The 64,356-nt window shown below is 42.4% G+C and overlaps 2 protein-coding genes across 4 annotated transcripts in view; both read right to left on the reverse strand.

Moving 5' to 3' along the window:
- Window positions 1–25,195: 25,195 nt before the first annotated feature.
- Window positions 25,196–40,329, reverse strand: klf15 (Kruppel like factor 15). Its single transcript, XM_072697185.1, has 3 exons — window positions 40,193–40,329; window positions 36,176–37,416; window positions 25,196–27,050 (listed from the first exon to the last, which is right to left on the reverse strand). The coding sequence occupies exons 2-3, from the start codon at window positions 37,339–37,341 to the stop codon at window positions 26,882–26,884; spliced, it is 1,335 nt and encodes a 444-aa protein (XP_072553286.1). The 5' UTR covers window positions 37,342–37,416; window positions 40,193–40,329; the 3' UTR covers window positions 25,196–26,881.
- Window positions 40,330–62,513: 22,184 nt separating this feature from the next.
- cpne9 (copine family member IX) overlaps window positions 62,514–64,356 on the reverse strand; it is a 65,062-nt gene continuing 63,219 nt past the window's right edge. For all 3 annotated transcript variants that reach the window (XM_072696567.1, XM_072696568.1, XM_072696566.1), the window contains one exon: window positions 62,514–64,356. This exon is cut by the window's right edge and continues 2,425 nt beyond it. The gene's annotated coding sequence lies outside the window, so the exon portion shown is untranslated.

Consider the following 64,356-nt stretch of genomic DNA (forward strand, 5'->3'; position numbering starts at 1 on the left):
GATAATGAGACAGTATTTCAAAATAATAAGACAGTATGCCAAGATAATGAGACAGTATCCCAAAATAATAAGACAGTATATCAAGATAATAAGATAGTATCTCAAAATAATAAGACAGTATATCAAGATAATAAGATAGTATCTCAAAATAATGAGACAGTATATCAAGATAATAAGATAGTATCTCAAAATAATGAGACTGTATTTCAAACTTCTCAAAAGAATGAGATAGTAATGATACAGTACTGTTACATAATTTCTAAAAATGACTATAATAATCACTCTATAATGACTATTTCAAAATAATATAGTATCTCAAATTGACCTAGTATGTCATAAAATAAAAGGATCTCAAATGAATGAGTCTCACTATGATCTTATAAGGACATAGTATCTCAACACAACGACTTAGTCACTCGAAATAATGGGACAGTATCTCAAAATTAGATATCTCATTTATAAAATGAGATAATATCTCAATATAATAATACAAAATGAATTATTATCTCAGAGTAATGAGATAAAATTATGAAATAATGAATTTCTCAGAATAATGTCATAGAAAAAAAGAATCAGATAGTGTCTTAAAATAATGAGGTAGTGTATGTTAATGATGTGTATATAATAATAATAATAATGATGTTAAAGCAATTGGCTTAATGTCGAAAAAAATAAATAAATGAGGTATCTGTAATTGATATGAGGTAATCCATAATTACAGGACGCACAGGAACCTGTGGAGCGAAGGTGGGGTGGATGGGTTTATGTTGTTCGGGAGGTTCTCAGAGGTTAAATGAGCAGATCAGAAGGTAAACGCCACTTAGAGAAGATTACTGCTTAAGCAGGACGAATAGATAGAGATCATTAGTGTCTAAGCCCCATTTTACAGAACCTCAGATCAAGTAATACATGTTCCATTTATTTTTGATTTGACGTTTAATCAGTCTTTTAAATGATCTTTCCTTTATTCTGCTCTGATCATCACTTTTTGTTCCAGTGCTGGTATGCTGACTCCGTGCCAGCAACACAAACACACACCAGCCTTAGGCCCACTTCATCAATCTTGGGAATCTAGCCATGACAGGCTGCTGAAATGTGCCAAGTCTGATGAGTTCTGAAAGAGTCGGTAAACTGGGTTACAATCAAAACACGGCAGCACATTTCCAGCGTCGCCTTTTGTCCACATTCTATTCTGGGGATGAAGAGGGGCCGCTGTCGTGCAGCTCGCTGGAGGAGGCACAATCCGGGGAGCAAATGCGGTGTGTGCTGCGCTGCGGCTGCACTGATAGCATGAAGTGCTTACTGACTGATCATCAACAAATCATCAGGAGTGGAGTCGCAGAAATGGGAACTGGGCATTGCACAGTTTACAGAATCAGGGTGATGCTCCACTGCCTAACAGGGAGGATGGCGTTAATTAGTGCTAATGTTATGGCCGGTCGGTGTACAGGCCCATTGAAGTTTACTGTATTCCTCATATTCTTCAGGATGAAGCTCCAGAAGGATCATATGGCATCTGCACAGAACTCAACGAGCTTCACAACACTGTTAACATCTGCATTTCCAAACACTTTGGCCGGCTGAAATGAGATGATGCTTAATTACAGATGAGTGAGCTGTTCCACAGAGTGGTGCGAGTTGGAAGCTCTCGTATTTTCAGTGGTGCTGTTAAAGAGGGCCATTGTATGATGTTACACAACACTGGGTAATTTCCTGCAGGCACACTGGCACCCTCGCAGCACTCGGGGCCATGTCTCTGGGGTGGGGGTGCATGTCCTGATTAGCTCCTTAGCGGGTTGCCCCTGGGAGTCAATACAGAATTTTAGTGCCAGGCCAATTTTGTCAAATCTCCAGGCCTATGACAGTAATACAGTGTTCAGGCCTCCTCTAAAGCTTCCCCCCAACAAACACAACACCTATGCTCAGCCCAGAAGAAAACTGTATTGTGCTTTGATGTCTCAATGATGTCTCAAAAGTCTAAATTTGCTTTGGCCAAAGTTCTACCAGGAGACTCTTATGCTACGTCACCTAATATCCCAACCAATTGCCAGCTTCCACCTGTCTTAGCATGCAACTTCCATGCCTCTCTGCTGCTTTTAGATGGAGATTGGCTTGCCTTTCCCCTCCTTCCTCTCCACCGCCTCCAGGTTGGTCCTGCCTGGTTGCCTAGGGGGTTGGCTCCGCCCCTGCCATCCATGTACGGCAGGATCTGAGAGGGTCAAGGTGATACAAGACCTGGGCCGACAACCAGGCTAATGGCAAACTATAACAAGGCCTACGCCAAAGACTTTAACTTACATTGGTTAACTTGATTGGCCTCCAGAGTCTTCCTGGTGGAAAAAGCATTAGCCAAAAATGAGCTAAGCATTAGCTTCCTTGTCTCGTTTCAATCTCTTTCAAAAGTCCATATTTCTTCTTTTAGAATAAACAGGAATTACTCAACGAAAAGGCTGCAAATTCTTCCTTTTCTCTGGGACGGTCTTTACCATATGCTAGCTAACTAGCTTCTATTAAATTTAACTGCTGGACATGAAAGCAAATAATTACAGTCAAAAGATGGAGTTTTAACAACTTATATTATCTTGATGATCATTTTATCAAAACCAGGCCTGTCTGGAAGCTATGGACTTAACATTATTGCTAGGTCATCTGCTGTTGGGAGCTAGCTTTGTTCAGCTGCGGTCAGCCCCTCGGTATCGCAGCCTCCCCCAGGGCGATTCCAAGCCGCCGTCCACACGCTCCGAGAATGACTTTTGTTGTGTTTCCGTTCTGGTTTTGATTCATGAATTCGGTTCTTGTTCATATACGTTCATGTATGTTCGGTTCAGTGTCTTGATTCAGTTCAGTGTTTGATTCAGGCTCATCACGTCATGTTTAGTTAATGCGTTTCACCTGAGACTGGGGGTACTTAAGGGGCTTCGACGCTCAGTTCGACGCCGAGAATTAAATGGTTTGGAAACTTGAGGTAGCCGTCTCTGACCACGGTGTGTTTAGGTTAGCCTCGGCTCGACTTCCTTGTTTGCGAGCGAGCAAGCCACCCGGCGGTTTGCTTGCTATCTGCCAAGTTATGCCCACGACTCTCGCTCCAGCTAGGCGACCCTTTGCCATGCAGCAGTTCCAGGTTGGGTCGGCCTAGCCACTCTTGCCACATAGCTAGTTCCCCAGCTAAACCCCCCGGTCTCAGGTCTGTTTGTTTTCACCTTCTTGTTGCCATGTTCTGGTTTAGTTGATCACTGTTTTTACGTTTATTCCCTTTAGCTGCTGCATATTTTGTCTCACTTGCCCCCTGTCTTGTTTTGTTAAATAAACTACTTGCATTGGACCCATCTTTGCGAGTGTTCATCCCTCTGTGTCTGGCCCAACCCGCCATGACAGCTGCTATGTTGGTCTGGCTTTGGTCCTCTATTTTTAGAGGATGACCTCTGTGCCTCTCTGTTCCCATCCCAACATTTCCCATCATGTTCTATATATTTTTTTGTAAATTTGTATTTGTAATTTTAACAACAATCTATCATGTCAGTTTGTTGAACCGTTCCTAAGTTATAGAGCCTGAAAGTCCACCAATTTCCAGTGAGAGGCTTTTCCCTGTGAGAAGGAAGTTCATTAGAAGCCTTCAACCTTCTGTTATGTTCTAGTATCCTGTTCTACTGCCAGCACATCCTGGACAGCCTGACTTCTGTTAGAGACTGAAGGCATTTTTGCCACAATTCAATCCATATGACTCCACTGTCCCAGCCTTGGAAGCTCCTCAGCAATTCAAAAAAGCATTTGACGGACCACAGAGTTCTAAAGCTGTGTCTAGAAATGGGAGTAGAAGAGCCTGTAATGTGCTTCTGGGACGGTGTTCTCCACACTGCTGAATGACTGGATGGAAAATCTACTTTATTATTGTATAATAACTGTGTTTTTTGGGATTGTTTTCCAAGAGCATTGCTCTAGTAACCGTTTATGGGTAATTATGCTTAATTTCCAGTGTGCAGTAGGTCAGTTTAGCTTCACTGTTTCATGGACAAATGGATTTATTTACATGCACAACGGCCACTTGACTTTTTTGATATCGTCTCGTATTAAGCATGAAGCATAGCAAATATAATACTAGTGTCATAACACACTTCCACTTTCATTATGAAATTATGAAGCATAATTTGGGTCCTATATCATTGGGTCCTATAGCCTTAGAAGAGGGGTGGGGAACTCTAGTCCTCATATCTCCAACCCTGCCTTAAAACCTCCAACAGCCTCAAAGTCTAAATTCTGGGAGGATCCTTAAACCATATCTTTACAAACATCTATCTGTTCATCTTCCGATCTGCTTCTCTTCCTGGTCAGGGTTGCAGTGGGTCCAGAACCTGAAATCAGTCCCGGAAATCATTGGGCGCAAGGCAGCAAAACCAGACCATCACAGGGTACCACACACCCCCATTCACTCACACCTAGAGGCAATTCAGCATAGCCAGTTCAGCTATTGGTATGTGTTTGGGAGGTTGGAGGAAACTGGAGAACCTGGAGGAAAACCACACAGACACAAAGACATTTCTGCATTCTGCATTTAGCAGACGCTCTGCATGGCCTACTCAGAAAATAGCCTTAGCTAGTTTGTATAGGATAGAGTCCAAAAGATCCCTCAAGCTGGATGCTGCCAAATATAATAGTCAGTGTGGAGACGTGGATACACACAATACTCAACGTACACTGCACTTTGCCTGGATGTCAAACTAATCAAGTACATCATGAGTGCCAGATAAGTGCTGATTGAAGTACTCTTGGAAGAGGTGGTGTTTAGTCTTCAGGCGTTTGAAGACAGCAAGCGACTCTGCCGTTCAGACACCCGGGGGACGTTCATTCCACCATGTAGATGCCAGGACAGAGAAACTGTCTGGATGCTTGTCTTCTGTGCTGGTGGGTCAAGCCGAGACTTACTTAAAGCTGGAAGAGCTCTTGGTACTGACTGGGTTTTGCTTTAACCTCCTATGCATAGTGGCTGCAGCAACTGAATTACACAAAATATACACTGAGGCTATCTTCACTGCTTGGGTGAGTGGGTAGGCAATAATTCCTTGAATCACCATATTTTGAATTGGAAGAATGTTAGAAGTTGTTTACCACAGCTACTCAAAAACATTGAAACCCCTAACCCACCATTAAACGGCCTTACTGTAACAAAACCTCATTTATTATTTTAATGTTTTGGAGAGCGTCCTAATTGTATTCTAGGCACCTAAACAGTATATCCACCCTCAATATCAGCTGGACTCCCACCCTTCCTTTTTAAGGTGCATTCAAAAGAGGCAGGGCTTAGTGAGGAGCAGGAAGGACAGGAAGAACTGAGCCAATCAGAGATCCAATCACTTTTCTTCTTCATATGTAACCACAGCGACCAGTGGAAGCATCCGGATGGGGAAGGTAGTCACCCACCGCCACATAACAGTGGGCAAGCCGACTAGATCCTCATCAGAGTTCATAATCAATGGTGGTGTGAGCTACAGACGCAGCAGAACTGAATTTCCAGCCACAAGGGGGCGTACCGCAAAAGTGTCAGTTATTAGCATAACATAGCTTTTATTAGACAAATCATATTTAACGTAATATACAGGGAGTATATCTAGGGTGTATTGTGTGTAGGCCAAAAATTCACATTCATCAAAAATGTATAATTCTATATATAATATTTTATAATATTTGACCAGCCAAAATGTATATAAACATTCATCAAAAATATATAATAGTATATTCTATTATAAAAATATATTAAATATAAAAATCACATTAATCCAAAAATATAATATATTCTATTATAAAAATATACAATACTTAAAAATATAATATATTCTATAATATCTGGCCAGCCAAAATTCCCATTATAACAGAAACATGCATAGTATAGTATATATAAAAATGTACTATATATATATAAAAAATGCATTACTCAAAAATATATAATATTAATAGAATATATAATATTTGACCAGCCAAAAATTCCCATAATAGCAGAAACACCCATGAATAGCCTAGTATAGTCATTTCTAACACGCACAGTTGAGAACATAGTAATCACTGGTATATTCTATATAGTGAATATAGTGTCAAAGGCTTTCGGACTATTATATAATATTCAGTGTCTCGAAATGTGAGGATGGTCACACTGCGATCACATGGCAACAAAAAAAATAAAGTGCAGTCCAAATTGTGTCACACTTATCTGCTGTTCGAAAATCACTCACGTCACAGCTACCTGAAAATCCCTCTGTCCACATTCACAGAAACAAATATTGACCAAGAGTCACATTCACCAACGTCACTGTTGGAGGAAGGTCAGTGACACAAAGGCCAGTGGGCAAGCTGACTAGATCTTGGAGCGCGCACACAAACACACACATACACACACACACACACACTTTCTGTCTGGATTTTGGTCTGTGTACAGCAGCGTCTGCGATATATGTTCCTTTCTTCTGAATTAGTTGCTATTCTGCACTACTCTGTCCCACACACAGCTCCTAAAAGTAGCAAAATGCTAATTAGCTAACATTAGCATTCGGTACAGATTGCAGAATGACAACTAAAGTATCTATCAGTGTTTCTCACTCCTGGTTCTGCAGAGAGAGAGAGAGAGAGAGAGAGAGAGAGAGAGAGAGAGAGAGAGAGAGAGAGTCCTGCAGAACTGCATCAGCTCACCAGTCAGTCAGCAAGGCATTCACACACTGGTGGGTTCAATGCAACAAGCAAAACCATGCACAATCAGTACATCTCCAAACTGCTAGCAAACATTGCTAACAGTGACAAAAAAGCTAGTGGAAAGGACTTGGACCCACATACACTTTAGGTCCGAATATGGTGGACACCCCTTCTAATGAATGCACTCGGCTACTTTAAGTTGCACTAGTCTCTGATCAGCATGCACCTATTGGCACCATGCTGTGTAATGCCAGGCGTGGGCTAGAGGGGTATAAAGCCCCCCAGCATTGAGCTGTGGAGCAGTGGAACTAACTGTGCTCTCTGGAATGACGGTAGTTCTCCATCCAGTACTTTTGGGATAAATTGGGGATGATGAGGTGGGGTGGTGATCAACCAACATCCTGACCTCACTAAAGCTCTTGTCATCGACTGCAATCAAATCCTCACAGCAATGCTCCTCCAGAATCTAGTAGAAAGCCATCTGCCCTGGACTGTAGAGACAGTCACTCCAACAGAAGCAGAATAACCTTGAATTCAAAATGAAGGAGCAGGTGTCCCAATACTTTTGTCCATACAATGTAGGTAAAGTTAGGTTAGTGTGAGTGTTGACCTCATGCAAGAACTGTTTGATCTTTTTTCAGTTTGTGACACCGTGGTGCTTTTATCAGAATCACAGTCTGCTGAGGTCGACTGGCACTGGAGAACATGGGGACTGTCAACATGGGAGGGTCAAAGGGCATGGAGACTAGCATTGTATAGCTACATCGTCTGTGGGTGTTTGCTAAGAGTGGTACTGTATCTCTCGGAGCTGTGGGCTCTCATACAGATCCATTTTAATACAGAATGTTTGACGCCTGTTCTTACTCACGTTGTAAATCATTAGAAATGAAATTCCATGAGAACTTGGGCTGTAGGCCGTTCCAAGATCCTGACTGACTGAGATGAAGTGAAGACTGAGTCCAAATAAAGGTCAAGCGTGAAAGCCATGACCAAGGGGAGCAAGACCAAATCAAAACCCAGTCCAAATGAGAGTGAGAGAGTGAAGACCAAGTCCAAATGAGTATGAGAGAGTAAAGACCAAGATCAAATGGGAGTGAGACAGAGTGAAAACCGAGCTCAATTAAGAGTTCAAATGAGAGTGAGAGAGTAAAGACAGAGTCCAAATGAGAGTGAGAGAGTGAAGACTGAGCTCAAATGAGAGTGAGACAGAGTGAAGACTGAGCTCAAATGAGAGTGAGACAGAGTGAAGACTGAGCTCAAATGAGAGTGAGACAGAGTGAAGACTGAGCTCAAATGAGAGTGAGACAGAGTAAAGACACAGTCCAAATGAGAGTGAGACAGAGTCCAAAGGAGAAAGACACAGAGTGGAGGCAGAGTTCAAATAAGAGTGAGACAGAGTAAAGACAGCTTAAATGAGTGTGAGACAGAATGAAGACAGAGTTCAAATGAGTGAGACAGAGTGAAGACTGAGCTCAAATGAGAGTGAGACAGAGTGAAGACTGAGCTCAAATGAGAGTGAGACAGAGTGAAGACTGAGCTCAAATGAGAGTGAGACAGAGTGAAGACCGACTTCAAATGAGAGTGAGAGAGTGAAGACCGACTTCAAATGAGAGTGAGAGAGTGAAGACCGACTTCAAATGAGAGTGAGAGAGTGAAGACCGAGAGAGAGTGAAGACTGAGCTCAAATGAAAGTGAATGCTGCTTCACTCCCAACTCTCAGTCGTTGCTCGCGATTACAAACAGCACCTGTTTTAATGTCGGACTGAACGACTGCATGTAAATAAAAGGGGTGAGGCGTCGGGCAGCGCAGAGGCTCTGAATGTTTACTTTTTCCCCAAAAAACAAGAAAAACGACAGAAAATATTTGAACATTTTAAATAAAATATTCTATTAATGAAGAAAGTTGAACAGTTTAATTCTGTCATAAAACATAAAAAGATGTTTGTGACAGAACAAAGGAATTCACTTCCAGTCCTGTTCTGTCCAGTTCATACACACTGACCCATTCATTTTCTCAGTTAATGCTAATTTCCCCCAATAAGTTTTGCTAGTCTGGATCATATCACATTTACCAGTTTAAGTACAGTGGGGGAAAAAGTATTTAGTCAGTCAGCAATTGTGCAAGTTCTCCCACTTAAAAAGATGAGAGAGGCCTGTAATTGACATCATAGGTAGACTCAACTATGAGAGACAAAATGAGAAAAAAGATTCTGAAAATCACATTGTCTGATTTTTAAAGAATTTATTTGTAAATAATGGTGGAAAATAAGTATTTGGTCACCTACAAACAAGCAAGATTTCTGGCTGTCACAGACCTGTAACTTCTTTAAGAGGCTTCTCTGTCCTCCACTCATTACCTGTATTAATGGCACCTGTTTGAACTCGTTAACTCTATGGTGAAGACCACAGAGCTGTCGAAGGACACCAGAAACAAAATTGTAGACCTGCACCAGGCTGGGAAGACTGAATCTGCAATAGGCAAGCAGCTTGGTGTGAAGAAATCTACTGTGCGGAGCAATAATCAGAAAATGGGAGACCTACAAGACCACTGCTAATCTCCCTCGATCAGGGGCTCCACGCAAGATCTCAGCCCGTGGGGTCAAAATGATCACAAGAACGGTGAGCAAAAATCCCAGAACCACACGGGGGGACCTAGTGAATGACCTGCAGAAAGCTGGGACCAACGTTACAAAGGCTACCGTCAGTAACACACTACGCCGCCAGGGACTCAGATCTTGCAGTGCCAGACGTGTTCCCCTGCTTAAGCCAGTACATATCTGGTGCGTCTGAAGTTTGCTAGAGAGCATTTGGATGTTCTGGAAGAGTATTGGGAGAATGTCTTATGGTCAGATGAAACCAAAGTAGAACTGTTTGGTACAAACACAACTCGCTGTGTTTGGAGGAGAGTGAATGCTGAGTTGCTTCCAAAGAACACCATACCAACTGTGAAGCATGGGGGTGGCAACATCATGCTTTGGGGCTGTTTCTCTGCAAAGGGACTAAGACGACTGGTCCGTGTACATGAAAGAATGAAGGGGGCCGTGTATTGTGAGATTTTGAGTGCAAACCTCCTTCCATCAGCAAGGGCATTGAAGATGAAACGTGGCTGGGTCTTTCAGCATGACAATGATCCCAAGCACACTACCAGGGCAACAAAGGAGTGGCTTCGTAAGAAGCATTTCAAGGTCCTGGTCTCCAGATCTCAACCCCATAGAAAACCTTTGGAGGGAGTTGAAAGTCCGTGTTGCCCGCCAACAGCCCCAAAACATCACTGCTCTAGAGGAGATCTGCATGGACGAATGGGCCAACATACCAGCAACGGTGTGTGCCAACCTTGTGAAGACTTACAGAAAACGTTTGACCTCTGTCATTGCCAACAAAGGATATATAACAAAGTATTGAGATGAACTTTTGTTATTGACCAAATACTTATTTTCCACCATTATTTGCAAATAAATTCTTTAAAAATCAGACAATGTGATTTTCAGATATTTCCCCCCCACTGTATGCTACTGGGCTTTACATTTTTACACTAGCAGTAGTCAATCAAGGATTACTTACATACTCTCCTTTGCTCCCATTTTATTTCCTTTCATGCCCAGCAAAGGGCCAAAACTCACCTTTGGCTGCCCTTAAATAATGCCTGAGCAGATTGAGGCATGCCCAGTAGGCCCACTCTGGATCATACCATGTAAGGGGGGAGGCTTGTGCTATGGCTTGTGCTATGGCTTGTGCTATGGCTTGTGCTATGGCTTGTGCTATGGCTTGTGCTATGGCTTGTGCACTGCAGTTTGCCATCACTCCCTTTTTAATACTACCCACTTTTGGGGCACAACTACCCTCACCGGTAAGCAAGGTGTGACAATGTTCTAATGATTTTTTTAGGGCCCCCATCAGTCCCAGGCCCTTAGAATCACCCTAACCCCCCCTTATACGGGACCTCTTCAACAGAAAGTACTGAACCTCAGCTCTGTTCACCCCAAAAGTCCAAACCTTGTCTACTTAGAAAAGTTGACTTAATGAGAGCTAGGGCTGTGCACTACCTTTGTCGAGTCTAAGACAAGTCCGAGCCCTCAGATCGAGTGAAGAGCGAGTCCAAATGAGAGCAGTCAGTGGATAGTGAGGAGTCAGGTTATGAAGAACCATCGCGAGCTTCACTCCATGCAGTTTGATTAACATCAGGTCAGCTGGAAATGCGTACCTGTGTGCAGTGTGGACCAGATGACTATGCCATTCTTATGGAAGTCTGGGACTTTGCATAATTATGAGCTCCTGAATGCTGAAACAACACTCTACAGGAACCCACATACTGTACATTGTTGCATAACGGGCCTGTGGTTTTCCCTCCACCTCCAGCCAGACCAAAGGACCTAAAATATGTCTATATTCTGGGCCTCGTCCATGTAATGTTTGCTTGTCACATGACCATCAGCAAATTTTTTTATAGGTTTAAAAATATCTTAACCGCAGTGTTTGTGAGTTTATGCAAACAAGCCTGGAGGCCTGGTCTGTTAATAATCTGCCTGGAGAAGGGGATTATTTGCTGAGACTCACACATTTCTCACACATGGGAAAGGCGTTCAGACCTTGGCATGAAACCATTCTTCAAAATATAATGAAAGACATGCAGCATGGAAGCATGGCGGAAAATATGTGGCCCTATTGGACTCGTCTGCTCCGTTCGTGATGTTTCATATTGGGATTCATGCTTTATTGCATGTCAGCATCTGCAGTTTGGGAACCTGATGATTTCTGTCAGAGAGCTGAAATTACATACTTATTGAAGCTGTAGAGGGATAGTTGTGGGCGAGCATGGAATGTTTTACAAAGAATAAGTGTTAATTGATGCAATACTTGGCAACGGCAGAGTTCCTCAGGGCAAATTTTATGAGTTCAAGGAACTGGTTCTGCAAGTGCTAGAATCTGCTCGATGTAGAGCTGGGTTCATAGCTGAGAACTGGTGTTTTTTTACATGCATATCGTTGCATGTCAGATGAAAACCGTACTTAAAAAGGTAGGTACTTTAGCCTATGTAAAATAAGGCACTCATTCCAAGTCATTTAGAGCATTTCTATTGGTCGATTCATCCAAAATTACCAACACAGTGTACGGAAAAGCAGCTACAGGGTTCAAACTATGGAGAAAAATGAGGATACATGTTTTTAATTGGACAGCAGCGAAATCAGATCTCTTGATGTTTGTGGAGTGGACAGAGGTCTGTAAAGGTCTGTCCAGCTCGTGCCAATAAGGAATAACAATGCCTGCGAATTGGCCACTTCTGGTGCGGTTAGTGTGTACCTGTTACATGGGGCCTGTTTAACAGCGTTTTTGGTGATCGGATCATATTCGGATGTCACTCGTCTGCATGAAAAGCCAGGTGGAAACACCCTCCCCTCACCAAAGACGCTCTGTGATCGGATTAGGATCGGATCAGTCAAAGCACATTCGGAGGTGGTCGGAGACGGATTTCGTACGCATTGAATACAGGCCTAAACGGAATGATCGGATTCCGTCAGACAAGCGGAAATACGGCTAAACATTAATATGAGTCACTGCAGAGCTTGGCTTTCCTCTATCTCTCTTGTGTGTGTGTGTGTGCATTCACACTCGTGCTGACCGGTAGATTACAGCACTATTACAGAGTTTGTTTCCTTAGGGTTTAAATAGTTCATCACATTTTCTGATCGAGCCCTTACAGGAATGCGAGAACCATCTATTGATTCCACTGTGTTGTAGAAGAACCCCCACCGTTCCTCTAGACGGTTCACGGTCTCCCAGAGCAGGACAGTTCTGATGAGAAACTACAGAAAAGTAAAATGGAAGTGATGTATGTATTGGTGTGTTTTATGCTGGAAAGTAAAATCCGATCTCATCTGATCACACTGGAGACGAATTTAAATGACAAGTTTAAACAGAATCTGGTCAGAGTGGATGGATCCAGATACTATTCGGAAAGAAACCGCATTAAAAGTCAGGTGTAAACACCCTCCCCCCACCAAAGATGCTCTGTGATCGGATTAGGATTGGATCAATCAAAGCACACTCAAAGTTGGTCAGAAACGGTTCTCACATTTAATATAAGTGTAAAGTGAATACGTTTTCCATGATCGGATTCTGTCAGACAAGCAGAAATACCTCTAAACATGTTTTTTAGCAGGAAAGTAAAATCCGATCTCGTTTGATCACACTGGAGACACTTTTAATGACAAGTGTAAACAGAATCCAGTAAGAGTGCATCCAGATACTATCCAGAAACAAACCACATTAAAAGCCAGGTGTAAACACCCTTCCCCCACCAAAGACGCTCTGTGATTGGATAAGGATCGGATCAGTCAAAGCACAATCGGAGGTGGTCAGAAACGGATCTCGTTTCTCACATTTAATTCAAGTGTAAAGGGAATACGTTTCTGTGATCAGATTCCATCAGACAATCAGACTTTTTTAGTGGGAAAGTAAAATCCGATCTCGTCTGATTACACTGGAGATGCATTTAATAACAAGTGTGAACAGAATCCAGTCAGAGTGGATCTAGATACTATCCAGAAACAAACCACATGAAAAGTCATGTGTAAACAGGCCCATAGTGTAGAACTACTTCCTGCAGGAGATTGGAGAAAGTGGAGGTTGCATTCAGCTCATTCAGCTAATCTGAATCCGTCTGAGTAATCTGCAGAAGACCAGTAAGAACTTGGACTTGGATGAATGTGGTGTGATCCTTTAGGGCTGGAGCTACAGTCAGCAGGAAGCTAGATTTTCAGGAGCAAGCTTGGTGACCACTGATGTCCTACAACCATGATACTGAACTAACGCGAGGAACTTTGTACACCGTTCGCACTCACTGGCTGCGTGGCTGTCCTCGCCAAACACTGCAATGAAGACAGACGTCTTTCATCAGAACATGGCTCAGCTCTCTCCAAACACAGATGAGGAGAAATTGGCCCGTGAGGTGGAGAACAGAGCTAGATGACCCTCAGTGTAGAAATGCAGCTTGAGTGGTTTTTCTTCAGCAGGTTTATTTTTTGTCCTCATGGTCTGAACATCTCATATACTTTAGGACTATCAGAACTGTGGTCTAATCTTAATAACATTGAGTTCATCATGGCTCATGGCCCAATGAAAACTGCCTTGAGGGCAGACATGAGGGTAAGGCCCACATCTCCAAGGTTAATTGACCCACACATGATGATATGCTATATGGACAAAAGTATTGGGACACCTGCTGCTTCATTGTTTCTTCTGAAATCAAGGATACTAAAAAGAGTTGATTCTGCTTTTGTTGGAGTGCCTGTCTCTACTGTCCAGGGAAGAAGAAGGCTTTCTGCTAGATTTTGAAGGCGCATGGCTGTGCGGATTTGATTGCATGCAGCAACAAAAGTGTTAGTGAACCCAGGTTGTTGAAGTCAATCTGGGTGAAGTCTTGTTAAAACAACTGGGGGAAAAAAATAAGCTATGGGTTCTGAGTGGCTCAGTCACTGGGGATCGCGAGTTTGAATCCTAAGCTTTGCCGCTTTGCCAACAGCGGCTGGTGGGTAGGTGGCGCTATCTCCCCTCATCACTCTAAAAGATGTTAGCCGCTACAGGCCTTTGTTAGCTGGTGTGGGGGAGCTTTCCTCAGAGCGTGTCGGCTGCCTAGCTTAAAAAGAGGTGGTGGGTGGCTTCACATGTATCAGAGGAGTTAGCCCTCCTAGTGTCTGGAGCATTGCTGGGGCTAGGGGGAGCTGATTGGCAGTACCCAACTGGGAGAAAAGAGGGAAAAATTGGACAAACAAATAAAAAAAGAAAGAGTAAAGCCTTTTTTATGGCTTGAATGATTCCATGTAGGTCACTGAGACCGTCTGATAACAATGTGCCATTTACTTCCAGCCAGATAATGTTGGCGTTGGCTCTTGTCAGGGCACTCTAAATGATCTGCGTTAATGAACGCTGGTGACACCATGTTGTGCAATGTTATTCAGTGTCCTCACCGATTCACCACACTGGACTAATGCATAATGCAAGCCATCGCCATCTATTTCTAACATCCATGCGAATGATGGAAACACACACATGCACGGAAGGTGGTAAGCCTTTCGCAGTAACCTTTGGCAATGTATGGTGCCAACGTTTGTCCCCCTCCCCTCTCCAACTGTCACTCCACACTTTCTAATGATAGCCAGCTAGTCACTCTGCCTGGCTGCTGTTTCCTCCATGAGTGTTTGACTTGTAGCAGAGCTTATTAGCTTGGCTTTCAAGTTCACAAACCTTCACAGCAACCTCAAGCTATACACCAATCAGCCATAACATTAGCACCACCTGCCGAATATTGAATATTAAGTAGGTCCCCCTTGTGCCGCAACAACAGATCTGACCAGATCGACTGAAGGTGTCCTGCTGTGGTATCTGGCACCAAGACTAACGTTAGCAGCACATCCTTTAAGTCCTGTAAGTTGTGAGGTGGGGGCTCCCAGGATCCCTTTTGGTAGGTACTGACCACTGCATACCAGAACACATGTTTTGGGGATGTTCTGACCAGTCGTCCAGCCATCACAGTTTGGCTTGACCACTTTTCCTGCTTTCATCACCTTCCAGAACCGACTGATCGCTTGTTGCCTAATATGCAGATTTCAAGCCTTTGACAGATGCCACTGTAGATGAAGACAATCAATGTTTTTCACTTTACCTGTTTGGTACTAATGTTATGGCATGTTATGATCAGTGTACATCTATACGTACTGTAACAGCTGAGGTTTTCAGGTTCTGAGCATCGCTTCTTGTATTCTTTTCACACAACAATCTGTCATCTGTCCTTTTCAAATGTGGCTGAAAAAACAAAGCCTAGCAGCGAACAAATGCTCCTTTGTGCTCAGAGTCGTTCCCACCAGGGAGTTTAATGGGTGCCGGCGTCAGTGGCCAGAGCAAACCTATCTGTCAAGTTTGTTTCCTTCAGTGCCTCCGTGTTTCCTTCTGTGAGTGAGTTTGACTTTAATGCTGAAAACAGAAGTTAACCAAGAAGGCAACCTCTCAGTAGAGGGCTTTCTGTCCACCAAGTGTATGCAAATTTTGAAAATGCAAAAAAACAAAAACATAGGTCTCTCAGTGGCCCAGCAGTCTAATGCATTGCCACTATGGCACGAGCCATGGCACTTTGCCATCAGCAGCCGGAGTCGGAGAGTGCACAATTGGCCGTGCTTTCTCCAGGTGGGTAGATGGCGCTCTTTTCCCCTTGACACTTTTAATAAGTGTTGGCCAGCACAGGAGTCTGTTAGCTGGTGCGGCGGAGCTGGGGACCCGGTGCTTTCCCCTCGAGCATGTATCGGGGGAGACATGTGTGAAGTCCTTATCCTACTAGTTTCGGGAGCATTGCTTTTGCTAGAGGAAGCTACAAACAGGTGGGTTTATTACCAAATTGGGAGAAAAAGGGATGAATCCAAAAGAAAATTTTTTTTTGGCTTCATTTGCATAAAAAAAATGTCACAGACACGCCCACACATGGCTGGCCAACTGATCCGGTATGGCAAAAACAAGCTTAAGTGGACACATTACACTGTACCATTAGTCTACTAACAGAGTTTACAATGCAACTGATGTACTATAGTGGTTACCTGGAGATAGATCAGCTGTACCTTCCTCCAGGTTTTACCTCCAACCCAAACCTAACATCTTGTTCAGCAAATCAAGAGGATCTGTAGGAAGGAATTGGATGAATTGGGTGAAGTCCATTAAGGCTCACAGTGCAACTGGTGTATTATTATACTATGTATACTAAAGTTGGAGCTTGAGTCTGCAGGGTAGCTAAAGTTAACAGAAAAGTATTAGGAATGTCAGCATCAATGTCCAGAGCGAACCAATCCATTAAGTTTGGTTCCTTCAGCGTCTCCATGTAGCTTTCTGCAAGTGAATTTTCTCTCAAGATGTTCACCAACACTCAAAATGTGAAGTTGCACACAGTTGTATTTCTTGGCATCTAATATTGCCATAAACAGCACTGGCAGTTTAATCACACTACTCGTATTTCCCCTGCTCTTGGGCCTTGTAATGTGAACGGCCTAGGGTTACCTTCACACCGATGGCTCATGCAACCCCTCTGGCCATCCACAACCCATCCTCTAAAAATGAACCTGTGTAGTTTCTGGCACACTGGCTTGCCAAGTTCCAGGGCCAGCAGATCAAGCTCCATTGAGCCACATGTAACTTTCCCAATAGTGGCCTAGACACTCTTGCTGCAGTTGGGCTTCAAGCCCAAACCTTAACCCCTAGCTTAAACTGAATTTCTGTAATCCACTGCCAGAGCAACCGTTCCCTCAGGAAAGCCTAGATATCAAAGATGATTCCAAGTCTTTCAAGCCGAATAGCAAGAGGTAATGGACCACAGAACGTTGGGGAAACCTTTGGGATGGTTTGGAGTTCCAACCAGGACTCCTACATGTGACCTGATCTTCATGATCTTCTGAATCAGGACTGCCCAACCTGCCAAATTCTTAGCGATGTACACTCCAACTAAAGTGTAGGCCCAACTTAACATGCATGGCTCTAGTAGTCACATATTCTTAACTTTGTAGATTAAGAGGATCAGTGGTATTAGATTAGGCCCAAAACTGAATTCTGCAAAGTGAGTAGATCACTTTTGGAGCAGGGTTGAGCAACCAGTTCTAAGCAACACCCATGTTGGTTTTATGTTACCATCTATTTGTCAATCATGTGGCTTAAACAATCAAGGCCACTGGTGGAAAAACGTGTGCAAGACTCCAGGCAGAGATGTATAGTAAGGAATAGTACTTTACTACTGTATTTAAGTACTAAAATACAGTATTATGGTTTTCTCCAATTTCCACTTTTACTTCACTGCATATTTTGGATGAGTTTAATACTTTTACTCCATTACATTGTTTATGTGCTGCATCGTTACTGGTTACAATTACAAAAATGGTACAAATCATTTCAAAGCCACATTATCACCTCCAGAGCCCTAGATGGAGCTGTCACCGGGTTTGAAGAAGCCGTCTCAACATTGAGCAGAACAAGTGATCAAGCCATGATCGTGAATGCTACCGTTCTTCCTTTCACCCCGCTGCTGCAGTGAGGACACTAACGCTAGAGCTTTATTTACATTTACATTTACATTTACTGCTTTAGCAGACGCTCCTCTCCAGAGCGACTTACAAAAGTGCTTCCCTGTTTACTCAAGAAGAACCTCAGCTAGTTTAAATAGTCTAAAAATTCAAAGATACCTCTAATCTTAGACTCTACTAAACACAAGTCAATAAGAAGACCATAATACTCTACTCTTCACCCAAGTACTCTCAGAAGAGGATGGTCTTCAGTCTGGGTTTGAAGACAGTGAGCGTTGGGCTCTCTGAGCTGTTCGGACACCCAGGGGAAGTTCATTCCACCACTTCGGTGCAAGTCTGGACGCTCGTCTTCCGTGGATCTTAAAGGATGGCGGGTCGAGCCGAGCCGTACTTGAAGCTGGAAGGGTGCTCTTGGTGCAGGTCGGCTTATTTCCAGATGGAAGAACCACCAGAAGAAACACCATCTTCACAACCTTCAACTTCCAGTGATGGTGGCACTAATCACTTTTATACATAAGAAATACTCGTATGTGTCCGAAAGGCCTGAGATCTTTCAGCTCAGGGGTTTGAGCTGCTCTCTTCACTGGTTTTCCAGATGAACTGAAGACTCATGTTCATGAACTCTGTCTTCTACAGTCCTGTCCTTCTACTACAGCCAGAGGAACTGAGACCGTCCTTAAGTCTGAGTATTTATAATAATGTAAACACTGATACTCAAACTTTTGACTGCTTTCTGTAAAAACTACTTTTAATATCTAAAAAAGTTGGCACATCCATGTCCGACCATAACAAGGCAATAATCTTTAGCAAGACATGCTATGTTTTTTTGTTTTTTTACTAGCTTTAGCAGCACATCTCCCATCCATAAGCCTCCTGATTAACGTGTTACGCTCTACAGTTAAGAGCAGCGCAGTTTAACTAGCTGAAGCTAGCTGATTAGCAGATGTCCAAAGGCTGGCATGCCAATAGAATATAAACAATAATACTCAAACTTTTGACTGCTTTCTGTAAGAATAACAGAACACGGTACTGTACTTTTACTTTCAGTACTTAAGTAGTACATTTTAGAATAAACTAAACATGTACAAACATGTTGAATACTTTAGCACTTCCACTTAAGTCTGGGCTTAAAGCCACTTCTACTTCTACTCAAGTCACTTTTTGACAGAGCACTTGCACTTTTACTCAAGTCTGGGTCTCCAGTACTTTGTACATGTCTGACTCTAGGACAATAACCTCTTGAGAAGATCAAATCAATCATTTCAGCCGGTTCAAAGATAAGTAGCGGAGCTCCACATCATACTGCAACCAGCCAGCAGAGGCGCTAGACCTGTGGTGGCTTCACTTTTGAGAGACGTTGCGCTGCCCCTGTTTTCTGAAATTCTGTTCAATGCAACATCAGAACATCATCAGAACAGATTTCGGAGAGCCACAAAAGAAAAGCCGAAACTTCTGAAGACTTTGGATTCCATCAGTTTACAGACATGTCGTTTATAAATGGTGGAAATGAATCACTGTTGATGTTCTCTGTAGAAGTGGGTTTCCTACAAAAGACAGTGCAAGGGTCAACCACAGAACCCACGAAAAATTCTAGGGGGACACCTAAGCATCTGTGAGCTGTAATTTTTCTGTACTCTGTGTTTATGAGTCTACCATAAGAATGTAAATTACTACAGAGGAAAATAACTTGACCACCTTATTGCTACCATTCCTTCCTCATAATCTTTCTTCAAACCTCTGGACTCAACCTGTTATATTGAAGCACAAAGGCGCCAGAAACAAAGGTCTTGAAGATCAGTGGGGCGGAATAAGGTGGAAAGAGAGCTCCCCTGTTTCTGTAGGTGCAGGTCCATGATTGGCCACCAGGGAAGCTCTCTAGCCCCCTTATTTCGCCATACCCACCTTCAAGACTTTGCCTTATCTTGCCTTCGTCTTAGAATTTCACCACCTAGCTTTCACCACAGCTATCACTGACCTGTACACACAAAATACACTATATGTCCAAATGTTTGTGGACACCAGTTCGAAGGAGCGCATTCAGCAACTTTATGTTATGTTACTGATACAAATGTGCAAATGTACACGCACAGCTCATCTGGTCCCTGTAGAGAAGCATTGCCAATAGAATAGGACATTCAGGAAGAAGCAGATAAACATTAAGCAGATAAACATCTATTGGCAGCATTCCTAATGCCAGGCGTGGGCTAGAGGGGTAAACAGCCCCCCAGCATTGAGCTGTGGAGCAGTGGAAGAATTGTGTTCTCTGGAATGATGGATGGTTGGTGCTCCATCCAATACTTTAGGGATGAGCTGGGGAATTGTTGATGATGAGGTGGGGTGGTGATCATCCAACATCCTGACTTCACTAAGGCTCTTGTCACTGAATGCAATCAATGCTCACAGCAATGCTCCTCTAAAATCTAGTAGAAACCCTTTTCTCTTCCCTAGACAGTAGAAAGAGTTACTCCAACATAAGCAGGAGAAATTCTTTTTGAATACCCTTGATTTCAGAAGAAACAATGAATGAATGAGCAGGTGTCTCAATACTTTTGTCAATGTAGGCTAGTGTAGTGAAATAAATGGGTGCGGTATGGTCATGAATTTTGATTGGTTGGCCCAATTTGTATTTGAATACTGTCTAATAACCTCTAAATTCTTTGAAGAAGTACAACTTTTTTTTTAGATATAGCCAAAGCAGAATTGATAAACCTGCAGCCCCCTTAACACATGTTTTACTCCCAGTAAAACCCAGTCTGAAAACCAGTGGTTTAAACCGCTGCTAAATTATATTTCTCACATCCATGTCCGACCATAACAAGGCAATAATATTTAGCAAGACATGCTACCCCAGGCTAAGTATCAACCTCACTGAATTGCCTTTGTGTTCAATGTTTTTTTTACTAGCTTTAGCAGCACATCTCCCATCCATAAGCCTCCTGATTAACGTGTTACGCTCTACAGTTAAGAGCAGCGTAGTTTAACTAACTGAAGCTAGCTGATTAGCAGATGTCCAAAGGCAGGCATGTTTTGGGAAGAGCCTGGAGGGTGGAAGGCGGTCCAGCTGCCAGACTGTCCAGATGATGGTCATTACGGCCAACTGCATCCTGATCTAGTCTCCCTAACCCTCTCATCTCCATGGCAGAAACATGTGCTTGTAATGGAAAGCTTCATAAATCAGCAGTCGGCCACAGCGCCCAGCAGTGTGACTTTCCCACACATGCTTTCTCTTGCTCTCGCTCTCGCTCTCTCTCTTTTCTAACCAACTGTGACTCAGCACATTCAGCATGATCGGATAGCAAAGGATGCAAGATTTAATCATTACATTATTTTTCAAAAAATTACAAAAAAAAACAAAAAAAAAGAAGCTGTTTCCGACTGCTGATTTGTGGAGCTTTTAATCGCAAGCACATACAACTGCTATGGATGTGTGTGTGTATATATATATATATATATATATATATATATATATATATATATATATATATATATATATATATATATATATATATATATATATATATATATATATATATATATATATACATACTTGGGGCAGTGGTGGCTCAGCGGTCAGAGCGCCGGGCTATTAATAACAGGGTTGTGGGTTTGATTCCCGGGCTCGGCAAGCTGCCACTGTTGGGCCCTTGAGCAAGGCCCTTTACCCTCTCTGCTCCCCGGGCGCTGGAGTTGGCTGCCCACCGCTCTGGGTGTGTGGGTACTCACTGCCCCTAGTGCACTAGTGTATGTGTGTTCACTACCACAGATGGGTTAAATGCAGAGGACACATTTCGCTGTACACTGACAAATACATGCACCTTTACCTTTTTACTAATATCTGAACTTTGAGAGCATTCAGAAATCACTATGGTGAAATAACCTCGACTGCCAATCACAGCTCTCATGTCTCGGCTGGCTCTCCACTAGTCTTTCACAGTGCTGTTGGGATGCTGTTGTCATTCATAGTCTGCAGATTCAGGAAACTCAGCTTTGTTTGATGAAACGCCTGGAAGAAAACTATTGCCAGTCACATAGAAATGCAAATTTATGGAAAAAATGAAGTGTTCTCATATATATATATATATATATGTACAGGTTACCCTGGTCTACAGTAATGCGTCAGTCTGTGTTCTTCTTGCTGTCGGAGGTGTGGCACAACAGATAACACAGATAGCACCAGTACCTACCAGTGAGCGAGCTACCATACCATGTGGGAGACTGTTTTTTTTTTATACCCGGTCTGGGTGACTGTGCTGCGCTACACCAATAAGAGTCCTTGGGCAAGACTCCTAACACTACACTGGCCCACCTATGTAATATAAGTAACCTTGTAAGTCTCAGCTGAATGCCGTAAATGTAATGTAAATAGGAGGTCTATTCTTGATACACCTTGCCTGAGCATCCTTTAGAGTCATTTATATATCTGTTAAAAAAGTGGGATTAACCCATCATGCTGAAATAAGGGTCTGATGAAGAAAAATCTCTTTTCCAGTTTATTTATAAATGCATTTCATGGCGAACAAGGGAAAAATATATATATATTATACTTTTATTTTATATATATATATATATATATATATATTGAATAGCTTTTATGTACACTTTGTTTACATTTACTGGGGAGACTAACAGAACCCTATCTGACCCCATTCTTCTCATTCACATACATTCATTGGTGGCTATTTATGGAAGCATTATCCCAAAGGATTCATACTAATGGGAAGGAATGCATCACCATCAGTACACGGCCTCAGGTCTGTCAGATGAACAGGAGGTGTAAACTGACTGTGAAACAACTGAAGAATGCTACATATTTTTTTCCTGCGGCAACTGTGATCTAGCGAAAGATGAGCAATACACCACATGGGCAAAAGTATTGGGACACCTGCCCAATCATCCATTGCTCATTCATTCATTGTATTCATTCAACTGTCTCTGCTGTCCAGGGAAGAAGGTTTTCTACTAGACTTTTGAGGAGCACTGCTGTAAGGATTTGATTGCAATCAGCGACAAGAGTGCTAGTGAGGTCAAGATGTCCCCAACTCCCCATCTCATCCCTCAACTTCCCAGCTCATCCCAAAAGTACTGAATGGAGTGCCATCCATCATTCCAGAGAACACAGTTCCTCCACTGCTCCACAGCCCAAGGCCTCTCTAGCCCACGCCTGGCATTAGGAGGCATGGTGCCAATAGGTTTATGTTTAGCTACTTCAGGGAGTCCTATTCTATTGCCAATACTTTTCTACAGGGACTAGACAACTGTGTGTGTATGTGTGTGTGTGCAAAAGTATTTGCATTTGCACATCTGTGTCAGCAATGGGTGCAACTTGAAGAAGCTGAAGGGGTTAGAAGGGGTGTCCAAGCGTCTTCAAACACCCAGCCCTTGTGGTTAGCATAGGCTATTCAGTGCACTTGTGGTTAGCACACCTAAGTGAGCTCCATGCTAATGCAGCTTATTACATTTAGAAACACAGGCGTCTGGGCTGCTATCATCTACTCCTTTCATGGGTTTGGGTTAAATAGTGGAAGACTCTCCTTACTCTCTTAAATTAAAGGTGTTTCCAATGTTTTTTGAGTGATGCCATAAGTGTGAAGCACCTTATTAGGCCTGAATAATCTTTAGACACCTCTCTACTACAAACATGGATCTTTATTGGAACCAAAAATGTTTCTTCTACAGCATCAATCAAACATCCAATGGTGTGGCTAGGGTTTCCATCCTGTTTTTGAAAATAGAAAAGCTAGTAATGACGTATCGGGAACGGACATCACCTATTTAGCTCTATGTTGTCCCTGTTTGCTGTGTTAGTGTTCAGGGAATGACCGGTGGACAACAGGGGCCATAGTCCAGCACAGTTTGCTGATTTCCATGCTCTAACACACCGACTGAACCTGGCAATTAACAGGCGGGTTGAAACAAGTGTGCCTGAATACTGTGCAGGAATCCAGCCCTACAGGACTGGAATTGCCCACCTCTGCAGCAGCACAGTGACCCTTTTGCAAGGAAGGCCTGGCTATCTGTAATGGTTCGGGCAGGGTGAGACCCTTTACCATGAGCGCTGCTGCAGTTCTGTAACTTCTGCACTATTTAAGATGGAAATTACTGCCTTTAAGGATGCGCTGTATGTTGTGGGAAGACTAATCAGTTGAGTTTTCCGACGAAGAAGCTGAATTAAAGCTCATCGTTGCGTCATGTTAAAAGCTGGATGTCTGGATCTCAAGGGTGGGGTCGTCCTTCCAGGGTTACATGAGCCACCGCCCACCTGTGAAGGCTACAGCCATGCACAGAGGTCTGTCCAGACGAATGAGAGCTAATAAAGGTCAGAATCCCTCCATTATATGTGATTTGTGGAACACATTGTGGGATGGCATTTTCAGGATCTGCATCAAACAGTAGTTGATTGACATACTGGTTAATTCACATTTTCTTATTCCAACATTTTGGTGGAAACTTTTGGAAACTTTCAGTGCTAATCTACCTTCAACTGTTTGGGGACACCTTGCCCAACTTTAAAAATGATATTTTGATTTTTCCATTTGATTTAACATTCTACAGTACCATGTTTGAGTTCCGTCCTTGGTATGAAGCAGGTTCGGCCTAAATAATGAATGGACACACTGTCTTAAGAAACGACTTCGTGTGGTAACAAGCAATTGAACCGGAATCAAATAATGGCTCATTCAAATAGTTATTTGAGTTGAATCCACCAAGTTCAATGGCTTGTTACTATATGAAGTCGGTATCTTTATCACAGATTGACGCTCTTTTGGCCCAAATGTGGTTTAAATACCTGCCATATTTGAGTGCTGTTGAGTGCTGACACCACAACAAGGGAATCAAATGCTTTGGCATCGAGCCCAAGATTGCACTGTCACTAATATGAACAAACTATTTGCATGTTGGATGTGATTTTCCGTCAAACCTGCTTGATGCGCTGTATGGACAAAGGTATTGGGACACCTGCTCATTCATCATTTCTTCTGGCATCAAGGGTTTTTTTAAAGAGTTTATCCTGCTTTTGTTGAAGTGACTGTATCTACTGTTCAGGTAAGAAGGCTGTCTACTAGATTGAGGAGGAGCACTTAGTGACAAGTATTGGATGGAGCGCCGTCATTTTCACTGCCCCACAGCTCAATGCAAACCCCTCTAGCCCATGCCTGGACCTAGGCATGGTGCCAGAAGGTTCATGTTTATCTGCTTCTTTACTGGCAGTACTTCTCTACAGGGACTAGACAAGCTGTGTGTGTGTGTGTGTGTGTGTGTGCCAGCCTGTTTTTAGCAATAGGTGCAACTTAAAGTAGCTAAATGCATTCATTAGAAGGGGTGTCCACAAACTTTTATATATATGGTGTATTTTAACTGAGAAAATACATAACCTGTCATATGTGACTACTGACTACCATTAGTACCCCCGGATATCTGTGCAACCCACATACTGACAGTCTGTCAATCTTTTAATTAAACTCCACTTCTGATGTGTGTATGTCTCTATATCAGGGTTTATTTTGGCACACAGGCTGCATTTTCAAAGGCAGCTGTGAAATTCTCTCCACCCCACTTCATCAAGCTGTACAAGTAACGCTGTGTAAAACATCGATTTGCTCAAAACAAGGAGCTCTCGTGTCAAGGCGGCATTCGCTGGCTGCTTCGCACATTCCTCGTCCGCAGATATGGTCAGCATATCATATCGATAGTCCAGCTGTGACCATGAGTGGAGTTCCCATTGAGAATGTCCTGCTTGAACTCTCCAGGTGTGTCCCAGCCCACATTTCACCCCAGCGGGTGAAGAGCTCTGACCAGGCCATGTCCAGAAGAACCGCTCCTCACGGTGATATGGAGCAGGTTGCGGGTGAGGTTGAGCAGATTAGCACCTTAGATATCCGTGACGCGTTATTGGCACAACAGCAAGAACAACAGTCCGGGATCAGAGACGAATCTGAGGTCAGAGATGAAGCGCTCCAGTCAGGGTAGCGTGGATTGGTGTTGTTGTCCCACGGACGGCGAATACTTCCAAGTGCAAGGCTGCTCGGATGGTTATACTGTGCAACGACAGCTCAATGACAACTCAATGACAATGCATAGACCTTCCGTACAGAAAGGATAAGGATCTAATGATCGTACTGACCGACACACTGACCGACACAGATCATTTTCCCCTTGTTTTCTTTTCCGAACACCACAAACAGTTCCAACATTTTAACAACCTTAAGTGCCTTAAAGAATAGCTTGGCCCCCTAAACAACAGACCTGAAATAAAGGCTCAACAGATATTTTTCACAGTTCTTGATAGTCCAATAGCTTCGCTTTCAGAGAATCCAAAACTCAGATCAAGGACGGAAAATAAAACCTAGAAAACAGATGATTCTGATCAAACAAACACCAGTTTTCCAAATATTGTTGAAAATAAACGTCTGCAATACTGATCAGAAGGCCAGCTGGTTCACATCTTAGCCGTTGGACAACGGTGGCTGCTGCACTGAAGCTCATCACAGTTCCACGAGCAACCAAAGGTGGGTGAAGTAGCTCCACATTTTTTTTTGTTTATTATCTGCTAATAGCTTATATATCGGCACAGTCCTGACTATATAATCAGTAGTTCAAATGAACCCAGGTGTATTTTTGTGTGTGTTTTGGGTTTTTTTGGTTTTGCAGAACTACACCTTGGCAAAACAGGAGGAGGCATGGTGATAATGGTAATAGATAAGGAATGTTGATGCTTTTAGAGCTAGGCAGAGACATCAACCAACAATTTATACCTCGAAGTAGAAAAAATACTTTGCATAAAACAACATAATCATGGCATTTGTTCATAAAAGGTCCATAGAAAACTATCACAAACCCCCTACAAAAATACAATCTACATGAAGCTTAGGACATCGGTGAAGATGTTGTGTCAAGTAACAGTTCTGCTCACGTTCCTCGTCAGTTCCTCTCTCCCTTCCACAATAAATTAGCACAGTACCACAACTCAGCGCCTCTCTCCTCCTGCTCACATTGTTCTTCCCAGCATCTCGACCAACGAGGCTCTCTGTAGCTTCATGGTGTTTCCTTCCTTACAGATTCCTTCTCTCTCTCTCGGTCTCTTTCTCTCTATATCGCTCTCTCTCTTTCGTGCTCCAGCCCGCTCCCCTAGCCCCTGGTGTTGGGGGGGTTATGTGGGGTCAGTATGAAGAGCGTGTCGTCCTGCTGTTTCGTGGAAAGCGATGGACTTTGATGTGTTTGGACAGGTGATCGCTGCGGGCGAATTTCTTCTCACAGACAGGACACTGGTATGGCTTCACTCCAGAGTGAGAGCGTCTGTGGCGCGACAGCTCATCCGACCGCGAGAACCTGCCAGGATGACACACACACACACACACACACACACACACACACACACACACACACACACACACACACACACACACACATCAGTCACTCAGCATGTACCATCCCAATTCGGTTTTATTACTAAGCTCTCAGATCCGTTTTTACTGCAGTCATTTCGCACCAATCAGTGTGAACACTTTAACAGACCCATTTCAATATACTGCAGCCTGAGCAGGAAATATGATCTAAGCTATAACAATATTCATATGACTTAATTAACATTAATGTTTAATTAGCATTTCAATCACTAGCAATATAAAACTTCCAAAAGATCCGTTTCCTAGCCTGAGATTAAGCCTAAACTTAAAAACCTAAACCTAGACTAAGCTTTTTGCTAATAGCTTGGTTAAAGAACCACTAGTACAGCTCTTTAGTCCAGGACTAGGATTGATCCAGAACTACACTCTTAAAAACTGAAGGTGCTTCAAATGGTTAAAGAACCATGTTTGTATCAGAAATATGGGAGTCTGAAGAACCTTTTAAAGACTTAAAAGGCTCTTTATCGATTGCAAGGATCTTTGAGCGATGCCATAAAAAGTTATTTTTCAACTTAAAGGTTCTTTGAGGTACGCCACAGAAGAATCGCTTTTGGTTCCATAAAGAACGGTGCTTGTAACAGAGATATGTGAGCATAAAGAACCTCTTCTTAATGTAAACGTTCTTCATCACTTGCAAGGATCTTTAAGCGATGCCAGAAAGGGAAGGTTGCTGCCAGTGAAGAACCACTCTTGGTTCTATAAAGAACCATGTTTGTGATAGAGATATGTAAGTGTGAGGAACCTTTTGAAACAGACCTAAAGAACCTTTCACTTCATGTAAAGGTTATTTATCAACCGAAAGGTTCTTTGACCAATGCCACTGAAGGTTCTTTATTAATGTGAAGGTTCTCCCAGCGATGCTAGAAAAGAACCACTTGGGTTGCATAAAGAACCAGGTTTGTAATGGTGATATGCGAGTGTGAAGAACCTCCTACAGGCCTAAAGAGCCTTTCATTTGACGTCAAGGTTCATCATCAAACAAAAGGTTCTTTGACCAATGCCACAGAAGGTTCTTTATCAATTTGAAGGTTCTCCCAGCAATGCCAGAAAAGAAGCACTTTTGGTTCCTAAAGAAACCATGTTTGTCATAGAGATATTTATGAGTGGAACCTCATAAAAGGCCTTTATCATTTTAAAGGATTGCTTCACTTATATATCTCTATAACAAACAAGGTTCTTCATAGAACCAAAAGTGGCATCACTCAAAGAGTTTTAGGTTTACGTCTAGGCTTAATCCAAAGAGTTGTAGGAATCTGAACAATGTAGCAAACCAGCCCAAGCACGAGACCCAACTACATTTGGACCGTTTGTATTGGTTCGTTCATTGTGAAATGTTCAGACAGGGTAAAAGCCAGCGTTCATGTTGCAGTGGTGTAAAACGGAGATAAACACCATGTAAAGGGCCTTTAAAAAACAGTGAAAGGTAGAAAGATCAGAAATCAGACACAGCTGAGGCCTGAGGAACGCTATCTGGCTGTTACTGCAGCTCCGGTATCTGTCATCTGCTCAAAGTGGCATTGGCTGACCGATCCCTGACATTGAGCATATGCAGTGTCATTTGAACTTGTCAGGCATTCACTCTCTCTTTACCAGGAAGCACTAGAGGCCAGAAGCCTCAGCCTGGCCTTAAAAGCTTCAGTAGCTGACCCAGATCACTGGTGCATGGACCTTTAAAACATGGTCAGTACTGTCTGAGAAGAGCTGCCTAGTTTACTTGCTTTTAAATAAAAAAAATGATCAAAAATTGCAAATTAAATACAACAAATAATTTCACAGTAGCTATATATCATATGGACAAAAGTATTGGGACAGCTGCTCATTCATTGTTTCTTCCAAAATCAAGGGTATTAAAAAGAGCTGATCCTGCTTCTGTTGGAGTGACTGTTTCTATTGTCCAGAGAAGAAGACTTTCTCCTAGATTTTGAAGGAACATTGCTGTGAGGAAATGATTGCATACAGTGACAAGAGCATTAGTGAGGTCAGGATGTTGGATGGTCACCACCCCATCTCATTATCCTCAACTCACCAACTCATCCCAAAAGTACTAGATGGAGCACCAACCATCCATCATTCCAGAGAGCACAGTTATTCCACTGCTCCACAGCTCAATGCTGGGGGGCTTTATACCCCCTCTAGCCCACGCCTGGCATTAGACAACATGATGCCAATAGGTTCATGCTTCTCTGCTCCAGAGAGTCCTATTCTATTGACAAGGGGTGTCTGTAATCATTTGAAAATATAGTGTATCATATACTATGTACTATATTATAATGCTCCTGTTAATATTGATCTGGTGTAGTCACTAGTAAATGGACATTTCCATTTAGGTCTATGAATTTTACTCCTTGGATAACCCCATGACTGACTGTCAAGGGTCGGGTTCGACACACCGGGCAGCAAGTGATCAATCAATTATTGAAGGTGGAAGCAGGACAAAAACGGGTAAGCATAAGAATCTCAGCCACCTTCTACCAAAAGTGTCCAAGGAAAGACAACCAGTGAACTGGCGACAGGGTCATGGGCACCTTAGGCTCACTGATACACATGGAGGCCCCCCCTTACAACTTACAGGACTAACGTCTTGGTGCCAGGTACCACAGGACACCTTCAGATTTCTTGTGGAGTCCATGCCTCAATGAGGCAGAGTTGTTTTAGTGGCACAAGGTGGGGGGTGGGGGGGGGGGGGGGGTACCCAATATTAGGCAGATAATGGTACAATAACTGTCATGCCTGAATCCGTAAATGTGTAGAATTCCATCCTGCCTTATGTCCACAGTGGTAAATAGCGGTTCTCCTCATGGGCCCTGATGTTCTAGATCAGCTCATCTGGTGTGCGAATGATTGGCAAGTTTATGCAATTCTTAAAGACGCCACACTATAGCTGGAGGGTTGTGTGTGAGCTTGGGTTGGAACCCAGAGTGTCATGTCATGGCCAACTTTCTCAGCCTCTGTCCCAGGTTCACTTTAGCTTTCAGGCACAGTATTATCTCCCTCAGACATATTGGAAACATGTGTAAAGGAGTTTTGTAGGGTTATAAAAGCTGCTGTCCTCCCTCTCTCCACCTTTTCACTCTCTCTATGGCTTTCCCAACAAGCTAAGACAAGAACAGTGCTGTTGCTGGCGGCGTACAGGGACACTCCTGCGTGTTAAAGAGACTGTCTGCAGGGGACAAAGTGAAATGTGTGAATCTGAGTCTGGCTTCCAGGTGGTGGCAACAGGCGTGCAGTAACAAACCAATAATGAAGCATGTTGAAAACATCATATTTATGTTCCCACTGTTGTGACAAAACATCATATCTCCAAAATGATAAGTTAAGGTATGATACTATGAGTAGGTCAATCAGTTTTTCATGAACTGCATTTAAAAAATGCTTGGCAGAAAATGTCAACAGACACCCAACTGCAACTTTACAGGAGGCGGAAACACCTACTTAACTTTTCCAATGGAAGTCAAAATCTAAATATTTTATTCGGTCATTTTGGAGCATTTCTGTTGGTCCATTCTTAATGAAATTGTGACATAATCTAAAGGACACCAGCCAGATTTACATTCTGTCAAAAAATGGAAACCAGCAAAAATTAAAATACAAGGTTTTTACATGACATACGTGACAATATGTATATTTTAGTCTTTTTTAAAATTTGATTTACATTCATACATGTCTAACTTTATCTCCCACTTCCAACTTTAATAAAGGCTTAGACCTCACTGAGCACACTGACCTAACTAGGATATCTAAGTACTTCACTTTTCCCCAAAGCAGCTTTTCTCTATATTCAGAACCTTGGGATAGGGTTATCTGAGTTTCTTAAAACCTGCTCACTCCCAACCCTATTGATAAGGATATTGGAGAAAGATGTCTTGATATATTGGAATATTGGAGAATTTCTGTTAAATGTTATGCTAAAAAAATGACTGGATATGTTTTAGAATATTTTGTTCCAGTGAAATAAATAAAATCTAAAATCCTGCAGCAATATGCAAATGTATGCATATGTAATTTGATAACATATCATTTGCATATGTAAATGTACTTTTAAAAGAATAATTATACATATCTTTTTTAACATACAAAATAAAAATGTCAGTAATCAAATGACAAGGATTCATTGTGAAATCAGTTATTCAAAACAGTGGTAAAAGTGCTGGGTTATTAACCACAGGGTTGTGGGTTTGATACCCAGGCCTGCTAAGCTGCCACTCAGGCCCTTGAGCAAGTCCCTTAACCATCTCTGTTCCTTAAAAATATTAAAATAACTTAATAAAAATTATTTTTTTTCAATTAGCTCAAAGTTTGTCTATTGTAGTGATTATTTAAAGGGATATTTAAAGGTCACAGGTTTGTGGGTTCAAAGCCCATTTCTGCCACCCTGTCACTGTTGGGCCTTTACGGCTGACCCTGCGCTCTGACCCCAGCTTACCACCATAATTATGGTGCTTAATTCTTCAAATAAAAAAAAAAATTAAAAGTGTCTCACCTTCATGATAATGACAAAAAAAGGGAGAACTACCCCCTGCCCGTTACGGTGTGGTAGGAGTGTGTCACGCATGGATTAATGTGTGTATGCAGGTAGACCCCCTGTCTCGCACACTGTCTAGTGCAGTTCCAGCAAGCTCTTTAACACCAGCTGTAATCCAAGCACTCACACAGTACTGTGCACAGAGTATCTTACATGACTTGTGGCTTTAACACTGCATTATCAGCTGCATTTCCACTGCACTTAATATCCTCTTCATATCCGGCAAGCTTTCGGCTTCCAGGCCTAACCGCAAAGGACAGCGGAGACCCAGTTCATTATGTTAATACAACACACACTAAGGTGTTTGTATTGTCAACTGCGTGTGTGATGGAATATTTTCCATCTGAACGTGACATGCTTCTATGCTGGTGTGTGCTACTGCCAGTGCAATCAGCAGACCTGCAAACGACTTGTTCTGCAGGTTTGAGGGAATACTGCTCGAGTGAGGAGTATAGCAGGCGAAACCACATGTACAAACATGTACGACTATGTCACTTCATAACTTCGGCATTTCTGATACAGGCTGATACACTGGCGATGGACCTGTCAGCATTCAGTGCTTGAAAGGGTCGCAGCAGCGTCGGTGGCGAGTATCTTAATTAAAGGATTCTTTGCTTTGAGGAATACCAAAGGAATGCTGAAAATGCTTGCGGAAAACTGCAGAGCAGCCGGAGAGCGAGGCATTGTCTCTCTCTTCTCTCTGTGCCTCCAGCTCCTAAAAGAGCAAGTATGTGAATCCTGAAGTCTTGGACCAATTTGGTCGAGTTCAAACATCATTTCTCAGATATTTCTTGCGCGCTTTAACAGACTTTGGCCTGCATTAGTTTCCCCCTTGGCGAAGCGGGCCTCTGCTTTATTCTTCCCCCCTATTCTTCTTACTGTAAACAGTGGTTAATCTGGTATGGTGGAGTCACTTGTGTTGGCGCTGAGGTCAATGGGGCCAACATGAGAAGATCAGATTACGCTTTTCTAGATTAGAAACTGCTGCATGTTCAAATGCACTGATTGGTGAATATATTGTGGAACCGTGGTGATGAGTATTATCACTTTACTGGTAAAGATTGTTGAGTTTTATTCTCCAGTTTAGTCTGCAGTTGTTGGTGGGTTGGTGTCAAGCACAACTGTGTTGAATTACAGTCAGATTGGCCCAGAATTCAGTGAGAATACAGTCTGATTCAGGAAGATTTTTGTCAGCCTACAGTCGGATTGGGACTAAATTCTGTTGAGGCATAGTGAAAATTTGGTTTAATTTCTTACAACCAGACTGAGAGTTTTGTTGTGCTACAGTCGGATTAAGGCTGATTGTTGTTACAATACAGTAGAATTGGGCCAGTTGTTGGGGATAGAGTTGGATTCAGACAGAATGTTGCTGGGCTCATATCAGCACTGGGACACTATTTTGTGAGAATACAGTTGGATTCAGACAGAATTTGATTGGGCTAAAACCAGACTGGCACACAATTTTGTGAGAATACAGTCGGACTGAGACATAATTTTGTTGTAATACAGTCTGATTCGGGAAGAGTTTTGTGCTACAGTCTGGGTGGGACAGAAATGTTATTGGTCTATACTGGGTCTGACTGGGACAGAGTTTCGTTGAGCTGCAGTCATATTAAGACAGAACTTTGTTGGGCTACAATCAGACTAGAACAGAACTATGTCTGGCTTCAGTCAGATTGGGGAAGAATTCAGTGAGAATACAGTCTGATTCAGGAAGATTTTTGTCAGCCTACAGTCGGATTGGGACTAAAGTCTGTTGAGGCACAGTGAGGCTAGAACAGAATTTTGTCAAATTTTTACAATTAGACTGTACAATTAGAATGTTTTGTTGGGCTCCAGTCAGACTGGGCCACAATTTTGTGAGGATAAAGTTGGATTCAAACAGACATTTGTTTGGCTACAATCAGACTGGGACAGAACTATTTTTGGCTACAGTCAGATAGGGCCAGAATTCTGTGAGAATACAGTCTGATTCAGGGTGAATTTAGTCAAACTACAGTCAGACTGGGGCAGAATTTCATTGGGATTCATTCTGATTCAGACAGATTTTTTATTGGGCTACAATCAGATCTTTATCAAACTACAGTTCAGTTCGGACATAATTCTGTGGGCCCACAGGCAAACTGGACCAGACTTTTGTATGATTACAATCATATCAGACATAATGTTGTTTCAGACCGAATTTTGATAGCCTAAAGTTGGGCTTGGATTAGAAATTTCTAGTACCCAGGAGGCCTCGGTCAGACAGACCGACATCCTACTGAAGACCAAGCCCTGGCAGAGAACACTAAACTGCTGTTCAGTAGCAAGGCCCAGCCACGGCAGCGATAAGCACCGTGCCAATCTTATCACATTAGACTAGAGGCCTTCCCTGGGGCAATGCTGGGCTATTGTTTGTTCTTGAATAATAACTGTGTAACAGAGGCTACATGCGTTGGCATGAAGAACCAAAAAGAGAGTATTGCTTGACTTGAGACCAGACAAGCTGGGGTGGATCATTGACGACCCTGTTGACTCAGTGAGGGACTTAGAACCTGAGCATAGCTCGAATTTGGGACATGTGTCAGAGAACTATGGCTCTCAAGCATTTGAAGTGACGTTAAGTCCTGAGTATAGACGTTTGGGACGAAGTAAGTAGCTATTTAGTTTTTGACGCAGTTTTGTGACTGGTGTGACTGGTCTTATAATCAGTGTGCTTAGATCAGACCATTCATTTGTAAATGAGGTCATTAACTTTAAGATTAGCACCAAACAAATCTCTGTGTCTGAAAAGCCCAATCCAGCTCATACTGCCATGCCTTTATAACATGCTGACAGACAGACACTGTTATACCAGCAGACTTCATTAGGGGAGAGTTTGAGAATTTGCTAGTCAAACCCTGCTATAGCTGCGTAAGGCTCTACATAAACTGAGAGCAAACAACAGTGGCGACAACGACCAAAGTCTGACATCTCGTCAAAGGCTTTATCTAATCTCCAAACAGCACAGATAACACAAAACGAGACCTAATTCAAAGGGCAAACCACATATACATATACTGTCTATTACAGATTATGCTCAATTTACAGGACTGCTCATCCCTTAGGCCTTAACAGAGGATCCTGAATTTGCCCTCAGTCATAAGTCAAAATGTCAGCATTATTTTTTTCTACTGCTGTTGCACACTTGCAGCGTTAGCATAAACCAATGACCCTCATCTAAAATTCACATTGTGACTTTGTGACTCAGACATTTGCTATTTAAATACATATTGGGCCTTTAATGCACCCTGCTGACCCCTGTTTGAAGTTCATTCATGAATGGTCAACAGAGACAGTGATCTGCCTCACTGCTTTCGCAATGGTCAGTCACTTATCAGCTCAGGAGCCCCTAACCAAGCACTCCAACCTTGACAGTTAACCTAGGTCCATAGAACAGCATTGTGTTTCACTAAGGCTGCATAATATGAACAATATACGGCTCTACAAATAGTGTGTATTACTATCTACAGCAATCTAATAAGATTTATGATCTTTATAAGATTTCTATAAACCTTTTTGAATGTGAATCTGTCAGTTGTTCTTTACACTGTGTCAAAATTTCTTGATGAATCGACCAATAGAAACGCTCAAAAGGATATTTTGTTGGAGTAATAGCTATCTCTACCATCCAGGGAAGCATTTCTACTTGATTTTGGAGAAGCACTGCTGTGAAAATCCGATTGCATTCAGAGACAAGACCATCAGTGAGGTCAGAATGTTGGATGTTCACCACCCCACCTCATCCCCAATGCCCGGCCCATCCCATTCTATTACTGGAGTCTTCTGGGTGTCCAAGGGCTGACATTGCAGTAATGATTAACAACAACTTACTGTGCTGTGCTAATAATAAGCTAATCAGTTCAAGCCAAAAATGAGGGTGGTAGTAACCTAGACACTTTCAAACACCATGAACCCAGGCTTACAAAGCATGCATCAGCATGCCCGCACAGAGTAATTATGTCTTGTAATTTAGAGCTGTTTTGGCCATTTTGCTGTACGTTGGATTCAAATAGCAGGATCATGCATCTATGTGTAATTACACTGTTAAATATGTAATGACATAATGACGATTTTTGTTGTAAGGGTCTGCACTTTTAAATAGTCTCTGCCCTCCAACCCCTACCAAAACAGGACCGTGCACATCACTTGAACTCCAAACATGATAAAATTTCTCATCTACTGTCAGTCAAATGTGGTACTGATTGGATGTTTTCCAGGTGTAAATGGTGCTTCATTACTTAAGAGCAATCATTTGAAGCACCTTTATTTTGAAAAGTGTAGGATTCTTCAATTCCAGTTCTGGAGGCCTGTTCTGCAATACTGCTGGACACCAGACCAGCCAAGCCCAAAACTGAAGAAACCTGATAAACATTCTAGGTGACTTTTAGACTTTTAGGCAATGATTATGATCTTCTTGTATCCTGATATTACAGTGTCAGCTGTGCAGGTGCAATAACAGACACAACCGGTATGACAGGTTGTGTCATCTGTCCCCCAAAACTTACCTCCATACACAGCCTGGCCAGGTGCAGGCGAAGGGCTTCTCGCCTGTGTGTCTCCTCAGATGGGCCTTCAAATGGCTGCTCTTGGTGTACATCTTGGCACAGCCTGGAAAAGTGCACTTGTGCATTTTGATGAGATCAGCCACTGAGCTCTTCTGGAATTTCGAACCCCCGACTAGAAGTTCCGCGCCCTGGCCTCCAGCTGACCTGCTCTCCACAAGATCTGCAGGTTTGGCCGCAATGGGGACGGGGGCTATGCGGACAAACTTTGTGGATGTGCTGCTAAGGCTAGCGGTTGGCATGACCTGAGGGACCAGAGCGTATGTCTGGCCTTGGATGTTGACGAGCAGCTGGGCGATTTTGATGTCCGAGGCAGATGGCGGAGTTGTGGGCGCTGCGTTTGGACCTGGCTCTTGCTTGATCTGAAGGGGCTGGATCTGCAGGATGACAGGCACCCCTGAATTCTCCACTACCAATGCTTTCTCAGAGGATTCCTCTTTTTTCACCCCATTTTCAGCGTTCGTGGGGGGTGCCGGTGAGGACTGGGCACTTTTAGGCTGAAGGTTGGCTGTTACGCTGAAAACAGGCACCGTTTGGTCTAAGCTTTGCACCTGCATTTCCGGCGAAGCTGCTTGGTCACTAGTCGATGTCCCATCACTTGCCTTTTCCTTCAAGGCTACGACTTCCATGTTCTCCTCCAGAAACTCCTCGATCTCCTCCAGCGTGGGCTGAAACAGCAGCCCCGCATGGTCCTCCAGATCTCCAGGAAATATGGGGAACTCAAAGCATTCCTCTTTGGTGGCACGTTCCTTACGAGATTCCCATGCCAGGCCCATGGGCAGAACTGGAGGGACCATGGCAGACGTTTTGGCTGTGGGGGCAGATGTTTGGCTTAGGGTAGCCTGAGAGAGCAGGTAGTCCAGGAGGCCATCTTGGCTCTCACCACTGGAGCTGGAGCTGCTACAGCTGGAGCCAAACACCTGGGACTCAGGACTGGAGCAAGAACGGGAACTGGACGAGTCGCTCAGTTCATCCTCTGAGAAAGGAGATGGCAGAACCTGGTAAACCCCCTCGTCCGTCACCATATCCGTCCGGTGGTGGTGGTGGGCTGTCACAGAGTGACTATAAGCAAGGAAAGAGTCTTCATTCACTAGTGAGCGATCCACCATTCCTGGTCACCGCCTGTCTGGAAAAGCGCCGTCCCTCACTTGACTGCCTGTTATGAATGAATCAGCTCCTCAATTCTTTATGGGGGGGAAAAGAGAATGATATTAGAACCTGGAGTATTTATTTTTTCATTCTAGATAATACATGGAACAGGTTCGACTTACACACAGTGAGCAGTTCATTGTAAAACTGCCCATATGGCAGCCAGAATAGGTGATAAAATCTGTTATTGCACTGTTGCAAGCATATGCGTGGGGTATAGTTTACTAGGATAACCAAAGATAGCAGTGTGTATACACAAATAGTCCCTGAGTGCTAGGCATGATAGAAAGCAGATGCGAAATTGGAAACTAGGACAACTGCCAAAACAGGTCATAAAATGACGATATTTTGTGGGAGCACTACTTAATCAAAGAAACCAGTATCTGACGGCTTTTATATTGAAATTGGATGCTTATCATTATGTAATCCTTCATATAAAGCACATTTTTCTTGCTTATCAACCACAACATCTGCTACATGAAAAGTCAGTCAGGGGAACCTGTTTTCTGTTCTGGAAACAGTAACAAGAGATGAGAGATGTGTCCTAGCCTACTCCTATAATGTATTTAATGTATTTGACTGCTGTCACACATGGAAGTTTACTGTTAGGTCTTCTGGGAATGATGTCACACCCAAGTCCCAGTCAGCATTCCAGTCAGATGATCGGACACTATTACAAAACATTGCCAAAAACAGTTCGCTAAAGACGTCAGAGTTTACCAGTGTTTTATAGAGAATCTAACCAAAAAAGTCCCAGCTCATCGATGTTAGCACTGTCCCAGGTTAGCATTGTTATCAATAACCAGTTCATAACTAAGCCTGACGCAGCATTTTTTGGAAACCCGCTGGAACGCTTGGAACACTCCAAGGCTTATTACACACTAAGGCCTAATATTCACTAAAGTAACCACAGGGACTCTGAACAAACTGGTGGGGCTATTCTCTGGTAATAGAAGTTTGTAGTAACACTTTCAGCCTTTGCGGTCCTAGGCTTTTTAAGGGGTTATCAAGCCCCATTAAATAGACTGTATAACACTACTGCTTTTACTACTGTTGATGTGCAGAGCAGCCATCTTGGATTTTAAACTCGGGGTTGGTGAGGCCCTCTCGACTGTCCAAGAAGGAAACTGACTTGTGGGGGCGTTTCGGTTGAAATTTCCTCAGAAACTTAGAAATTCTCACATCCCAGTTCCAATGTCCAATGCAGCTCAAATCAAGGCGATTTTAGTAGGCCATTTTTCTTGGTTTCTTTTTACCCCTTTGCTACATATCTTAGCAATGTTTCAGAACGCTTCACAGCCTGCGAAGAACTTTAAACCATAGTCTAACACACAGGTAGATGTTTCTTATACTAGTGATGTTTTAAAACAATGTCAATTTGGTACTGAACTGTATTGCAGCATATTGCTGAATTGTGAATAACATGCTAGTTTGAGGCGAATGTCAGATAGAGTCACTATAAACACAATGAGACTAAACTTTTATGTCAAATATCATACTCTTATCATATTAAATGCTCAATTATGCCACTTATTATGTCACAGTTTTAGCCATTTCTTGTTTTATGGTATTAAAAAAATCTAAATGCTGCTCTATCGAAGCGAGACCCCAACACTGCAAATGCAAATCGTGCATTTTCTCAATCAAACCGACTAAAAAAGACCTTTTTAATCACAATTATTGCAAATGTGGTTCATATTTCTCTGAGATTAACTAGCTACATTTAACTTGGCTACTGAAGGCCTCTGAGACCCAGTCATGCTGTTGAGGCCATCTGCCCTGCACATTTTAAGGTGCCTTCTAGGTGCTCTTCTAGGAAGGCTGTGTACTGGATGTTGGAACATTGCTGTGAGGATTTGATTGCAGGGGGCCACGCACTCTGTTCGCTACTGGTTGACCAACTGGTCAAGCAGCTTGACCAGTATAACCAAGTTGGTTGACCAGTATGACCAGCATGACTGAGGTGCTTGACCAGTATGGCCAGTATGACCAATCTGGTTGACCTTCATGACCAAGGTGCTTGACTAGTATGACCAAGCTGGTTAACCAACTGGTCAAGCAGCATGACCAAGGTGCTTGACCAGCATGACCAGCGTGACCAAACAGTTTGAGCAACATACCCAAGGTGCTTGATCAGCATAACCAAGGTGGTTGACCAGCTAGTCCAAGCTTCTTGACTAGCATGACCAGCATGGCCAAACTGGCCAATCAGCACAAGCAAGGTGCTTGACCAAGCTAGTAGACCAGTAAGACCAGCATGACCAAAGTTCTTGACTAGTATGATCAAGCAGCTTGACCAGTATAACCAAGGTGTTTTTTTTTTGTTTTTTTTGAGGTGCCTTCTAGGCTGCCTGGCTCTCGCACCTACATTTCACTCATCATCTCAATCTCAACACCTTCATTAGCTCACATGGAGAAGTTTGAAAGTTGGATACAGCAATCAGGGGAGCATTTCAAGAGCAAGAGAAGAGATTTTGGAACACTGGTCCTGAAGGGGAATGAGGGAGTTGAGACGAGCGCCCTCTGCTGCTTTCTTCTCGCCATGACCGAGAGCAAACTTCTAAAGCAGTGTCAACATGTGTCTGTGAGTGCGATCATGCAGCTCTTTGCACATAGTAAAATCCCCGTTGCCACATTTGTATGCATATACATGCAGGACTTCATGCAATTCTGCAGGTGTGCATGCAATTCTGCAAGACTGTAGGTGTGCAATCACACCGAGCATATGACTGCAGCCTGTTCTGCACAGATTAACTTCACAGCTGAAGAGAAAAAAAATAAATAATAATAACCACATGTACTCAGACCCACCGTGTCTGTTGTTTTGGCTCCGAAGCTGAAGAAGGGGTCCTGTCCTCTCGTCCAAATTTGTCTCAGCGTGTAAAGTGACGTGGCTTTGCCCTTGAGACAAGCTTCTCATTGCAAAGCCGCGCGAGGCTGCTCATAGCTCCACCGCGTGCAGCAGCATTACTACAGTGCTGTCACATGACTGGCCTTATAACAGGCAGGGCTGGGGAAGGCTCGCCTGCTTTTCCGGCCGGGATTGGTTGGTGCCTGCTGAGGGGGGCTGGACTCTCCGACTGAGCCACATGCGAGCACTGCCTGCAGTAGAAGGCATTTGGGATTTTGCCTGGCACGAGCTCTGCCAAACATGTCAGTGCAGAACAATTTCATGCTGGTCCAGCATACACACACACACACACACACACACACACACACACTCCAGAAGTTTGTAGACACGTGCTCTCCCAATGTTCCTCAAGGGTATTAATAGAGAGTTTGTTCCCCCACATGTTCAGAGCTCTTCTAGGAAGGTTCTGGTCGCTACTGGTTGACCAACTGGTCAAGCAGCTTGACCAGTATAACCAAGGTGGTTGACCAGTATGATCAGCATGACTGAGGTGCTTGACCAGTATGGCCAGCATGACCAATCTGGTTGACCTTCATGACCAAGGTGCTTGACTAGTATGACCAAGCTGGTTAACCAACTGGTCAAGCAGCATGACCAAGGTGCTTGACCAGTATAACCAAGCTGGTTGACCAGCATGACCAGCGTGACCAAACAGGTCAAGCAATATACCCGAGGTGCTTGATCAGCATAACCAAGGTGGTTGACCAGCTAGTCCAAGCTTCTTGACTAGCATGACCAGCATGGCCAAACTGGCCAATCAGCACAAGCAAGGTGCTTGACCAAGCTAGTAGACCAGTAAGACCAGCATGACCAAAGTTCTTAACTAGTATGATCAAGCTGGTTGACCAACTGGTCAAGCAGTTTGACCAGTATAACCAAGGTGGTTGACCAGTATGACCAGCATGACTGAGGTGCTTGACCAGTATGACCAATTTGGTTGACCTTCATGACCAAGGTGCTTGACTAGTATGACCAAGCTGGTTAACCAACTGGTCAAGCAGCATGACCAAGGTGGTTGGCCAGTATGGCCAGCATATGACCAAGATGCTTGAGCAGTAAGACCAGCATGACCAAACTGGTCAATTGTCATGCTCAGGTTGTTTGTGCTCATAGACCAGCTAAACCATCAAACTTCAAACTTGGTTGATTGATTTTGGATGGTCAGTTCTGCCACTTTAACTAAGCTCCATACAATACTTGACCTCACTGATGCTCATTGGATGGAGCTCCAACCATTATTTCAGAGAACACAGCTCCTCCACTGCTCCACAGCTCAACGCTGGGGGGCTTTATACCCCTCCACTAGCCCACGCCTGGCATTAAGCAGCATGGTGCCTTTAGGCTCATATTTATCTGCTCCAGAGAGTCCTATTCTATTGGCAGTACTTCTCTACAGGGACTAGACCAGCTGTGTGTATTTCTGCACATCTGTAACAGCAATAGGTGCAACTTAACATAGCTAAATGCATTTATTAGAAGGGGTGTCCACAAACATTTGGACATATAGTGTATGCAGAGCCATTGGAGCTTCAATTACAGCTCAAAGCTCAACTTCCCTTGGATGTCCCTCGCTGTCTTCAAACACTCGCGTTGTAATTGACCTGAGACACGTCTGTATCTCTGTAATACGTGTGTTTTGTCCAGGTATCAGAAAGTCTCTGTAGTTAGGTGTCAGCACTGACTTCTGTTTCTGGCAGTATCTTAGTTCAAAGGTGTCTTTAGTGCCTGTTTGCTCTAAGTAGGGATATATTTTCTAAGTGGACAACAAAGCACTTTTGGAAAGCTGTCTAGATAAGAGCATTTGCTAAATGGCTTAAACGTACTGGGTTCAAATTCTCCTTCCATCACCACTCTCCAGACTGTTCAGTTTTATAGTAAACTAGTGTAATGTAGTGAATAGGGATTACTGAAAGTTACTGAATGGACCAATCATGAGATGAATTCGTGGAGCCAAATATCAAAGCCAAAATAAGAGAGCATGCTGGGATCGAAGCAACACCGACCTAATGGATGACCTCATTTCTTATGTACTACGACTACTTGACTAATGTTGAGGACTGAAGCCAGATGTCTCCGGATCCTCCACAGACTTGCTTGCGAAATTTCGACCAGCAGTAGTCACTGTATAACATCTTATAAATCCCTGTAAGATTTATGAGATGTTATAACTAGAACTGTCATGTTATGGCGTTAATTAGGCCGCTGTGTAACAGATGGGGTGTGTGTGTTGGACTGCAGAGTAAGACAGCTAAAGGGAGTTTATAGAGCAAGAGTCCAGATTCAGAGCCCATGTATAATGTGTCCATTTGCACCAGTGTTGGGTATTGGTTATTATGCAAAAGCACATTTTTCATATATCTTCTGTTGACTCTCGACACCTTACTGCACTGAAAACAAGAAGAAAAGGGCCAAGTAAAATAAACAAGGTTAAAAATCTATCAAGAAATTATAATAATATTAAAAAATTATAGAAATGTATAGAAAAACAGTTTAGCAGGATGTAAAAAGTCCTCAGCAGATCTGTTAGTGAGTTTGGTACTGCCAATTAACCCACCCATTTGTAGCTCCCTCCCTACATCAGCACACCACCCTTAGCCCCGCCTTGTCATTAGTGTTCCCACCTGTGCCTCCTCTGTTGCCCTGCCCTCTTGTTAGTCTCAGGTGTTGCATGTTGGTCTTTGTATGGGTACTCCCTTTGTTCCAGTGTTTGTTTGTCTGGTCTTGTTCATGTTCATGTGCCTTCATGGCAGTTCACAGTTTGTTGGCTTGGCCTGTTTAGCCTTTGTCTGGTTCTTTAGCTTGTTAACCTGCAATTCAGTCCGATTCCTCCTCCAATGCGACATTGCCAAGGAAGCACCGGGTCTACAGCTCTACTGCACCAGCTAACAGATGCCTGTGCCGGCCAATATCTCTTAAGAGTGATGATGGGGGAGAGCACCATCTACCCACCCACTGCCAATTGTACTCTCTCAGACTTCCGGCATTGGTAGCAAAGGCCGAAGTGGTATTGTATTAGACCGCCAAGCACCACCTGTCCTGCTTAGCGCTGTTCCCAAACTAGGCTGTGATGTTCCTTGTGAGCATGTTTTCAATGGTGCAGGTGTAGAAGTTCTACAGCAACCAATTGGAGGGCAGTCTGAAGTCCCTCTGAAGCATCTGAGGTTATAGAGACGCTGACGGGCCCTCTTCAGCCTGGAAGTTGATGTGGCAGGACCATAACAGGTCCTCTGAGATGTGAACTCCAAGGTTCACAGGCTCCTTTGCAGACCCATTGATCCAGATTAAAACTGATCAAACCCTGGCCCTCAAAGCCTTCAACTATTGACAGCTGAAGATCTGATCTGAACAGCTGTTATTATGGTCAATCATGAGCAAAAGTTCCTGTGTTAAGTAGTGGTGTCCCTTCAGCTGGTTGTGAGGTCCTTAAGTCACCAACGCTCCAGCAAGAGTGATTTATTACCAGAGTATGTCAGATATTTAGTATCTACCTGTTTGTTAACATGTGTGATGAATAGCAGTCCAGCTGGCCGTCAACGTCAATAGACGATGTTATCTGGTTGAACGTAGGTCATGATGCCGGGTGAAAAACATTCAATGTCAGGACAACCAACGTCAGTTTAAAGTGGAATAGTGACGACAGCTGACGTTGATACTTTTATTGGTTTCAAGTGGTGATGTTAAGCAAGCAAAATCCAACGTCTTCCAAATGTCACACCCTTTATAATGTAATGCCAATGTTATATTGATGTAAAATACCAACATTTACATGTATGGTGACTAAAACTCAAAGCCTGCTAAGCTTTATAATGTTAATGTCTAGACAATGTGAAGTCCTGGTGTTAGGTAATCAAACTTTAACATCTGTACAATGTTATAGCTTGTGGTCAAACCAATGTTGGTTTTTGAGAGATATGTGACTTTGATTTCCAAATAAAAAATTTACATCTGTACAATTTTGTAGCGTAATGTCAACCCAATGTTGCTTTTTGGCGGATATGTGACTTTGATTACAACCAGAGTTCAACATCTACAACGTTGGAGCTTGATGTCAACTGAATGGTAGTTTCTGACAGTTATGTAAGTTTGATTACATCAGAATTCAATGTCTGTACAATGTTGGATGTCAACCCAGTATTGTTTTTTATGGATATGTGACTTTGATTGCAACTAAAAATCCACATCTGTACAATGTTGGAGCTTGATGTCGACCCAATGTTGGTTTTTATGGATGTGTGACTTTGTATAGATGTTGAATTTTGGTTGGAACGCAATGTCTGAGCTTGACATCAACCCAATGTTGGTTTTTGAGGAATATGTGACTTTGAATACAACCAGAACCAACAACATTGGAGTGTAATGTCAACTCGATGTTGATTTTATGGATATGTGACGTTGAGCCAACCAAAGTTCAACATCTATACAATGTCTGAGCTTGACATCAACCCAATGTTGATGTTTGAGGAATATGTGACTTTATTTACATCCAATTTTACGTCTGTACAACATTGGATTCCGATGTCAACCCAGTGTTGTTTTTTGACAAATATATGACTGATTACAACTGAAATTCAACATCTGCACAATGTTGGAGTCTGATGTCAACCAAATGTTGTTTTTTGACAAATATATGACTTTGATTACAACCTAAATTTAACGTCTGTACAATATTGGAGTCTGATGTCAACCCACTGTTAGTTTTTGACAAATATGACTTTGATTACAACCAAAATTTAACATCTGTACAACGTTGGAGCCTGATGTCAACCAAATGTTGTTCTTTGACAAATATATGACTTTAATTACAACCAGAATTCAACATCTGCACAATGTTGGAGCTTCATGTAACATTTACAGCATTTAGCTGCTACTTAAGTGTCACTAAAGTGGGTCAATGTAGAGTTAGGAATCTTGCCCAAGGACTCTTACTGGTGTAGCACAGCATCACCACCCATACCAGGAATCCCAGTTATCTATAAGGTGTGGAAGCTCACAGACAGGTGATGTTATTGATTGCATCACACCAACTACTAACTACTGATGTCAACCCAGTCTTGTTTTTTGATGAACTTTGATTTCTGACCAAAATTCAGGGTCTGCATTGGAGCTTAATGTCGATCTAATGTTGGGTTTTGATGGATATGTGACTTCAATGTCCAACCAAAATCTATTGTCTGTACAACATTGGATTTTGAAGTAAACTTGAGTTTAATTTCGTACTAAAATTCAACACCGGCCTCCAAAATCTTTCTGACGTCAAACCGATGCCCGGCACCTGCTGAGAGAGTGAAAGCTTGCATAGCCGTGAGTTAGAAGAACCACTAATGTGCTAAGAACTGCAAAGTCTTTAAGTGTTTAAGTTGTCCACAGTGATTTAGCGACGCAGCCTCTCGACAAGAAATCTGAAAGACAGCTTCAGTTTTGAGTCCAGCTCATAATCGATGTACAATTAGGATCCACAGAATTTAGTGCCCAGCTCCTGGAGATCAACTGTTCTCCAGACTTTCCACAGCAGCTCTCCCAAACCAGATCCATTTTATCATAAGGAATTTAGAAGAGCCAAGTGGGTTTGGTCAGTGTTGGAACCAGTCTGAGTCTCCAGGCTAATGTACCACGGCAATAAAATTTGAGTGAAAGGAGAAGCATGTTTCAGAAACCAATCGAACGACCACAGAGAGCCTGATTTACTGTGCTCTCCCCTTTCTTCGTGTGCGGTAGGCCTGCACACACATAACCTCCACTCTGTCCTGCACTGAATACAGATGTCACTGTTTAACCCTATCAAATCGTACATCTCCCTGGCGACATTCAGATATTTCGCCGATGGCCCATTTGAACTGGTTGTACTCTGCTACCAGAGGAGTTACGAGGCATGCATATTCACAATAGTCATAGTAAAATGGTTCAGCATGGAACTGAAGCTTTTCTGTGACCTTATAAAAGATGCACCGTGCTGTCTTTATTGTTGGATACACTGTGGGGTGTGTACACATTCAGAGTGCACCGCAGATCCATGAGTGCTTATTATTTTGTCGTAGTCTTTCTTATCAGGGTGGCACGGTGGTGCAGCAGGTTGTGTGTGCGCCGCACACCTCCAGGGGCTTGGAGTTCCATGTGGGCGTCCTCCCAAAAATACACAATAATGCTAGGCTAAATTGGCCCTACAGTCTCACTACACAAAATAATGGCTACAAAGGGTTCTCTTTGAGTGATGCCATAGAAGAACCCCTTTTGGTTCCAGTGTGAAGAACCTTTACATTGACTTCTTTAAACATTTAAAAGGTTCCTCCCACATACACTATGTGGACAAAAGTATTCGGACACCTGCTCATTTATTGCTTCTTCCGAAACCAAGAGTATTAATAAAAAAAAGAGTAACTGCCTCTACTGTCCAGAGAAGAAGGCTTTCTACTAGATTTGTGGAACATTGCTGGGAGAATTTGATTGCATCCAGTGACAAGAGCATTAGAGAGGTAAGGACATTGGATGATCACCATCCCACCTCACCTTCAACTCCCCAACTCATCCCAAAAGTACTGGATGGAGCACCAACCATCCATCATTCCAGAGAACACAGTTCTTCCACTGATCCACGGCTCAATGCTGGGGGCTTTTTAGTCCATTCCTGGCATTAGGCAGCATGGTGCCAATAGGTTCATGTTTATCTACTACGGAGTCCTGTTCTATTGGCAGGACCTCTCTACAGGTACTATAAGGGGTGTCCACAAACATTCAGACATAGTCTCTCATAATCTCTTCTAGAAAAGAACAATTATGGAACCATAAGTGGATCTGCTGTGGCATCAAAACTCAGAACTCGTTATAGGACACTCTACAAAGGGTTCTTTGAGGAATGCCATAGAAGAACCACTTTTGGTTTCATGCAGAACCATTTTTATAAAAGAACTATGAGTGTGAAGAACCTTTACATTGACTTCTTTAAATCTTTGAAAGGTTCTTCACATGTTCTTCACATCTTGTTAAAACCAAATATGGTTCTTCTATGGCATCAATCAAATAAACCCTTAATAGCACCTCTATTTTTAAGGGTGTAGGAGAATTGACTGGGTTAAATTGCCCCTAAGGTATGAGCGAATGGGGGCATGAGGTACCCCGCACCAGACTGGCATTCTGTCCTGGTGGAATTTCTGCCTTATGCCCAATAATTCCAGCTAGGCTCTAAACCCACTGTGACCAAACAGACCAAGAAGAAGCAGAAAAGAGGATGGATGGATGTTTTTTCTAGTCTAGTACAGGAGCTTAATTTACATTTACATTGACGGCATTTAGCAGACGCTCTTATCCAGAGCGACCTACAGAAGTGCTTCACTGTTTACTGGGCAGTCCCAATATTTAGCGACTTTTCAGACTTTTCCCTCTAGCAACCTTTTTTTTAAGTGACTACTGACAAATATAGCGATTTTCTGGTGTTATTGGAGACTTTTGGAGACTTTGGGAGACTTTAAGGTGAACACACATGTTCTTAAGTTACTCTCCTCAGCAGCAGGGGCAGTCACAGCTCCACGTCCACACTGCAAATGAACTGCGCATGCCCAAAGCCGCCGCAGACCCCGCCCCCTATTTACAGCACGGGATGTAAATATAAATGCAGTCTCAGTCACTCCCTCACCTCAAAACTAGCAAAAAATTATAAAAAAAAAAGAAAACAAAAAAAACTAAGTAACTCTACATAAGGGTCTCTTTTAAGGTCACTTTGCCGGACCCAAGCAGGGATAAAGGAGGAGGGTTGAGCGTAGCAGTAGCAGTTCCACCCCACATAACAGTCTTTTCATTAAATTGAATATGCTATCATTTAACAACACAGGACAAAATTGAGTTATGTAATTAACGTAAAAATGATTTATGTAATGTGGCTCTAGACAAAGCATTAAAGTCTCTTTTATACTCACCTTTTGTCTTCCACAGTGTTTTCCCTTTATTCTTCAGCTGTAAATACAAACAAATGGACAATTATGCAAATTAGGTGATCATCAAACATCATTTAGCGACTTCTAGTGACTTTCAGGACAGCCAATAGCTACTTTCCTTACTGAGGAGTTGGCTGTCTTGACTTTGTAGGCCAGCGTCAGGGGGTTTGAATCGGATGTGGGCAGCAGCTACAGCAGGAAGCCAGTGAAGAGAGAACGCAGCAGCAGAGGATGTTGAACATGGCTGAACTTAGGAACGTTGAAGACGACCCGTGCTGCTGCATTCCGAATCGACTGCAGGGGCCTGATGGTGCGCAGAGGAAGACCAGCCAGGAGAGAGCTGCAGTAGTCAAGTCTTGAAGTGACCAGAGACTGAACATCTGAGCACCTGGGTGACTCTGTGCATGTGTAGATGGAGTGACCAGCAAGATCATTGTGAAGTACAGCAGTTCCAGGGATGTACAGCAGCTCCTATAGACAGAATAATGTTCGGCCTATAGTAGAAGACCTGAATATGCACTAGGGGTGTAAGAAAATATTAATAAATGTATGTATATATATATATATACTTACATACATACATACATACATTGGGCTATCGATAACAGGGTTGTGGGTTCGATTCCCAGCTTGGCAAGCTGCCACTGTTGGACCCTTGAGCAAGGCCCTTTACCCTCTCTGCTCTGGGTGTGTGTGTGTGTGTACTCACTGCCCCTAGTTCACAAGTGTGTGTGTGTGTGTGTTCACAACCACAGATGGGTTAAATGCGGAGGACACATGCACCTTTACCTTTGAAGTACTATGATATTAGTGCTGTATCCAAGGATTTTATTGGAATGATTTACATGGAAGGACCGAAGGCAGACAGGGGTTCATTTAGTGTTGCGTTTGAACTCTGACCACTAGAGGGCAGTGTTGTACACTGTCTTTAGATCCCACTGTTCTGATTGGATAAAGAGTAAGCTTTTCTTTTACTCTTATTTTATGAAAATGATAAAATATCATATAATTTGATGCAAAAAATTGCAATATCGTCTTGCTTGCAGTATCGCAATACATAGCAATATGTTGAATCGTAACCCCTGTATCTCCAGGTTCTTACACACATACACAGCCCTAATCTGCACATGGTTGTCCCGCTCTACCTCTCTAATGCCCAGCAGGCCCACTCCTGGAGTGCTTCCGCCCACCTCACTGCAACCTCCTCCAGTGCACCTCCGTAAGAAAAAAGGCCAAATCCAAACACAGGCAAGCAAACCAGGCTGAACCTGCGCCGAGACTCTCATGTAATGTTTTCTACATGTTAAAAGCGCCAGGAAATCACAGCATGACGGCAACCTGATGGCAGCCTGCCACTCAGAGCCCCTCCGTTTAATACAGTCTTAGACAGATTAGCGCGTCTCTGGAACGGGCCAGGGTGTCATCCTCTTTAAAGGATTACCACGCAGCCTTTCGCCCACTTCCCCTAGCATGTTGACTGGGTCATGTGCATGTGAGCTTCAGTGTGTGTATATGTGTGTGTGTGTGTGTGTGTGTAAGAGAGAGAGAGGTCTGTTCATCCAACAGGCCCGGCTCTGAGAGTAAACTGTAGGTGATTCCAGGAAACAGCACCATTTCTAGCAGCCCTTTAACACAGTGCACAGGAATAAAGAGACCCCAGAGAGTTTCTCAAGACTGCTGACTGAACCTCAGGGTGAGGACACCAGCTCTGGCGGGTGGCCATAAATGATCAAAACAAAAACAAACACAAAAGCTTCCTGAAGGCGTTTCTGGCGATTCTGCACGAAGGACGGCTTTCGGAGGACAAGCTAGGCTGTGAATGATTGGTCCTCATTTGTCAACATCTTCCTAGAAACTGTCTTGAGAAAAGTCCTAACAGGTCAGACTCATGGTGTGTTCACAGCTCTGCTCTTATAGTGCTGGATCCCACTGTCCCCCTAAACTGAACGTCAGCATTTTAGCGAAAACTGGGGACGTTTCTTAACCCCCTTTAAAAATCAAGGGAATCATATTTGTTATGAACATATTTGAGTTTTTGAGACCTCATCAGTGTGATTATTAAATAATAGGCAATTATCTTAAATAATTATCACACCATCTCTAAACAATAACAAGAAAATAGAATTATTATAACAGGACAATAAAATCTGGTGTTTTTTCTGCTCCCTGGTGGATTGTTTGTGTACTGCATGCACCAGAAAAACACACACAGATCTTTTAAGTTTGTGGCTTTAATTAAAATTGACTTACATTAATTTAATTGACTTGAATTAATTTAATTATACATTTTAAAGGAAACTTGGAGTATAGGGGGTTAATTTTGTGTAATATATATTTTCATTAGTTTTTTGCTTTTTAAAGGCTTCTAAAGTCCTTCATTATTAATAAATAATTGGTCAGAAGGTCAAATGAGGCTCACGGTTCTTCTGAAAGGGAAAGATCATGCTGATTGCGTTGGTCTACAGGAGAGATGTATGACCTTCTGATGGATTAAAAAGGAGTGCTTTGCGCTGAGAGTGGTGGGCAGCCACCTCAGTACCAAGGGAGCAATTGGGGACTGAACCAGCAACCTACCGGCCCCAAGTGCACTTCTCTGACCTAGGCTGTGGGTTCTGTTGAGCAAGGCCCTTAACCATCTGCCTCAGCGGTGCTGTAGCTTTGCTGACCCTCTGCTCTGATCCCAGTTTTCCAAGCTGGGATATACAAAGGGAAGAATTTCGTCGTACTGCAAAAGTGCCTGTGTGTTAGCTAAGCTGTCAGAGCGTTGTTACATAATAGTGTTTATTGCTGTGTATAATTGTTGTGGTGTTGATGTCTAATTGTAATAATATTTTTTATTTTAAAATAAAATAGTTATTTAATAATAATAATAATAATAATAATAATAATAATAATAAATTTAAAATAATAGTTATAACATTATATTCTCATTATTATGACTAACATCACCGGCCTTTATTATTATTATTATTATTATTATTATTATTATTATTATTATTATTACTACTACTACTACATTGTGATCAGGTAAACAAATGGCATCAGCTTGCATTTATTGTGATTATGATCTTTTATTATTATATATGGTTGCTAAATGGTTATTATGCATATTAATATATTTATTATTGCTTACAGTGTTGTTTTGTTTTCTTATAATTCAAATTGTGTATATAATAGAAATGATAAATAACACAATTATTATTAATAATAATAATAATTATTATTTGTATTATTATTTTAATTATTATCATTGTTATTGTTATTATTTGTAATATTATTGTTGTTATCATGATGATTATTATTTTTATTATTATTATTATTATTATTATTAGCATTGTTATTAATAATAATTGTTATTATTCTCGTATTATTTTATCATTATTATTAGCATTGTTATTATTTTTATTTGTTATTGTTGATGTTATCATTATCATTATTATTATTATTATTATTATTATTATTAATATTATTATTATTATTATCAGTAGTAGTATTATGTTTCCCTGACATTTAATATTTGCTTCGTTTACAAAAACATCTTCTCAAGTTCAAAGGTCAGCGGTTCAGCAGTTCCCTCTCTGTCCTCAGGGGCCCTTTTGCACATATTTTGGTCAACAAGTAGTTCTGCACTGGATGCAAATAGTCCAGAGTTCAAGCAGCTTCAGTGTGTGTGTGTGTGTGTGTGTGTTTGTGTGTGTGTGTGTGTAATGAGGCAGGGTGGTCTGCAGTCATCCACACTGAAAAGCATAGACCCCGCTGCTGTTTGGGCTCTGGCTGAGGGACTGAGGGATGGACGTGTATTAAACGTAAGTGTCCGTCTCCTGAGTCGGACTACTAGCCAATCCTAGCGCAGGAGATAAGGCACTGCCAGCCAATCCCATCGTAGGGGTGGGGCTAAATGTACAGTATGCCATGTCTAAAGCCACCTTTATGACGCGCAATTTTAGAAGCCTGACGCCCAGATTCTGCCAGCAGTGTCATAATACACAGACAACTTCCGGCCTACAACTCGACAAGCCCTTATCCTTCCTAACACTCGCGTTTATCTTCCTAAACATTTCATTTACTAGGATAAAATTTTTTACATTTTGCTGTTTAAACAGCAGATAAACCAATATTTTGCTGTTTAAACAGCAGATAAACAGATATTTTGTTATTACAAGAGCAGATGTGGACAGGTGTAACACCGGACTCCACTAACACCACCAGCACTCGGACCACAATGCCAGCTAACAGAGGTAAATATAGCTACCAGAATACATCATGAATAAGAAAAGATGTCAGGTGAAGAACGTCCTCCAGTTCTGAACCAGCATAGAAGGACTTAATTAAACTTGTGTGAACTGAAAAAAAAACAATCAGAAAGGGTATATTAATTCAAATTAAATCAAATTAATTTATTATTAGGATGTAGTAGTAAACTCCCCTCACAAAAATGTAAGCAAAAGACAAAAATCCGGCTGCATTTTAGGATGTAAAATGATATGAGCTTGACTGATCCGTTTCAGAGAGAGAGAGAGAAAGAGATTGGGTGACTCTGAGTCTGACTTAACCGCATGTATTTGTGAACCTTTCAGCTCTGACTTCGCCCCCCATCCGCCTCAGCCAGGTAACGTTTACAGCACTGACTCAAGCCGGATACTCAAGCTCCTCAGGGGCACGCCTGTAGGACAGTTAATCAGGCCACATGTGGGACTGTGTAAACTCTCTGGCCTACATTACTGTCTCTATATGCATACATTTTTACTGCTCTGTCTCTCAGCTTGTCAACAAATGCATGTTTAAATCAGCCCACAAGGGGGCGATCAGTGTTAGATTTGTATTTACAACAGTGGAGTTTAATGAATTACACTGTCCAACTGTAGGGGGAGCCCAAGAGCAAAAGGCCTGTGTGCATGAGCAGGAAAAGCACAAAACTGTGCCCTCCAGGACCGGAATTGCCCAGCACTGATTTACAGCTTGCGGTTGGTAGCAAGCTGGCGGTGTTACACATGCTAAGTACATACAGAGCAGATTATTAAATTAACATTATTAATAATATCAAAATGAAGTCGAATGAAATAAAAATATTCTACATGGAAAATAAGCAGCAAAAAGTGTCTCCTTGTAGAGAAGTACTGCCAATAGAATAGGACTCTCTGATGAACTTGTTGGCACCATGCTACCTAATGCCAGGTGTGAGCTAGTAGAGGGGTATAAAGCCCCCCAGCATTGAGCTGTGGAGCAGTGAAAGAACTGTGTTCTCTGGAATGATGGATGGTTGGTGCTCCATCCAGTACTTGTGGGATGAGTTGAGGAGTTGGGGATGATGTGAGATGGTGATCCTCCAGCATGCTCATTAACACTCTTGCCGCCTGATGCATTTGAATGGTCTCAATGTTGCAATGCTCCTCCAAAGTCTAGTGGAAGGCCTTCTTTCCTGGACAGTAAAGACAGTTACTCCAACAAAAGCGGGATCAGCTTTTGTGTAATGAATGATCAGGTGTCCCAATACTTTTGTCCAAAATATATCTCAGTTTTAGAAGCAGATTATCACAGATCCATGATTTAGCAGGAAAACGCTGCATGTCCTGATTCCTCTGCTCCGTCTCTAACCGCTGTAGTTTTGCCCTTGAGCAAGGCATGCTGACCCCAGTGGCCCAAGGGTATTGTAGAGGGGCAATGGTGCCCTCCTTACACTCTGCACTCTACTCTAATGACCATAGCCAAGACTAAAGAGGTCCTGCCATGAAAAAAGGCCCCTTATATTTCAGATGTAAAAGGATATGAGCTGTGCTAATGTGTGTTTGTACTCCACAGGCAGACGGCTCGCTTTCAGACGGGCTGAACCTTTCAGCTCTGACTTCGCCCCCCCATCCACCTAAGCCAGGTAACGTTTACAGCACTGACCCAGCCAGCTCCTCAGCCTGTAGGAAAGTTCATCAGGCCAGATCAGGACTGTGTAAACCCATCAAATAGAGCATTTTTTTTTTTAGGATAGATTGAATAAATAATTAAAAAGCTAAAACGTATTTCACATTCTCACATTCCTCCAACTGTACAGTTTTTAATACAGAGGCGAAGAGGCAGAGCAGGTTTCATCCCATCAGGAGAAACCCCTACACTCGACCCACAGCTCAGGAGGCAGGAGGAGAAGCAAAAGAGTCTGGTCAGAACACACACCGCTCAGTGCAGTCCATGCTAGACTATATGTGGTCCTACTGTGGTTTAGGGGGGTTAATTACTATTATATAACTCAGTCAGAATATTACTATTGTTACCATAACTACTACCACTACTACTACTACTACCACTACTACTACTACCACCACTACTACTACTACTACTACTACCACTACTACTACTACCACCACTACTACTACTACTACCACCACTACTACTACTACTACTACTACCACTACTACTACTACCACCACTACTACTACTACTACCACCACTACTACTACTACTACTACTACCACTACTACTACTACCACCACTACTACTACTACTACCACCACTACTACTACTACTACTACTACTACCACTACTACTACTACCACCACTACTACTACTACTACTACTACCACCACTACTACTACTACCACTACTACCACCACTACTACTACTACTACTACCACTACTACTACTACCACCACTACTACTACTACCACCACTACTACTACTAGTGCTACTACGACTACTACTAGTGCTACTATGACTACTACTACCACCACTACTACTACTACCACTACTACTACTACTACCACTACTACTACTACTACTACCACTACTACTACTAGTGCTACTATGACTACTACTACCACCACTACTACTACTACTGCTACTACTACTACTGCTACTACTACTACTGCTACTATGATGACTACTACCACTACTACTACTATGACTACTACTACTACTGCTACTACTACTACTGCTACTATGATGACTACTACCACTACTACTACTACTACCACTACTACTACTACTACTACTACCACTACTACCACTACCACTACTACTACTACCACTACAACCACTACTACTACTACCACTACTACTACTACCACTACTACTACTACTACTACCACTACTACCACTACCACTACTACTACTACCACTACTACCACTACTACTACTACTAGTGCTACTACGACTACTACTACCACCACTACTACTACTACTGCTACTACTACTACTATTACTGCTACTACTACTACTGCTACTATGATGACTACTACCATCTACTACTACTACTACCACTACTACTACTACTACTACCACTACTACCACTACCACTGCTACTACTATACTACTACTACTGCTACTACTACTACTACTACCACTACTACTACTACTACCACTACTACCACTACCACTGCTACTACTATACTACTACTACTGCTACTACTACTACTGCTGATAGTCCTGCTACTACTGATACTGCTACTGTTACAAAAATACTACTACTACCACCACTACTATTACTAAAGCATCCTACCACTGCCATTGTTACTACAGTTACTGCTGCTGCTGTTACAAATCTACTATTACTACTAAAACCTCTATTATCTATTATTAACTCTTACAAATATACTACTACTAATGACTTCAGTTAGTAGTTTATGTTAAATCTATTTGTAATACTACTGATGCAAATACAGCATTACTACTATATTACCACTGCTGCTGCTTTGGAAATATACTATTAATACTACTACTACTACGTCTTCTAGTACAAATACACTACTACTTTTACTGCTACAACTACCATTGCTGCTGCTGTTCCAAATGTATTAAATCTATTATATCTAAATGAATTATATATTATATCTACATCTATATATTAAATAGTCCCAAAGCCTCCAAACTTAGACCTAAGGAGATGAAAAGCATTCAGAAAGCTACACTCGAGTCCAGTGGTGGCAGCGCCTGTGACAGAGATACCCTGTTCCCTCTGTTTCAGATTTGATCGAGTAAGAAACTTCAAAAGTTGTGTTTAAAAAACAGGAGGTGAGGTCATTGGAAACTCAGAGGTGCCCTATACTCATTTTGTCAAGGAGAACATGCCCTCTCCACACGCCCCCCGCCCCCTCCTTCCGTTTATATTTGCCCAAAGTTTCCCTGAGCTAAGCGTGCGTCTGACCTATTACCAATCTCTGACAAAACAGTTTTTGTTTGAGCCTCTTTAATAGGCCACATTCTCACCACATGTTCTCCTTATTTCTTTCCGCTGCCTCATAAAAGCAGCTGAACCGGCCGAGCTGGATGTTGTTGTCCGGTTGTTTCTCGTCCAGTTAAAATAAACATGTGATGAATATGTAGATGCCTGAAGGTAGTGGATCAGTGAAAGGCATCAATCCACGAGGTGGTTAGCAGCATGACTAATGCGTCCTGTCTCGCTGGACCTTCACATGGACACACTGTGCTCTGTCCGGACTCTTCAAATCCAAAAACACTCCCTGCATTCTGCCTTCTCTTAACCCTTAGACTGCGATCTACAGATCCTGTGGCGGCAAAGCAATGCTCCACTATGTCGTTGTCCCAGTTTTGTAGTTTTATTGTTTCGGCTTGATACAATAACTCATCCTGCAGTTTTTGAGACATTGACGACATTCCACAACTATAAGATCCGGCCTTGTATACAGCTTTTTGACTGGCCGTATGGTTTACATGTAGCATGTAGGACTTATTCCCATAGGAATTAATTGGGTGCACCCTTCTTATTTCAGTTGATGATGTAAATACATTAGTAACACCCAACCAAGCACATGGGGTACCATAGCAACCACTTCGCGACACCCTAGCGGCCACCTGAGATTCAGTATCATAGCAACCACCTAGGAAAAAACACACACACACCCAGAGCGGTGGGCAGCCAACTCCATCGCCCGGGGAGCAGAGAGGGTAAAGGGCCTTGCTCAAGGGCCCAACAGTGGCAGCTTGCCGAGCCCGGGAATCGAACCCACAACCCTGTTATCGATAGCCCGGCGCTCTAACCGCTAAGCCACCACTGCCCCTGTATGTGGATACGTGTATGTGGGTGTGTGTGTAGGATCCTTCACAGATATGCTTCATAGACAGCCAGCCACTGCTGGAACGTTTAGAAGAGCTGGAGAAGCAGAACTTGACTCTAATCCAAAACTTAGCTGATATGGAGGAGGCTGAGGATGACTTCGGCTTCTCCATGGACATCAGACGCAAGAGAATGTAGGAAAGAGTTTAATTTTAGTCATCAGCCTCCTCCACACACTCACCTATAGTCCTGTTTAATGTCTTTAAACATCATTTATAAAATGTTAGTTTTCTCTCTCTCTCTCTCTCTCTCTCTATATATATATAAATATATTATTATTATTATTATTATAGGCCGATGCGCAATCGCTGGGAGGAAAGTGCCAGGTCCCCACCGCCACTACACCAACTAACAGACGCCTGTACAGGCCTTGAGAGTAACGAGGGGAGAGAGAGTGCCATCTATCCACCCGGAGAGAGCACAGCCAGTTGTGCCCTACCAGACTCCAGCCACTGATGGCAAAGCGGCATGGCTGGGGATTCAAACCTGTGACCCCTCTGGCCGTAGTAGAAGCACTGAGCCACTCTAAGCAACAATGGGGTGATTTCTAATTGTGCTATCTTTTGAAAGCCCTTCTCTGGCCTCTATTAATTCTATTTTATAAATGATGTTTAAAGACTTTTCTTTAGTTGTGTGTTCAAATGAAAATCAAATGTCCAGATGTTTAGAAAAAAAGGTTTTCACAGGGTGTTCAATTTTTTTTCTACATAATATGAAGAATGTGAATAATAATTAGTCATCAGCTGTTCTGCTGATGTATGGTCTCAGTAAAGTGGGCAGTGTTCACTGCATGTGTATTTCTGTAATGTGTTGTAATGGGACAGTCTGGCCTTGCTCTAAATCAATGGGACTCTGTAATGCAGCCACTTCCACACCCTTCGCCACAAGCACAATACACCCTTTGATTATGCATATAACATTTAGGGGTTCTGTAAGTGTGATCGTGTGTGTGTGTGTGTGTGTGTGTGTGTAGGGAGCAAGAGATGGATTGGTTGACTCAGCAGACTAACATTGTCACTCAAGCCATGGAGAGAGAGAGAGAGAGAGAAAGCAGCAGATTTACTGCTCAAAGCTAGACTCCTCTCGTTTGGCGAGATATATATATTCATAAAATGTGTATAGTGTATGTACAGAGTGCGTATAGTGTGTATGTATTGTAAATAATTATTGTAAATAATTACGCTAAACAATATTATTGTCATTTTAATCCACTGATATGATAATAATAATAATAATAATAATAATAATAATAATAAGGTAAAATGCAAAGCATTTTAAATTATTATGAATATTCAGACACTGGAACTGGACAATGTTGAATATCCTACATATATAATATTTTATTAAAAAAACAAAACAAAGTGGACATGCCGGCCTGTCCACAGTAGAGGGCTCTCCTCACTCATTCGGCTTTAAGCCAAGCGGTTCCCACACCTAAGCTGTGAAATGCAGACCATTTGAACTCACTCCTCTAAAGCTTCTGGCTGGAATTACGCAGTGATTGGTTAAAACACCTATGAGCCTCGAGCAACACGTCTTCACCTGTCGCCGTCCACCCTGTGTGCACAGAGGCAGCATTACTGATGCGCTGTTCATTCTGCACACTGCAGTCTTTTCCTACACCATAGGTGGCACTGTCTGCTCACAGACTGCTCGCAGACTTGAGCCCTGCTGGTGACATTCACTCTTATAACAAACACACAAGTAAACACAACAGGCAATCTTCAAGGTCAGCAAACATTACTGAGGTCATGTGCAGATATTGTAGGATATGTACGTAATTGTTGTGACAGTTGTCTATGGGCAGCCAATGAGGTCATTTGCATATATCATCCTCTGAGGCACAGTAACAAAACAGCCTGTGTAATTCTAAGTGATACAGAGAGGTTAGAAAAGTGTACTTCACACAAGCTCTGCTATGTTGTACTTCCTAGTTCACTTTTTCCTTTTGAGAAATAAATAAATAAATAAATAAACTGTTCGTGCTTCATAAACCCACACTAAAGTTATAAATGGAGGCTGGAGTGAAATAAAATACAGTGAAAGGTGTGTGTAACTGTAGGGTCTATAAAGCAACATCACCCAAGAACGTCTTACCTATTCAGCTGCACTAGGGGGCAGTGCTTTAACACCATCTACGCCATTCCAGTGGTGAAGCTCATCAAGGTGACCACTCTTTCTGTCTGTCTGTCTCCCTGTCTGTCTGTCTCTCTCTCTCTCTCTCTCTCCAGGAGGAGATGCTGGAGGAGTTGGAGAGGAAGGTGTCGGAGGTGTACAGGAATTGTCTAGGTGTGAATGAGGCGACCCAGAAGCTGACAGAGGTTGAGTGGCATCTGGATGAGCTGCTGGAGCGCATCGAGACATTTCCCACAGACAGAGTTAAGGCAGTGGAGAGAGAGCGCGAGACGGAGAGGAGAATCTGGTTAGAGCATATAGAAAATACACACACACACACACACACACACACACTTGTCTTTTTATGGAATATCAAGATGGATAGTTATATGGAATATATAATGCATACACATAACTATATTTAGTATTACTACATAATAGTAATAGTAATAACTAGATTAATATATAAATATATGTATGTAATAAGAACAGGTATTTAGGTAGGTACATACATATATATATATATATATATATATATATATATATATAATTCATAGGGGTGTGTATATATATATATATATATACAATTCATAGGGGTGTGTATATATATATATATATATATATATATATATATATATATATATATATATATATATATATACATGTGTGTGTGTAAATATAAGAAACCTCGTTTTAAGTAGGTCATGATCCAAGATCATGATTCTTGCTGTATTCCTCACATCAGGAATGTCTGTAGACCTGCAGGCTGTTGGAACTCAGTGTTTCTCCTTTGCAGGAAAAGGGAAGAGCGCCTGAAGATATTGGCTCAGGAGGAGCGTCTGCGCAGGATGCAGCTCAGAGCCCAGGCTGGCGTAGACACAATGGTGAGCCCGGACTAGCCACACACTACTCTTATTGTACATATATACACTATATGTCCAAATGTTTGTGGACACCCCTTCTACTCAATGCATTCAGCTACTTTAAGTTGCACCTGTTGCTGACACAGTCACTGTGGAGGACACCTGCCAATAGAATAGGACTTTCTGGAGCAGATCAACATGAATTTATTGGCCCCATGCTAATACCATGCCAGGCGTGGGCTAGAGGGGTATATAAAGCCCCCCCCCCCCCCCCCCCCAGCATTGAGCTGTGGAGCAGTGGAAGAACTGTGTTCTCTGGAATGATGGATGGTGGTGGTGCTCCATCCAATACTTTTAGGATGAGTTGGGGAGTTGTGGATGAGGTGGAGTGGTGATCGTCCAGCATCCTGACCTCGATAAACGGTCCCCTCGCTAAATGGAATCACAGCAATGCTCCTCCAAAATCAAGTATAAAGCCGTCTTCTCTGGACAGTAGAGACAGTTACTCCAACAGAAGCAGGAGAAACTCCTTTTTTAAGATCCTTGATTTCAGAAACAACAAATGAGCAGGTGTCCCAATACTTTTGTCCATATAGTGTGTGTACAGCTGTCTGAATAAAACTCCTTGCTTTGTGTAAACATGGTCATGTGAAAGTGGAATAAGCTAAATTAGTATAAAATTTGCATAGTAGACCCATCACTGTCTTGTCTACTTGTGTAAAGTGCTTTTTTTTAACTCCAACTTTAAACGTCAGACTGGCAGAAAACTGACCGCGCAGTTGCCACCTCTACGGAAAGTGACCAGGGAAAGCAAGGAGGATGGCGCTGATGACGAGCTGGAGAAGAACCTGTGTTATTTCTCCCAGCACGTCCGTCCTCCCTCTCCTCACATCAGCATCCCTCCCTCCCCGCCAACACCCTCCCACCACCTGACCCCACACAGATAACAAGAGTTAATGCAGTAATTAAATAAAAAGCAGCGTTCCCGCACCTCCTCTTTCTGGCCCTCCTTTCATCGTGGTGTATTTTCAGCAGAATGATCTCAGACACGACTAAAAAGCTAAAAGCTGCTAAATGGAAAGCCTGGGAAACAAAAGACTGATAGACTGATGACGAGCGCAGTCAGGGGCTCGCTTTGAAGGAAAAGAGCTTTGCAGCTTTGGAGCCGTGACTCACATCTTTAAAGGTGAGGGATGTGTAGGGTCTAAGTTTCAGTATTACAGATCAGCTGGGATAGATGAAGAGCTTCATTCCGAAATTCAAAATCAGGCCATTTTGATCAACAATACAATAGGAAATGAGCTGCAGCTGAAACTGTGTTCTCTGGAATCATGATGGTGGTGCTCCATCCGGTACTTTTAGGATGAGTTGGAGATGATCAAAATCTAGTAGAAAGTCTTCTTCTTCCCTGGACAGTAGAGACAGTTACTCCTACAAAAGCAGAAGACCCTGAGAAGATTGGATTGAGCAGGTGTCCCAATACTTTTGTCCATTTAGACAATGGAGCATTTCACACTAAAGCCACCTGAATGACTTTGTGTGTTTCTGCAGAAGTATTGAACATTTGTTGAAGCTCTTCCTCAACCCTTTAAAGCCCAATCCATTAAATAATTGCCAGGAAATGGAAAATCCTTAAAACTGGAGTATTTATTTGATCTTCTGATCAATTATTAAAAATAAATAAATAAATAAAGGATAGGACTTTTATTTTGTATCATATATTTTTAAAGCAAACTAAAATAATAATAATAAACCCCATTTAATCCACCATTTTATTTTTTTTGTAGTATTGTTGCATATTATATATATATATATATTACAAAAATTATTAAATAATAATCCACAATTATATATAATACTGTTATACGTGTATACGAAGCTAATATATTTTAATGCTAGCACTTCCTTTCTGCCAAATTTGACCAAGGTGCCTGGAGGGAAGCGCCGTATACCCGGCTCTGACGCCAGTGACAGCCAGCGCCGCACTAGTGTGATGTGGGGGTGAGCGCCATCCACCCACCCTAGAGAGAGCAAGGGTTCCAAATGCGCTCTCTCTCTCATGCATGATCAGTATTCGAACCAGGGATCCTCTGATCACAGTGACAGCGCCTTGGTCCACTCCCCCCCCCCCCCCTTCCTTTATGGAAAATGACATGATTCACAGGACTTCAGTGACTGATTCCTGGGCTAAAAAGCAGACTAAGCACAGGGAACTTCACAAGACATCCATGCTTTATTTAAAAATGTGATAAAACACTGATGGCATAGAAAAGAGTACAGCTGTCCTCCACATCCGTACACAGCGCTGTCAGACACGCTCAGCTCTAGACAGCAGACTCGGGCGTTCTGCACAAACACCTGGGATTATTCTAGTAAACAACAAACACTGTTCACCGCACGGAGCAACACCAGGACCAGCACAATGAAACAGTGGCACAAACTGGATGGAAGTCAAATATGAGCTGGATCTCACTGGATCTCACTGGTTCAGCCATGCACTGTGTGTATGCAACATGTGGCCAATGAGGGGATTTGAGGAAACACATCCATTAGGTTTAAGATATGCTTATTAAAAACACGTCATCACGTCATACACCTCCCCCTCCCATCGCCCCCGCTTCATAATATGTGTCATTAATAACTGTGTAGTTACACATGAATAATCCAGGTAATAACAGTGTAATAACTACATATTGTGTGTATCTCCACAGCTGTAACAGCATAATCTCTCATATATGGTTAGACATGTGTATAATAACATCAGACTAATTGTATTTATGGCTGATTCCTCAACTGGGGTCACTTATTACCACCTTAATATCTTTTTAATTCTAGAATTAAGGCCCTACTGATGGCCAACGTTGAGCTTTTATTTTTTACAACTAAGTTATTTCATATTTATTTAATTACACAACACAGAAATCCAGGCCATTCAAATCCAGGTCACTTACTTTTTTACACTTTCACTACTTTTTGTCTGTATCCTCTAGAGCTCTCTGCTGGTGTCGTACGACCATGCTGACTGAAAATGGACTTTTAGGAAGTTGGATTCCTAAACAGCCAAAAAAGCAGAGATGGTGAAGCTGAAAGGCTGCCATTCCCATCACCAGGTGTCATTACCGTAATCCCAAGTCTCCATCATTTTATTCAGAGAAAATACCCTAGCTCATATTCGCTGTCGAGAACTGAGTAACACTGGTGGCTCAGTACCGGCTATTGATGACAGGGTTGTGGGTTCGATACCCAGGCTCGGCAAGCTGCCACTGTTGGGCCATTGAGCAAGGCCCTTGACCCTCTCTGTTCCCTGGGCGCCGCTGTGCTCACTGTCATGGTGTGTGTGTGTTACTCATTAGTGTGTGTGTGTGTGTTCACTGCATGGATCGGTTAAAGGCGGAGGCCAGATTCCACAAATGATGAATATGGTTGTCTTGACTACTGAGTAACACTACTAGTTTAATATACACCTTAAATATATTAAAATAATGTGAATATTCAAATATTTCGTTTGATAAACATTGTCGTAACAATCTGAATGGTAATGACACTTCAAAATCTAAATTTACTTAATGATCAAGAGGAATACATGATTCATTTACTCACTATTAATCTTTGTTTCTATGGTTACATAAACACAAACAGGTGTTAACTTTAACTTTTCAAACAATCCTTAGAGAAATCACAGGCTGTTGCGGTAATGACTACAGATGGTAATATATTGTTCAAAATATGTGTAGATTTGTAGAAATATGAGCGTAAATAATATATTCTGTTTTCTAAATATTACAGTTATTATAAATATAACATAAATTGGGTCATTTTGTTAAAAGTTTGTTATGATTATTTTTCAGAATTTTGAAACACCAAAGTTTAAAAGTCTGGGTTGGGGATGAGGCCAAAGTAGAAAAGTTATTTATGTAAAAAGTAAAAAAAAAAAAGGAAAAACAAAAAAGGGGAAAATGATTTTTGGTGGCAATAAATCAATTTTATTCATCATTTATTCACATATTTTAGCTATTATAAGCTATATAAGCTATTTATTTTGTAAAATAGTTATTTGGTGACATGAATTTATAATATTTTAAAGTTAACCTAATTGAAGAATC

Source organism: Salminus brasiliensis, chromosome 14 (assembly GCF_030463535.1).
Source record: "Salminus brasiliensis chromosome 14, fSalBra1.hap2, whole genome shotgun sequence".
Lineage (NCBI taxonomy): Eukaryota > Metazoa > Chordata > Actinopteri > Characiformes > Bryconidae > Salminus > Salminus brasiliensis.

What these genes read in the sequence shown, in the direction of transcription:
- klf15 (XM_072697185.1), bottom strand. Translation starts at nt 37,341, where the DNA reads ATGGTGGATCGCTCACTAGTGAATGAAGACTCTTTCCTTGCTTATAGT. An exon ending in TGGCCAGGCTGTGTATGGAG is followed by an intron (nt 27,051 to 36,175) that starts GTAAGTTTTGGG and finishes TCATCCTGGCAG; the next exon opens with GTTCTCGCGGTCGGATGAGC.